The 60,463-nt window shown below is 40.0% G+C and overlaps 2 protein-coding genes across 5 annotated transcripts; one reads left to right on the forward strand and one right to left on the reverse strand.

Annotated features, from left to right (window-relative positions):
* Positions 1-26,582: 26,582 nt before the first annotated feature.
* Positions 26,583-44,910, reverse strand: tes (testis derived transcript (3 LIM domains)). Its single transcript, XM_046037924.1, has 7 exons — positions 44,717-44,910; positions 40,917-41,002; positions 35,307-35,865; positions 33,455-34,078; positions 31,325-31,540; positions 30,983-31,141; positions 26,583-28,957 (listed from the first exon to the last, which is right to left on the reverse strand). Exons 1-7 carry the CDS (start codon positions 44,741-44,743, stop codon positions 28,766-28,768), a joined length of 1,863 nt encoding a protein of 620 aa, XP_045893880.1. The 5' UTR covers positions 44,744-44,910; the 3' UTR covers positions 26,583-28,765.
* A 4,540-nt stretch (positions 44,911-49,450) lies between these two features.
* On the forward strand, positions 49,451-58,160 carry cpa5 (carboxypeptidase A5). 4 transcript variants are annotated; one of them, XM_046037395.1, is made up of 13 exons: positions 49,451-49,576; positions 50,788-50,884; positions 51,919-52,118; positions 52,687-52,768; positions 52,939-53,073; positions 53,246-53,350; positions 54,915-55,016; positions 55,108-55,209; positions 55,309-55,419; positions 55,968-56,058; positions 56,634-56,833; positions 56,997-57,081; positions 57,689-58,160. In XM_046037395.1, exons 3-13 carry the CDS (start codon positions 52,033-52,035, stop codon positions 57,874-57,876), a joined length of 1,287 nt encoding a protein of 428 aa, XP_045893351.1. In that variant the 5' UTR covers positions 49,451-49,576; positions 50,788-50,884; positions 51,919-52,032; the 3' UTR covers positions 57,877-58,160. The 4 variants fall into 4 exon arrangements, with proteins under 4 accessions (XP_045893351.1, XP_045893350.1, XP_045893353.1 ...); XM_046037394.1 differs by having other exon boundaries at positions 49,499-49,691; XM_046037397.1 differs by having other exon boundaries at positions 49,499-49,691; positions 50,828-50,884.
* Positions 58,161-60,463: the final 2,303 nt, after the last annotated feature.

Raw genomic sequence — 60,463 nt, forward strand, 5'->3', positions numbered from 1 at the left:
TTTCTTTGGGATTCTGTCTTTCACTGTTAGAATGTACATATGATTAAAATTATAGATCGTTGCATTCTTTGTAAGTGGGCAAACCTGCAAAATCAGCAAGGGGTCAAATACTTATTTCCCCCACTGTATCATTGGTCACTTGATATGCACGGTCATGTTAAATATCACCATTAGCAGTAAAAAGACATACATGTTTTCCACCAGGGCAGTAAAATGTGAAGTTTAGCTGCTGATCTGAGCTTCCCTGCTGTTACCATTTTATTGCCAGTAATATTCATCATCTGTTTGTCTCAGGAAGGTAAGGGCACATTTCTGTCCACATTGCAAAGCCATAACAGAGCGCTATAGAATAACTACATGAAATTACAATCCAACGACTTATTTTTTCTACCAGCGCAGTAAAAACATAGCTGGTTGATCAGAGTTTCCATGCAGGAAGATGCGGTTTTATTGCCAATTAGTGATCAGCTGATGTCTTAGGAACATAACCGACAAAGCCTAATCAGAGCGCTGGAGAGAGAGAGTAACTACATGAAACTAATCCAACTACATATTTTACACCACAAGCCAAAGCCAGCGCTGGAAAATAAACCCTGAAGCTGTAAGCAATGCTCTTACTGTCTCTCTCTCTCTCTCGTGCTCATTCTAAACGCAGGCGGGCTGAGTAATGGTAAACAAAATGTAGCAATATTATTGCGAGTAGCCCTAGCTCTTTATAGACCTGCGAGACAGGCTGCATCATGAAGATTATTGCACATTAACATGGAAAATTTAGTTACATTCAGGGCTATGGTCAAAACATCCTGGGCTAAAGCCCCAGAAAAATGACCTGGCGACGCCAATGATTTAATGTAGTGACGGGCATCTACACTGCCAGAATTATACATGCAGAAGAAGAACGCTGTGATGATGAAACACGCTCTGTAGCACTGTCCGTTGTCGGCTATTGTAGAAACATGACGACAAAATACTGCGACCTCCATAGAAGGGGATGCCCGCGGTTATGTAGATATAAATGGCTCATTCTAAAGTAATAAAACATAATGTTTCATTATGTAAGGTCATTATATACCACTGAAAACATAGTTATGGATATTATATTGCATTTCTGTCAAGAGATCCTCAGATATATTACACACTGAACCTTTAGGGTTCCTCCTTCACTCTGTAGCTATCATCAAGGGGCTTATAAACAAGAAAATGTAACCTCTTAACCAATCTGTAAGTGCATCAGGAAGTACAGTAAGCACAGCTGAAATGTTGGTTGTTTATTGAATGGAAAAACGGTTTATCTGCACAACACTATGTGAAAGTGGAACCAGGAGGTGACTCTGCAGGAAAATTAGCCAGCAAAGATCTTTAATGTTTTCCATTGTTTTCTCCTACAAATAAGTTTGGTAAAACTGTTGTCTGACCACTCATGCTTCTTGCAGTCTCATCACTTCCCAAATCTCTGCAATGAAGTTGTCAAGTAAAATGTTATGATAGGAATAACAATACTCACCCCGCCTCACACACACACACACACACACACACACACACACAAATCACACGATTTCAATAACATGTACAGCTAAAACCTACTGCTGAATACTTTTTTTGCCAATATCAAGCTCTAAATGATTGTGTTGAAGTGGACAACTATGGATATGGCTAGAGCATATAGTAATCAGGGAATTTTCCCTGGATAAACAAAGGTTAAAAACAAGATCTAGGAAGCAGTCCGTGATGTGGGTGTACCCACATGTGGTCTAGGTCTTCCCTCTCTCTCTCGTTAGTGGGGTAGCTGGCCTTAAGCCCAGAATGGTCGTGGTTTCTAATTAATTCACTTACTGGGTTAATCTTGTTCTGCTTATGATCAAAGTGGCCTACTATCCCCAGATGACCCATTCATTCACCAAATGTGCCTCCACAGCAAACTTATGGAGTTAATTTGGAGGTTTCCACTGCTGGGTAATGTCTACTTTTTCTGTTGTGTAAGTGCAGGGTATAGGAAATTAAAAGCACTGCCTTTTGTTACTATAATTGAAACCATGGGTTTTCAAAGTCTGAGACTGCGGGCCTCCCTTCAGACAAAGCTTGGAAAACGCCCCCCCCCCATTTTTAGTTTATTTGGTTTCGCTTAATTCCTAGATGCCTATGGAATCATGATTATATTACTTGATCCCATAGACACTCAACATTTGAGCCAAAATAGCCTAATATTGCTGTTTGACTTAACTAACAGAATAGTATATATATAATAGTAAAATAGTAATATAGGTCTGTCCTAAGGCAATTATTAGTTTCTGACTCTGATGGGGGGAAAACAGTTCCCAAAAACTACCATTATCTCTGAACTCTCACACATGTAGGCTATTCTATGTGATCTCCTTTTGATAACTAATGCAAAAAGTAATGTAATATTCTTTCACTTCCATTCACTGAGCCTCCCCTGAAACTGTTTGGAGTCCCCCTAGGGAGGCCTGCCTCACACTTTGAAAACCCCTGATTTAAACCATAGGTTAAAATCTTTATTTTCTGGTCCAGATCAGGACATCCATCCATCCATTATCTATAACTACTTATGCTTTGCAGAGTCACAGGGGACTGGAACCAATCCCAGCTCACTAGGTGAGAGGCAGGCTACACCCTAGACAGGTTGCCAGTTTATCACAGGGCTGACACATAGAAATTCATGCTCATATTCACACCTACAGGCACCAACAGCCACAAACTCCCACCCAGCCATCCTTGCTGTGAGGCTGCAGTGCTAACCACTGCACTACGAGGCTGCCTAGATCAGGATTTATGGAACTGTTATTCACAATTGTGGCTAAACAGCCTCTGTAAATAATTTAGTTGGGATTTTAGAGTTGAAGTGAACAAAACACATGAAACTTAGGATAGATCTTTCAGGCATTTTTTGAGTTGTTCTTGTCCAGTAACACTGATGAGAATTGAGTGAGCAGGTAGGTTTGCAGTGTCTTGGTGAGGTGGCCGCGTGTCGAAGGACACCCTGAAAGTTTTATGGACACAACTTGTTATGCCAAGTTAAACTGTGACATGTAAACAAAAAGTAGTGTGGAAATTATATCTTTAACAAAACTGTAGAGTTGAAATAAAATAACAAAATATCTTCTACTCCATTTTTTTTCATTGTCTCAGGCATGTATGAATGATGTTAATTTAAAGTCAATAGTGTCACGGTTTAGACTCTCTCTCTGTTGTGGTTTGGTGTTGCATCTGTGCAGGGGAACGTGGCAGTCATCTCGGCACCTGGCTCTCCTCTACATATGCAGCTGATCAGCTCATCACCTCTTAAGCTCCTTCTTTCCTGAAGGCCAGTGCTGGATTGTTTTCAACATCTGTGACAACAGTTGTAAGCCAGCTAGTTTTTCATAACGTATTGGTTCTTATGCCAATTTGTTTGTTTGCTCTTTTTGCTGCAGACCTCCACTCCCACTTGCCTCCGTGCATCTCCAGCCTCTCTAACCTCTCCAGCCTAACGCAAACTCACAAATCCACTCCACCATCTCCAACCCTGGATTCCCTCTAGCCTTCAATTTACTGTTGCCTCATCTCAAGTTTGTGAATAAACCCCCTTTGTTACATTTATATCAATATGCGTTTTCGCTTGGGTCATACCACCACCAAACCATAATAAATAGGCTACTCATGAATTCTGTGATGAGAAAAATCAGGGTGTGCGTTACTGTTTGCATTTCTCAATACATACTGACTGAATAAATATGTGTACATGTATAAAATCCATATTTGAAGATCACGATGCAATTTGGAAAATTCAAACCATAATTCTACCAACAAGACTAAGAGTCTACAGCCATGCTAGACAATTTAGGCACTGCTGTGCTGTGAGCTAAATGCAAATATCAGCTGGCTAACATGCTCACAACGATAATGCTAACATGCTGATGTTTAGCAGGTATAATGTTTACCATGTTCACCATCTTAGATGGACGTCAACATTTGGTAATTAGCACAAAACACAAGTTATAACAGCAGGTAGGTATTTGGTCAAAAACCAAAGTATTGGACCAATTCAGAGTTTGATTTGATGACAGCGCTAGATGAAAAGTCAGGGGATCAATATTATTACTATTCATCCTCAAGGGGACATGAATGCCTGTGCCAAATTTCCTTCTTCCTCTGGTTTTGGAGATAAATTTATTTCCTCAATCCTGCCAAAAACAAAGCAGTACTGAAACTAAATATAAAGTATAGCTGTCAAACCCCAATAAAAACAAAATAACTACATTCAAACTAAATAAAATACTAAAATGTTAATACATAATAATACAATAACAAATCCATATGAATAATATCCATCCTGTGGCTGATATTTGTCATGCATGTATGATATGTTATGATACTATTGTACACATGTAAGGGGTCCCCTGTAGGTTAAATGGTGGTGGGCAGTGGAGCAGCTGTCAGACAGTGTAAACCTTCCATGTTAGATGATCAAACTTACCTGACACAAACCTCATGTGGTGGAATGCAGAGAATGCCTTCAACTGGCGAAAGTGTAAACAGCTGAGACAATAGAGTGGAAATAATATCAGGAACGACACGTTTACCAGGTGTAAAGGATTTACACACACAAGCATATACACAGTCAGGATACATAAACAGGAACAAAGACACATATACACCATTCACCACTTTGGCATGCGGGTCCACATATACTAACAAAGATTGGAAGTGTTCACAATCTAAGCAACCTGAGCACCACAGTCAGAAGCATGCATGGCCTCAGTGACCGCAGGAAGAGTTACAAGCATTAATTCCTTCCACAGCTCCCTGGTGCTCCACATTGTGAGCAGATACGATATATTACAGCGAGAGGGGCTGTGTGTACTCTGCAACAGCCACACAGAAACAGTGAGGCTCCTGTTCATGTGTCCTGTTAGAAGAGAAATGGTAGGGCCTTTACGATGGAGCTTATAACAATCCCAACACACACACACACACACACACACACACACAGACAAACATAAATCGTGGGAAAAACACAGGGTGAGGGACCATCACACAAAGATTCGCAAGCAGTTATGTACATTTATTTATTAAAGGGGCAATATGTAGTTTTCAGCAACCACTAGCAGTGCGGTTTTCAGATTGCAACTGTATCTTCACACAACATGCTGGACACTCATGTAAACTCCCACTGAAATGTTCAGCGCCGTTATGTTGCATTATTGTTTATCATGTGGGTCATGTAAGTTACAGCAACTAAGACCGGTGGAGAAGCTGGGTATCTCAGTATCGGTAAAACAACAATAAATCTAAATTGAACGTCATGAAACAGCAGTGGATATGTGCTAGAGTAGCTGGCTGCTCCTGCCTTGCACCACTATGGACTAGTATAAACAAATCGCTTCACTTTTGCTTTGTAGCATTACATTATATCTTGCAGGCTAAAATCAATACTTTCTCATGCACTGTGTGCGTCTCTATGAGACGCTCTGGGGCGTCTCATACAGACCGGAAGTTGTAGCTAACTAGCTACAGTCGTGTTAAAGGTGTTGACAGCCCCCCGAAGTCGTGTTAGCTGGCAAGCTAATGTTATCTAACTTCAGCCAACTAAAGCACAAAATCACAATATATTTCACATGCTTTGCAGGAATGTTAGTTTACCTGTCCAATCGAATGATCCAATCCCAAAACAAAGCAGAGGTATCTTCGTGGCTTAACCCTTTCTGACAGCATTTTCTCCCGAAGTCGATCTGATTCTCGTTTGGCCTGATGGGCTCCAGCACTTTGTTGTTGGTTATTTTCCTTACATGGAGTTTGTGTTGGAGTCTGTGTTTGGAGCTGGTTGTTTTTTGGTTTTAGTGGACTCCATCTCGTTAGCTGTGATGCTGTGTGTAGCCAATAGATTTCCCGGAAAAACCGACCTGGAGTCTTCACCTAGGATTAAGCATGCTGTCTCTGCACTTGCCAAAGCTAATGTGTTAATCAAGCAGTGTGTCCAATTAGTCATACTTCACCTTTATCTACTGTTTGACAGAGTTTCTGCAGGTGGTGCTAAGCAAACAAGGGGCAACTAGCATGGATGACTGTTGAAGAAGCTAGCTCTGACTTTACTGAAGTGAATGCTAAAATCCTTAACATCTCTATAGAAACACAAAGCCAGTGTTTTTTTACCACAAGAAGATAAACACACCAAATTTCACTTTTAAAGTGTGGTGATTTTGAAGAAGATGATGATAGTTTGATTGAGAAGATGTCAGGATCTACACAGCCATGTTGCACACATAGGTGTCACTCATTCTGCCTGAATAGACCTCTTCACAGGACTGTGTGGGTATATATAGCTTGTGGTTGATTAACACATCCTTCATTCTCCTGTTTTTGTAGTTTTGTTGCACCTGAGTGAAAAAAATATCTCTTTAGTTGATGAAGTTTGATGACCTCTTTTATTTCCCAGCAGAGCTCTACCTAACTTGAGCAGAAGTCTACATACGCCAATTACATGAAAATGTGTATGTGTATGTTTGCAGTTACTCGATGCAGTCTGTCATTCTGGCCTTCGGCTCCTTGACATATTTGTTTTAGAATTTGTTGATGTATACTGTAACTTTTGTGTGCTTGTTTATATGTCAATATATGTTTATATTGTTTTATATTTACTGTAATCAGACCATCCTTGTAAAAGAGAGCTTGCTCACATTGGCCCTCCCTGTTCAAATAAAGGTTTTAATAATACTCTGCTGTTTTCAAGGCCTTTAAGAAAGGTTATGTCGGTGGTGTGTCTGCCTGATTATCTTAAGGGGTGTTCGGATTGAGCAGGCTCGTTAGTCAACACTGTAAAACAACAGCTGCACCTCGTCATCACCACAGCTGTACACCTAGTGATATGTTAGTACTTCCTAATCTGCCCAGACCATCCCTGAGCTATTATGTGGAGCATACAGTACCACCTGGAGACAGGGGGAGGTAGGAGGGGGCATCCTAATGGCATGGTGGTGGTGGTGGAGGGAGGGTGAGGAGGTGTGGTTAAATTCCTTGGTACTGATTTTATTTTTTATTTATTTATGTATGGATAATTTTTTGCATGGTTTTAAATGCCTGAGTTCATCTGGGGGAATACCTTTTATAAAAAACTGAGAGATTGCAGAGGAATTTTCCAGTGACCTACGTTGAACTAATTCAGCATGTTCCAGCACAAAACGCTATTTATCTCTGAATCACCAGTTGCCAGATCAATGTGTATACTGTGTGCAGCCAAAGTGCAGCAGTAATTCACCAAGCATACTGCAAAAAATGGAAATTCAACAATGTGTACATGTGTATGTGTGTGCGTGTGTGCTTGTGTGTGTGTGTGTGTGTGTGTGTGTGTGTGTACATCTATGTAAGTGTGTAATGGCTCAGCATATGCACACATCATACTACTATTGGTCCAAGTGTGATTTCCATGCTCCTGGGGCTGTGCTTTCATGCCTCAGTGACTTTAATTGAGTCCAATCATGGAGGGTGAGCCCCACTTTGACATGAATTACTCCATGACATTGTGGAAAGTGTTTTGGTTGGCTCAATAGACGCCTGTTTTCAGGGACACCTGGGAGTTGTAACAGGCCTCAGAGCACTGTCTGTCTCTCTGGACGGCTGGTTGGGAAACACATGACCCAGTCAGTGCAGGAGTCTGCCAGGGTTGCCTTAACTCTGATCTGGGCTCCAAATCAACATGTGAAGCAATTTGTCAAGTTGAGTGAGATCTATTTAGAAAGAGGAAACATTTTTTACAAAGTGCTTTAGCAATTAAGGACATAAATACAAAGGAGTGTAAACACATTAAGGAATATTTTGTTTCTTATTTGTGCACTTACGGCCTTTATTTATTTTTTTCATTTGCAATTCTAATCCTAACCCTAACCCTTTTTAAACAAATTTCCAGTTGAACCCAATTATCTTAACCACTTATGTGAAATTGAAATCACATGGAGTGTACATCCATCCATCTATAACTCCGGTGTCGAGTCGCGGTGGCACTAGTTCCAGCAGGGGAATCCAAACCTGCATTTCCTGAGCCACATTAACCAGCTATGACTGGGGGATCCCCAGGCCAGTGTGGCAATATAATCTGGAAACTGTGCATAGCGGTAAGGCCCACCAGATTTAACCAGTAATGCTCCACCTCCTGCAAAAGTTCCGGCTTCTTTCCCCACAAGGGGTGATGGTCCAAGTCCCCAGAGCCAGCCTCTGCTGGCAGGGTCTGGTCCGTCGAGGCCCCTGACCTTTACTGCCACCCGTTGCTTTTCGGGTTGTGCCCGACTGGGCTCCGTGGCCAACCCTCTTTCATTGGTCATTTTGAACCATTCTTAGTCTGGCCCCTACCCCGAGACACTTTGCCATGGGAGACCCTACCTTTTTATCATAAGTCATTGTAATAATGGGCAAAACTCCCACTGCAGCATTACAGTAATATTTTTTATCAGCTTTATTCACATATCCTTCATTCTCCTGTTGTTGTAGTTTTGTTGCACCTGAGTAGAAAAGTTATCTTTTTATTTGATGAAGTTTGATGACTTCTTTTATTTCCCAGCAGAGCTCTGCCTATCTTGAACTTGAGCAGAAGTCTACTTAAACAAAATAAATGAAAACACCTGCGTGCATGTTTGCAGTTACTCAATGAAGTCTGTCATTCTGACGATTGAATATTCTCTGGGGGACTTCATTCTAGCCTGTCTGACTGCTCGTGTTTCTTTCCTTCAAGCATAGTGCTGAGCAGACTTGGCTAAGTATCCCAATATTTCCAAACTTAACATTAAGTTTTATCATAACTGGTTGTAATAATGGGCAAAACTACAAAAATAAGCCCCAAGTACTATACTCCTTGAATTCCTCTCTTTAAGAATAAAATAATAAGCAATATCTAATGTATTTTTACAAAAAGCATCTAAACTCTGATTGTACTTTAAAAATTATCTGTTTCCCTTGTCAGCATTTTAACTAAATTAATAGTTAAAACTGTTGTCTGTGCAGTACTCTTGATGCCTTGAGGAAGTTATGCAGCTGAGAAAACTGAAAAGAAGAGACAAGCTCAGTTTTGCCCATGAAGCCTGAATGTGTCCTGACAATTACCTAACTTACAAAGAACGAGAGGTACAATAAAAATCACTGCCAAGAGAAAGCTTTTGATACATGTCACCTTTATCAGAAATATAAATCTGAAGACACTGTCAGAGAGATCAAAGCTGGCCAGGTCACACAACCCACAAAGATTAACCTTATATTTTTTCAGATATTTGGCCTGAGCTATTATATTTTGACATAGGTGTTTTTTGTTTGTGATCTTGCCTCTTTGTGGAAAGCTCAGAGGTTAAACTCATCTTTACATAAACTCCAAACATTGTATCACCCCAGAGAGCTCACACTTTCCTCTTCAGTATGGAGGCTATGCAAGAGGAAGCCAGTGTTTGGTACCACAGCACTGACAGATGATGCAGAGCAGGTTGGTCCAGATCTACAGACAGCCAGAGCTCATTACATCGATATGTAAAACACCATGTATACAAGAGAGGCATGCTAAGAATGGTAGCTAAGAAAACAAGTGCTACACGGTCAGTTAAATGTACCTCATATAGAAAGAGAATTATGTATTGTGTTTTTTATACATTTTCAGTAAAGTTTGCTCTTCTAAATGCAAATGTTACCCCATATTTATTTGTTGTATGTGTAGGTATATGTGAAATATTCTGCTGAAATGTTGAAAATAACATAGCTGTGCAAACTTTGTGTTTATTATCACACCAATGATGAACATTATGATCCAGTTGATGTTCTCACCTAACTTCTATATCTAATAATTTCCTGAGTGAGAGATGATGTGGCTCAGAAACTGGTCAAAGCTTAGCTGGTCAAAAAGCAGATTTGGAAACGGATAAATAGTTGGTTTGAGACCAGTATGCATTTTGCAGTATTTGATTTGTGTTACCCAACAACAATTTTTACAATTGACTCAAAAGAGATTTGATACCATATTTCCATTCTGCAACACACCGGGTCTGTCCCATGTAATAATGGCAGCTGAAGAGACACTGAAATAACACTAAAATTAGCCATCTTTTTCGCTGTCTCACCAGTGACAGGTAAAGCACTTTCTTATACATAAGGTGTACTGAGTGTAATAAAAATCAGCTACTGTGAAGTGAGTTTGTTCATTTCATAGTGCCCTATGGCTTTATTATGATCATTGATGACCTCTGGTGTTTAATGCAACATCAGTGAAGATGTTTAAACCTTAAAGGAGGCCCATCCTAGCAAAAGTGATAAAGGGAAAATATTTTCTTTCTAAGTGTAACCTCAGCGCCTTAAGAGACGTGCTAGATGCAGACGGTAACTTCCATTTGTTTTAGTCTTCTTGTTAGCGCGTCCACCTCCCATACCCAATTTCGTAAATTCAAGTCAGGACTGTGCAGTACAACCTCAGGCCAGCTACACAAGAACGTCTTCAGTGAAATGATTTGCACCAAATAGCCACAAATTGTGCATCCGTCGTTTGATTTACACCTGCTCGTTTTTGTCACAACCATCCTCCTCTTTCTGGCAATTTGAGTATGGTCATTCCCTGTGAACATGTTGAGATAGACCTAATAAATCTGATATAAAGTGTTTGGACTCTTAGGGCCAGAAAATTTCCCTGTTCCTATTATATCTCAAATGGTCAAGTTTTGCATTAAGATGGAGGGTTAGTTTGCATTCCCACTGGTATACCATCCGGAAGGGCAGACAGACATTCACTCACTGCAAGATAAGATGAGCTATGACATCCACTTCTACAGTATTTATTGAAAGTGAAAGATCAAGGATCCTCATTCATTTTTCTTGCGTCGGGTCTTTGTTTTCTTGATAATTTCTATGAAAGGAAAGGCCAAAGCGTGTAATAACAACATTCCCATGCACACATTTTTTCAACAAGTATCGACCGGCACACCAAAAAACACACAGAGCAAGTCAGACTCTGGCGAAACAAGTCAATCATTGTGATAGGATAATGTCTCAGGATTACGTCTGTGAGATGTTCAGCAAGCAGTCATGTAATTATGGAAAATGAATCTCTTACACAGACATTAATTTGTACTCATGCCAGGGAAATGAGCAGACCCACAGGGATATATGAAGTAATTACATCTCTGAGAGTTTCCTTCAGGGGTTGAGTAAGATAAGAGTTTAATCTATGTCTTCTTATCTGTGTCTACATTTCTCTCCATATGCCAACAAATCATTGATAAATTAATTGAGTAATGTGCATTTGTTTTCTTTGAGTTTCCTGCAACTGTCCAGCTATCAAAAGCATCGATGCAGGGCTGTCAATGGAAATGTTCCCTCAATCAAACAGGAGAAGTGTAGATTTTGGCACTGACCTGATAGGAGGGTGGGTGTGGTCAAGGGTTAAAAGGTCACAAGGTAAGTGCTGGGCCAGGGCTGACATCAAATCTTGCTGTTCGTTCGTGGAATTTATGAGAGAGTGAGGAAGGATGGAAAAAAGTTTCACACCTTTCTCTCCTCTGTTTTTCTTTCTTTGCACCATGGCTGCTGTCAGAAGATGACTTAATCAAATAGAGGGATGGATATATATCTGATAATGAAAGCAAGGACGGTGAAACGGATGCTTCAACACACCTCCTCTCTTCAACAGTTTACTATATTCAGCCCTCAAGGAGAATTTCAACAGTGAGCATTTGAACAATGTACATACACAATAACATTCCCTTTAATGCATTTCCCTTCCCTGCCCTGAAAAATACTGAACAAAGTATTTCTAAACTGCATGGCTTTTCATAAATGTTTTTACCAATTTTGCTGGGTTTCATGGTCTCAAAAAATGACATGCTCCTTTATAGGCTCATAAAATCATAATCATTTATCAGTATCAAGGTTAAATGTGTATTAATGCATAAATCCACAAAAAGCTCGCTTATACTGTACGTAAAACACGTCCCAATGAGTACAAACACATTGCTTAAACAACTTCATTATTGTCCAAATTAATAGTTTCCTTGTAGTGGACACCTCGCAGATTTAATGTGAGTGCTGTCGAAAGCTATCAAAATCCGCAATTCAACAAGTCTGAAAGGTACCTTAACTGCAGACTTAACCTAACTTGTTTACAAGGTTCCTCATAACCCATAGAAAAACAGAGTATGGGCTTATTTGTAGATAACAAGGTTAAAGTTAAGGTAAAGGGCCAGGGAATGAAGAGTCAACATGTCCCCATTAGGAGAGTGAGACAAGACCGAGTGTGTGTGAGTGTGCAGTGCCGGGAGGAGATCCAGAATAGAGAAAGCAAGAAAGTAGATAGATAAAAGAGTTTCAGGGCAATTATCTTGGAAAGATCAGTGAACATCACACTGTCCTTACCACCTGGTTTGCTGTGCAACATGCTTCACATACTAACATACGTTAAAAGGCTTGGCCTCGGACTAGATACAGCTACTCACTGATCTGTGGGAGCTTTGAAGAGACATGTTTGTTACAGAGAATAAGACTGAAAGTATGTGTGTCTTTCTGTGTTCCTGCATTTGTGCTCATTCACACTGACTTTGTTTGTTGGAAGTCAAAACCAGTGACTGTTGTTTTCTACTGTTTCCATCCGTGGTGCGTTTTATTAAAGTACAGTGTTATTACTGTTGCCAGGAAATGATTGTGGCACCCATTCTTTTAAACTTAGGCAAAACAGGTATGCAGAGCCAGGTGAGTAAGACTGAAAGATGTGGAACTGTCTGTACACGCTGCAACGAAGTGAACACCTAGTGACCCACAACCCTCACTGGAACAAAACATCAAGTGGAATCTAGTCAAGTGATTTTATACTCCTCATACATCTGTGAGGCATTTTTTGTTTCAATGTTAACAATGACAGAATACCATTACTGATGCTGTGACATTATGGTAATGCTTTTTACTGTCTTCAGTTCATGCTGTAATTGTAATCAAGTCGTATCTCTTACTGGTTAAAACAGTTTCAGTAATTTCTGTTCAAACGATTCCATTATTTATAACAGCTTATCAAGGGCCCACCTGGCATTAGCCAAAGTTTTATTAGCTCAGCGTTATCACAAAGAGGTAAGTAATGCTGTATAACTACTGAGCTGTTTACAGTCATCAATGAGGGGCACTGAAATGCTAAAGCTAATAATTTAGTCATTGAGTGAGCGTCAAGCCATTAGTTCATGTGTCCTTGCGAAACAAGAGGCGACATATAGAGGCTACTTGGTAGTTTGCGAGCTGCTGTGATGTGACGGTTAACCACCATCACACTTGCTAGCAGTACCAGCCAGTAATATTAGGTAGCCATCTGAAAGGTTAACTGGCTTGCTACAAGTATGCTAACTAACATTTAAAAAGCTGGATAAGTTGCTATTCTGACAATAAGTTTAATTTAAGAGCAGTATAACTATTTGTAGCATTGATTCCTGTCTCACGCATGACTGCTTGTTGCTCTGTTCTGGACAGCGTGGCTCTCTGTTCCCTCAAAGGAAAGCTCTGTCAAGATGGTTTGCTATTGGCTGCTATTGTCACCAAAGGAGTTCATCAATATTAATGCAAAATCTTTGCGTGGATTTACTTCATCCCAGCAATCAAATCCACTGAATGCAACGATTCCAGTGAAATGTATTATTTTGGTAGAAAATGTAGTAAGTGTTGTGGATTTGTAAACTTACTTCTGTTTAACCAAACCACTCCCAGATTTGGATTAAACTGCCATTGTGAAAGCTCTTTTAGGACTCTTTTTTTTTTGCTTGATTCAGATGAAGATAAATGAACCCCCCTTCATCTTCCCCTCCTCCTCCCTGCCTCTGCCCTCCTTCTGTACTCCTTAGTGAAAGTGTATCAAAACCAGCCTAGATCCTCACAGGGAAAAAAACAAGAGTTAGTATAAAAAAAGAACCAGCAGTCAAATCTTATGACCATACAAGGCCGCCTCACATTCTTGCCTCCGACATTTACAGGCTGTTAAACTTTGTTCCCAGTGGGGAGGAATTCTTATCTAAATACAGAGACATTTATTTATTACTTTTTACTATATGGAAGGATTAGGCTATGTGGGCATGATGAGAGGTGGACGGAAGGATGCGTAAATGTAAAAGATTAATGGGAAGATGATAAATGAGGTCAAATAGATGTAGAGGAGTATAAATCTGGAATGAGAAGTTTCCTCTTAAAGGCTTACTGATCCAGAGTGACTGATTATTCAGTGGAAACATGATGCATGCATATGTTGATATGTATCTATGGGAACAGATATTGCCAATAAGTAAAATTGTTGTGGGATTTCGGGTTTGGAGAAGAAGATTTGTCCCAACGGTCTGCAAGCTGCCCAGAACATGGACCTGAGGCATTAAATCCACACAGGGGATTTGGGCATAAAAAGTGATTTAGACTGTTTTTGAACACATACAAAGTGTTGAAATTGGTTTCACAGTTAAGTACTTATTGGGTGTTGAACAAATCTCACTAATCTGGAAATCATCCAGATAGGATGTGTCAAAATCCCACTTACTGTCCACATTCCCAATCAAAGCTTCCGCATTTCCCTTATTTAAAACTCACCCTTTCACATGAACATAACATTTAATTTTCAGGGACCACATTCCTTTGGACTCATGCACCTGTTAGTTGTGTTTTGTAATGGTCTCAAAAAGTCATAATTTCATATATGCACATCAGTTAGTTAAATCATGTTAGTTTAGAGAGAGACATTGGTATGTCAGCTTAAACTCACACACACCTGCTGTTCCATGTCATGAGTTAAGAGTCTCTTCTGTGTGTATGTGAATCATTTTCCACTGCTCTGTTCTGCTCTGCGTGGCACAGCAGTGGAATCCCCTCATTAAAACCAGATGTAAAATAGACAAATCCAACAGGTTTTGTACTGACACACACACAAAAGCATTTGTGTGTGAAACTGGCATGCAAGTAAGCACCTACACAAATATGTTTTTATGCATGCACACAAGCCTCAGGAACTACTACTGACCATAAATGTCTGATTAGAACTCTTCCCAGGACTGTGTGGGTGTGGATAGCCTGTGTTTGATTGATATCTTTCACTCTCCTGTTGCACCTGCCTTTAACTACAAAAATGTTAGCTTACAATCAGTGCTTAGTAATCCTTCCACAATAAATATGCACTTCTAAAGGTGAAATTGTATACGAAATTGAAACAAAACCTAACAAATACCGTAAAAAGAATCCCTTTATAAAAATCACAGAATTTCAAGTCACTTTCTGTTTATTTTGAGCTACTTTAAAGTGAATTGAAATTCACTGTTAGGGTTAGTGATGCACATAACCTAATAACCAGATACTACTCCCTTTGTTCTAAGCGGGAAGGCGAGTGCAGAAGTTCCTTAAATCTGCATTTTATCAAAGGGCCAAGAGGGGGCGACTCTTCTGGTTGCAAAAAGAAGTCCAGCTACATTAGAAACAAGGCCAAATTGACCCTACTTCTCACCTGATTTATTACCTCAGTAAACACTTTCATAATGAGTTTATGGTCTCAATCGCTAGTTTCATGTCTTCTTCAATACCACATGATGTTCATTTAGTAAATTATGGTCCCATTTAGATGGAAATAGACCAGAAAGCAAAGTATGCTTCAGGGTGGGATCATCTTTGTTTGACAAGTCGTTACCACGGCGACCTGTCAATCAGGCTAGAGTGAGTCATACCCACGACACTGTGTAAATTTAACCAGTAGTCGGCTGTTCACTTTCACTGGCGAGTACATTTAGTACATTTAGTTTTAAGCCTGTTGTTTGCAAGACAAAATTATCATCCTGATTAGAATGGCACGTGAATTACAGATGCACCTAGCTAAGCAAGCCAGCGAGCTTCACAAACGGCCTTTAGCTCCACCGTCTCGTCCAAATATGGTCAAGTCCAGTGCCGCTGGTTGCAAAAAATCAACATGGCGGCGTCATGTCGGCAAAACTCGAGGCTGGTGACGTCACGATGAGTACGTTATTCAATAATAAATTAGAAATTCCATGACGATATTTAGTATTTACTCTGACAAAATGGATGCACACATGAAAACCACACCCCCATGGAGACATTGTTACGGTTGTTGTAGAAAAATGATAATCATTTTGTTGTGTTCCCTGTAATCGAAATACAGCAGAGTATCATCATCATCATGTTATCATTTCCAAGATGTCTGTAACCTTGAGTACTGCACTGATTACCGTTGTGAGAATGCAGCTTTTTCCAGCTTACAGCATTGAAAGGAGGAAGAGTGTGGTTGACAATGACAGGAAAGGGAAACTTGTAATGAGAAGTTTGGCTGTAGCCACAATGCATAGTAGAGAAATGATTTGCATATAGACAATGCAGGTTTTTTTCTTGATGACATGAAACATTTGCACGCCATGCAACTATATTGTAAATGCAGCTTTTTCATTTGATCGTAATAGTAGTATCTTTGATTATATACCTGATTCTTTGTTGCTGCAATTATGCTGTTTCTGTAGGTGTCACGCAGTTTAGTTGAATCTCATTTAAGTCACAGTGGCCACAATTTTCAGACTAAATTGTACATGATCATGTTGATAAAGAAGTGAGAACAAAGTAATAATTTTTTCTGCACTTAACTCTTCAAAACAGTGTGTATAATGCACTAGGACTTTCTTTTTAAGTACATGCACAGTCACCTAGCTATGTCAACATCCTCAACCTGTCTAAAAACCTGTTAAACTCACTCTCTACAAGATCACTTACACGCTGCTGTACAACAGGCTAGCACTTCCAGGATATTTAACTGAAACAAATATTGCCATCTGTAAGATGGAGTCAGTAACCGATGAACTTATCATGAAATGCAAACAGTAATCAGGAGACGCAAAGTCAATATGAAGCAGGCTGAGGTCAATAAAACACTGCTTAAACCAGTGCGGATCTGTTATGAACAACATTAACCTCAATAAATATTTCTAGATGATAATCAGTTATCTGTCTCAAAGTTCTTTCATGGGTGCCTATAGAGACAAACAGTCTGCTGCCACGCTGGTGGCCCTGCCTGTTACACCACAAACTAAATAGCTGGATGGATGAAAAATGGAGAGACAACTTTGCTATTCTTATATAGTTGGGCATAAAAAAAGAAAGACATAAAAAGGCCTGAGGGTGCAAGAAGACACTGCAAGATGTCGCCCTGTTGTCCTCCAAAAAATAAATGTAATGTATCACACCACAGAACCACAACACAGAACCAAAAAGTCGTTGTTACATTTCTTTTTGTGTATAGCATAGAGACTGCTTTAAGTCTGTTTAGCTAAGCTAATCATTACCTCCTGGCTCAACATATAACACACAGACATGGTATAGGTCTTCTCATCCCATGCTTGTCAAGAAAGCACGTAAGTGCATTTCCCAAAATGTTTATTTATATTTCTTAAATACATTCATGGTTTATTCCTCCTTTGGAAAATTCAGGACAGCTCAGACTCAGCTTGTCAGATGCAGACTTAACTCACCTTTCACCAGTCTAAACTGTACTTTATCAACCTGTTAATATGCTGATGTTAAAGATGTTAAATTGGCAAGTTGGTATGTTAATATTACTGTAGGCAGGTTAGTCTGCTAGATTTGTATTTATTTTAAATGCTAACATTGCTAAGGCTGACACACTGAGCATTTTTTTCAGCAGTATTCTTTTGTGAATCCTTATGTTTCCTTCTCTTATTAAAGAATTTATCTCTGCTGGGAGCAATATACAAACAAACGTGACTTGACTTGACATTAGCTGCTGCAGGGATATACCATAAGATCCTTCAGTAAGTAAGTAAGAATGTTCTCTAACCACTAATCTACGCTAGAAGTAAACACAATCAGATGTCTGGGCCTGTCTGAGCTGCTATGGAAACAGCCGCTTCCTGGCAAAGAAATAGTTTGGATTCCTCAATCAAGAGAGCTGACTAATTGATGAATGCTAACAAAATACTAACCAGTGTTTCCAAAAACTGAAAAGCCATGGCGACACCTCTCTGACTAAAATGATATCATTGATACTGGTTTTGGAGTGAGTAGGCTACATTGCTGTAAAGGGAGCCATCACTATTTAAAATGTTCAAAGTGAAAACTGGAAGGAAAACTGAGTTTGCTAAAATGCTAAAAGATTTGTAAGGTTTTAAATTTTGTTTCCATCTGCATAATTAAAATGTGGGTCTCACCCACATTTTGTAAAGGAAAAAACATTGGCTGAGCATGCAAGATTATAGTCAAAAGATGGAGATCTGTTAGACATTTGCTTGACAGGTACTTCCACACTGTCAGGCAGAAGGTTTTAAACCCTGTAAGCCTTCCTACAGACTTTAAAAGCCCATTTAGTCCAACACCCAAGCTCTAATGTATAAAGCACATGTGCATAGGGAAGAGTGACTCCTACTGGGTATATTAAATACTTCACAAAGTATGTGATGAACACTAAAGTAGAATTCTCATTTACTAAGAAGCTGCATGTCAGAGCCGCATAGAAAGCAATTTGTCTTTAGATGATATTACCACATGTATGTTAGTATGGGTGAGCAGAGATGGTACTAAGAACTTCTTTCCTTACTTCATTCCATATTTATTTTTCCACTGATATCACAGCACGACAGTATGAACAAAGCTAAAATACTTTTACCCTTAACACTTGAATCTGCCTTATGTTTACATTACTTACATTCTTTGAATAACTTACAGAACTTTTAGTTTAATATTACTTAGATATTACATTTATTCATCCATACAATCATAGAAATCACACTGATCAGCCCACACTCATAACAAAACATAGCATGAAAATGTGTTCAAAAAGCTTCCATCACTGTCTTTTACATAAAGTCCTCTTTCACATTAAACAACCAGGGGTTCCTGATTCTTCAGGTTTTAGATTTTAAGTAGTATTGCTGCTGAATATCTCCTTATCTCTGTTAGCACTGCCTTTACATAGTATTGCCAGCATGATATACAGTGAGAGACAGATCATAATGTCACAACTGAGATCCGTATATTCTGTTGGCCTCTACTCAGCATGAAGAAGGAAGTAAAAATCTGGATGCCATATGATCCACACTTCAACAGCTATCTGGCACCTCAATCCCTTTTTCTAAGTATCTGTCAAGCCTTTGGGCATTGACAGAGAGATCAGAGAGGCAGAAAGACACACATAGAATATGAGAAACCAAATCTTTCAGAAAGGAGGTGACGGTGCATGGAAAAACAAAGTGAAAGGGGAAGATGTAATTCACATCAAAGCTTTCCTGCGTGGATCATTGTCTTCTGAAAAAAATGAGGATGAGGAGGATGGAGAGGAGGGAAGATCATAAAAAGGTGTTGGGGGGAGGATGATTAAGGATCTCTAGGGGGAGAATAGGGAGAGTGAGGAACAAATACAGGATCAAGGTGAGCATCTCTGACATGGAGGAGTAGGTGGAAAAGTAAACAGATGGTAGTAAAAAATGGTGGATAAACCACAGCAGAGGGGATGATGAGGAGGCTAAATGAGATTTAGAGGCTGGATGAAGTTGATCAAAAAGGAGGAGGACCTTAAGAGTCAATAAGACAACATGTTTTTACATTCAAGTGATAAAGCTTTCTAGCAGTCTCAGGAGCTATGGCTCGTGTCTGTCCAGAGCAATGGAGTAGTAGGGCGACATCATCATACAGCCACAAAGTTCAGAAAGGGGGGATGTCAGGGAAGTAGGATGGGTCAACAAAATATCCAGCTCAGCCACATTTCCCGTTTTAACAGTCATTATTTTCTTTTAATCATGATGTGATCATTCCCTAACCCTAACCAATTATTATAACAATGGAGGTCCACTAACGTTAAGTTTACCCCAAGCCATGATCTTTCACTCACCAAGTAGTATTTGTGCCTTAACCTAACCAAATCTTAACCATAGCATAATATCAGAAAACTGTTTCAAGAAAACGGGTTTGGAAGACACACTAAAAGATGTCCTGTCGATAGCAAGTCGGACAAGCAACATATTTTGCTGTTTAATTTGGAGGACTTGTTGGATGACGGTGACAGTGATTCCCATCATCTGATTCACACCAAACCATTCAGTGGGCTTTCGTGCCCTGTGTGGAAGCATCAACATTTTTATGTTTCTCCACTCTTTTATTCAGTTTTGTTATATCTGTATCTGCCTAGTTTAAAATAATTTATTTGTAATGGATTATATATACACTGACATAGGTGGATTTAGTTAACTTACCAAGCCAGGCTTGCTGTTTCACCATTTCCAGTATTTGTGCTAAGCTAAGCTAAGTGGCTGCTGGCTGTAGCTTCATATTTTCCACACTGACACAAGAGTGATATTAATTTTTTCATCTGTATATTAAATACTTGTATTTTCCAAAATGATTGAACTTCTTTAAAGGGTACTGTCACCAGAGCTATACTATAAACAACAGTATTTCCTCATTTACCTTGAGGATAGCATGCAGATAGCTTTTGGTTGTACTAGTTCATTTGACATATTCATGAGATATTCAGGAATTTCTGCCTCCACCAGTTCAGTTTAGCTCAATAGAAAGAATTTCCAATGAAAACTGTTCACAGTGAGGTCGGTCAAATATCCAGATTAACCAGGACATTAACAAATATCCCTTCTGCATGGCTAAATCACACAAGAGGTAAGCAACAATACTGGACATGTTTTTGCGTGACCTCACCTTTGTAAAGAGGCCTGGCAATTGGCAGCACTGGAAAAATACTGTTGTTACAGTGAGATGAATAGCCATAGCAATTTGTGAGCCACACATGCAGACCACTTGCCTGGCTGTCTCATTGAACATGATCGCTCCTGTTGGCTGGATCATTGCCTGTAATGCCAGGCTTCATCTATAATGACATTCCATAAAAATGAATGGCTCCTGCTCACTTCCTCCCTCCCTCTCTCCAGAAATGTGGGTGGTGAGTTATCAGAATTCCAGAGAACTGGCATTCATATCAGTTGTTTTAAGATGCCTGCTGTTACTGATGTTTTTTCTTGTCCTTAGTTGGAGAAAGTTTTTAAGATTCCATTGTGCAGTATGTTTGTGTTTAAAACGAGATGATGTAGCCTGAAGAGCCATACTGGATGTACTTTTAGTTACTTTTAACATGCCATTTGTGGAATCTGAAAACAGTTTACATTTTGATTGCGATCTAAGCAATAACTTATACACATATTTGCAGTTTCTCCACAAATGACAAAATAAAGTGTCAACGTGGACTATTTTGTACATTTAGAAAGGCATCACCACCTTACTGATAGCTGAGAATAGCTGCTTTACAGTATATCAGTCTCTTCTTCCTGCATCCTTCCAGAATTCTCTGATCTGGTCTTACAATATCATAGTAATGTAAAATAAAACCTCTTTCCACTTCTCTTTGCATGCTTGAACTGCAATAATGAGTGGAGAATACGCAACACTAGAAAGCGACACAAAGTTGAGATTTAGGCTTTATCAGAACATTATTATTTCAGGTTTTTCTAATGCATGTCTAGTTTACTTCTCCAAGAAAGAGCTGCATACTGCCACTTCCCTTAGCTTTTCTATGGAAACCATCTGAGACTTTCTCCCACAAAGTGGATGAAACAATCCAAAATTGTTTAAACCCTGATCTTACTGTTGAACAACCTTCCTAATTTCTCTTTAAAGCTGCATAATTAGATTTTTTTACACTTGGAATCAGTGCAAAAAGCTATAAACACATCATTAGCAGCTAAATGCTACACTATGTGTCCTTGCTAGTTATTATCTTTGTCTGTCAGCCATGATGTAATATTGTCATAAATCAAACATTTAAATTCCTGAAGATTTCTGATGTTGATACTCCACAGTGGTACTATCATATCAAAAAAGAAATGATGTAAGACAACAATGCACCACACTTTCTTGGGTTATGGCTTAGTTTCAGTGGGGTAATTTTTTCCTCACCTTTATCCCCCTGTTTAGTTTACAAGCTAATAAAATTAGGTTTCCAATTAAAGGTTGGTTGTCAGGGCAGCAGTGGTCTGAAATTTTGACAAACAGACTTGTGATCAACACATTCGTAAATACACAGTCAAAACCACCTGGTGAACAAAACACAAGTAAATGTTTGTCTCCTAACTCACATCTGTATTATCTCCACTGACGCCAGCAGTATATTATGGTGAAAGGTTCAGTTATGATTCCATGTAATCCTTACCCTGCAGCCCTTACTGATAAAATGTGTTTATACAGTATGTAGACTACACATTACATGCGAATTGGTCTATCAAGTCTTTATTACAGGACTAAGACAATATGCAAAGATTGGCTTATTGAAACTGAGCAAATATAGACGCTTCAAAGTTTTTGTCCCAAATTGTTAACAACAGTACATTGTGCTGTAATCCAAGCATAAAACCAGAAAGAGACTTCTGCTTAGTTGTGAACAGTCACTGTAATTGATGTCATGTCTCCACAGTGCCCTACTTTTGCTGCAGGCATAACTCTCAAATTCCAAAAATTTGCAATATCTCATGTTGATTTAATCTTATCTTATCGCTCTTCATGTGACTCCAACTCATTGCTTACACATTGGATACAGTTTTCATAGATGCTTCTCTACATTGTAGCGTGTCTACTTATGTTTTAATCAACTTATGAGAATACAAAATTATGAATTTTAATATTCAGAGAATATTAATTCATAAAGCTCTCGTTTCAAGGGGCACCACCGGAGATTTAATTCACCCAGAGTCTCCGGACCTCTGGGTAGCGTTTTAATAATTATACAATTATTCACTAGTGATCAGTTAGTTAATAATCGCTCAATTATATCTTAAATTATATCAGTCAGTCTCATATCGAAGGGGTAAATTCTTGTGGCAGGGACTTGGAGGTAGGCAATACACATACACAATTCCTGTGATTACAGTGAAATTTATTAACTAACTAAGGTGACATAAATGTGGTTAAATATACATCAAAGAAATAAACAATGGCTAAACAATGAGGATGTGGAGTTCAATTGTGTGAAGAATTTGATTCACACGGCGGAAAAGAACTAATGAAAGCAGTTAGATGATACTAACTTGGTTAAATTTGTCTAGGAGTTTCAAGGATTAAATATACTGGATTAACAGACTATTGGACATCACTGATCACAGAATGCCTCGGTTTGGTCTCATGCTGGCGGAGTTCCGTGCGTTCTCGGTTAGGACGGCTTAAAACCGTCGGCCAGTCACTTTCTCTGCCAGGGAATTGCTCCGGAGGGCAATCTTTTGTCGGCTTATTGAAGAAACTCGCAGTGTGGGCCTTTACAACCCTGGCTCGGGTCAGAGGTTTGGTCATCCTTTGTTACTGGTGGCGGGCCCACGTGTATGAGTAAGTTAGTTTGACGAATAAAGCTTAAAAAGAACTTGGTCGTTCTTGAATTAAAATTGTGTAACTTAACGGTCTGATAACTTTAACAAACAAAAGAAAAGAAAAACAAGAAACCTGCTGGAAGGTTAGGTTAGGGTGTTGCCGGCAGAGGGAGCACGCTGGGCGCGTGCCGAAGTGCAGCTGAAGAGAACAAGAAATTTAACAGAGTATAGGATGACATTTCTTTATCATATCCTTTCTAAAGCAAGTGTCATAAAGTGTTGGGAACAAAGCATTGGTTACAACATAAAATGAGGCAATGCCAGGTGACCTTGCTGAAAATTAAAACACTTCAAAATTAACTTATTTAGATTATTTTCAACAACAATATCAACAACAACATGCTAACACAACTACTCAAATGGAGTGGAGAGACCTAGTAAGTAACTTACCTGCCCTCTTTCCAAATGAGTTCTGATAAGCTGTTTATAATCTCTGGTTAGTGTTTCTTTGTCATTTTAACAGTCAGGCATCGAGCCTTATCTGTCTGCGGCACCAGAGGTGGCAAGTTTTATGATCTAACTGCCCAGAAACAGCACTTAGGGAAAGCAAACCTTTCACCTCCTCCTTTGGTCGCTTCAGCTGTCCGTTGAGGGTTGATATCTCAAACCCCATCCTTTTCTTTCTCAGACAGAGAGAGAAAGAATAGGAGTAGTCCAAATTTATTTGATATAAAATGCACAAATCCACCCTGTTTGTTCACAACAACATTCACAAATGACTACAAATTATGACACTGACTCTTTTAGTGCAAGCACAGTGTATGCTTTATGAATATCAGGCCTTCTACAGACTTGACTCAGTGTCTCCACTGGACACATCAGACTTTAATAACTTTTTTAGGCAACTCTAAGTACGAGAAAGTTTGAACATATCTGGCAACACGCACCAACGGCAAACTGCCACTATGCCACAGTTGCAAGAATAGCTCTGATAGCAGAGTGTCATAGCTTCACAAGCTTTTACAAATTAGATCTGACTCAGAAAGTGAATAGGATGCACAGCCTTCTAGATTTTTAACAGAAAATGTTTAGATGATTTTAATCCACGTCTGAATCTTTGTCAAAATACACATTATGATATAAGAAAGTAAGACTGATGATAGTCATAGTCATTTAGATTTTACCACCTGTAGAAATACCTTAAAATGCCATTTATGTTTATGTCAAGTAGGCCACACCTAAAGCATTGTCTCATGTGGCAAAGATTAGGTGGAATATCTTAAACCAAGGACATCTTTGCAGCTACCCTTCGCTGTTTGAATGGTGTGTGCTAAAAAGTGCTTTAAAATAATGGGCGCTGTGCATCAAAAACTAATAATTTCTTCTTTGGCATATGGCCTTGCTTTTAAATTTCATTGAAATCTGTAACTAACAGACAAAATGGAACTGGAAATTGGCAGAGGGGTCATCATTTTTTTTTGCCAAGAAGGCAAGCAGTGTCAGGTAGGTGGAGTTTACTAGATCTGGGCTTTCTGATTTCTACTTCAGTACTTCATTACCCATGTCTAATACAACTGATGTAGTGACTCATGGAGGGCAGAGAATGCTGCTCTGTCATCAAGGGTCTATTAATTGTCTGCTACACATCAGCATCATCCAGCTCCCTCAGAAGAACCATAAACATTAATCATAATTTGGTGTTGGTGAGGTAAACCACAAGCCAATCAACACTTCAGCATCTCAACTCCATTTCTCCGCGAGCAAGCATGGAGCTGAAGAGCAAAAAAGTTCCCCTCCACTGAGGAGAGCAGCACAGGAGGTGTGTGATGGAGAAAAGGCAGTAAACTTTAACACGATGCAAATTACAGTGAGACAGTGAGTCTGCACTATTATATAACAATTATATTTTGTTCAAAAAAGAACGGCTTTGATTATTAGATCAACACTGCAAGCCCAATGCCCAAAATGCCCTGACTTCCTGTGACGGAAGAACTGGAAAAGCAAGGAATTTCTGACACAAGAAAATAAGAGAAAGGACACAGGAAGGTGTTGGAGAGAGGTTATGACTGGGTGATCCTGGAGCTTGTCAGGCGATTCAGTCACATCAGGTCTGGTAGAGTTGTGGTTGAAAGAGGGGAAATAGCAGTGCAGTTTTGGGCCAACTGCCATTGAAGACAATGGGGGTTCTCAGAGATGGAGCTTCCTTGAATTGTGCTCAGTTTCCACATAGCGAATGAAAACACAAGCCTCTCAGAGAGATTTTTCCATCACGGCCGGCCAGCTGCAGAACTCCCATCAAAGTGATACGATAACAGCTGATACGTCAGAGAGCTCATCAGGAGCTGTTCTAATAACTACTAAAGGTAAAGCAATTTCTTGACGAAAACATACTCCACCAACAGGATGTAACATACAAGGTCTCTGCTTGATGGTTACTGTGTACAAGTAAGGGCTAAGAGTCATCAACACGTTTTAATTTGCTTAGGTGTGTGAAAACTAGTAGAAACATTTTCAGTATGCATACTAAATCCACTTAATATTTTATTTTGATGTTGATGTGCACTATGACCCCACAAAAGAAAACAGAGGAGCTGCTCACAGGTGCATAAAATAAATTTTTAAAGTGTTGTGTAAATTGTGGATAGTAATGAACATCTTCCAATGCGCACTGATCATAGTCTGTATACAATTAGCATACGGTACATGTGTATATAAAATGGACTTGATGCAGCTTATTTCTCAATAAGCAAAGGCTCTGTACATCCACGCAAATTTTTTCAGTCATAATGATTAGATGTCTGCTCAGGTTGAAGTTATGATGGAGCCATGATTACATGAGGTCACCACAATGACTTCTTTCAGGGAAGACATGTCATAGTAGGAAAAGCACAAGTGTAATTAATAACATTAACGATGGCAGCATTCAATTTAAGAGACCATGTTCCAATGTCTTGTATCTCGGCTCACTGGAACATTTCATGGAAAGGAGGCACAATTTTTTGTTATCAGTTTAACCTGTAGTTTGCTATGGCAAGTCCAAATTTCTGTTGTGAGAAATATCAATAAAAGGGCAGCCTTTTCCATTATTTTCTGCTGCCTAGATGTTGTGAAGCTTGTGATCAGCCACATCACTGCTAACCTTCACTGGCTACATCAAGCCTGAGTGCCCTGCAGTAATTATTTTCTGCTGATGCAACAGGTGCAAAAAAAAAAAAACTTAAACAGGAGAGAAAGAGATGTTGGGAAGATAATCAAGCATAAGTGAAAAGACCTCTGTAGGGGCTTTTATTAGCTGTTAAGTGAAAAACTCACATGCATTCAGGGAATCATGTAATCAGGGATTACTGGAAAAAGAAAAACCTATTTAAAGTGCAGTTTATTGCATAAAAGGAAAAACATGGCACAAAAATAGTGACACAAAATAGTTTTATATGAAGCAATTTCCAGTGTTTTCCTCAATTAAAGGTGGGGTAGGCAATTTATTCAGAAGTATTTTGTTTTATTTAGTATTGTTATATTTGTTGAAACTCCCTTTACATGCCAACAGCAATCAAATGTGCTAACAAAAAAATTAAAAATCCAGTATCTGTGGCAGATGCAGCATTGAAAAAAGCGCCGAACAAATGAAATGATTGGCTGGACTACTTGCTTATCTACCTAAATGTGTTTTAGTGAATGGCTTTGGAAGCTGAAGGGAGGGGGTGGGATTTATTTCCATTGGAGACTTTCAAAATCTAGCTGTCTAGCTAACAAAATGGAGACCGGTAATGCCGAAAAACAACCAGCTCCCAGCACAACACAGATTCCAATACAAACTCCATGTAAAGATAAAAACAAACAAAAAAAAGTTTTATTTGCTGAAGCCCGACTGCCAAAATGAGAATCAGATCAACGGGCAAAAATACGGGTCCACATTGGAAAGGCGTTTGAGTCATGGAGAGACCTCCCCTTTGTTTTCAAAACAGATTCACTGCATCATCTTTGCGCACGCCAGACGGAGGCCAGCAACAGAATGAGCTCCGCAAGTGGTGGCGGGGAAAGCTTGTGCCGACCGGTGGGAGTAGCTCGCGAGCCGGCCAGCCAGTCACGCTCACAGACCCCTCTGGTCCCGCAGTAACACTGACCACTGCAGCCAATGCAGCAGATGACTCTAGCAGAGGAAACGTAAGATTTTTTACCTGCTTTTCAGTCATTCTGAGTAATATTGAAACGTTTTATCTTAAATCAAAAGACAGCTGCTGTGTGTGGGTTACGTAGAACAACTCTTTATGAAGTACGCTGTTCTTGAACATTCCCTAGCGGCAGTTATGTGCGGTGGAGGTGCGGATCATTTTAAGACCATATTAGATAGCTGTTTCATTAATTCAACAGCTTTTTCTGAGGATAAAGTTTGAGCGTTACCAATTTGTCATTTAAAAGCAAATGCTATAATCCATATTTTTTGTGCACTTTGTTTATCCATATTAACATACATTAAGGGGACAATGTTATAAATACCCATGTCATACACCATGTCTACATACCACAACTTAATTGCAAGGCTGTTGTTTTTATAGCATAGTTTGCAGAGGTACACCACATAAACTGGTAGCAGGTGATGTATACTGGAATTCCCCACACTGTTTTGTCCCCTAAAATACTATGAAAATGATACTATACACCTCATTTGACAATGTGTAATAAGTAGCTGCTTGTGGCCAAATGTTACCAGAGTTAGGGCAATTTACTTCCATACCTGTCACCTGAATTCAGGAAGTTGAAATTCTTAATACAAAAGAAACAAAATCCTACTGCATAATGATTTGATTAAGATTACTATTATTTGATTTCAGTTTTAACTGGAATACAGTGCAAATCAACCCCAAAAACCTGGCTAATATTGCTGGTCATATTGCTGCATATGAGAGTGAATATCAGTAGTTTTTTCTATGAAGAAAGCAGTACAAGTTGGTACATTAAATCAGCAGTGGGTTATTTGGGTCACAATAGCGCTATTACCATTAAACTGATACAGGTTTAAAATTAAACTAGATTGCCGCTTCCAACCAATACAAAATTAATCTCATCAGTAAGAAAACACAGTGCAAGAAAAGCAACAAAACATCTACTTGTTCAAAGAAGACAGCTGATTTTAAGGCAAAGGACAAACCAGAAGGTAGAAGTTTAAGTGTCTAGTTTAGACAGATTTATCAATACTGTGGTCTTCCATTGACAGAAAGAAAAGAGCACCTAAATACAAATGGACTTATTATTATAGTACATCTCTATATTAAGAATTATCAGGCACTCTACTTTTTGTTAACACAACCATAGTCCAACATATCTGCCCTATTCCAGCTGCACCTGTGTTTGTCTTCCCTGCTCTGGTTCTAGTCTAAGCTCAATCTGTCCTGGTTTCACAAGTGGTTGTGGAGAAGATGGAGGGAGGGTGTTCTGGCCCTCTAAGCCATGGTTTTCTTTTTGCACTCCGCAGAGCAGAAGAGGAAGCCCTGCACTGCCATGAAACGCTGGCCGATCAGGCACTTGGAGCATCCAGAACACTTGAAGCACTGTGGCTCGGCGTGCCAGTGGGATTCGCCGTAGGAAACCCTCTGGGCCTCGGGTTCTACCGCATTCTGGCAGGCTGAGCATTTCTGGGATGAGGGAGGATATAATGATGTCATGGCACATAGTCATTTATTTTAAGTTTTTCACCATTCATTTTCATATTGTTCAATCTTTCCATTTAGATTTTAGACATTTTGCCTTTTCCTTTGTACACAACAGCACAGACATACACATACACCACCTACACTTTAAAAAATACCAGTGTGCTCAAAAATGTAACAAATATTGGTCAGAACTGTTCATGGTGAAAAGCATTAAGTTCTTTTGGATGTTTTAAAGCCAATTAAGTTTTGGGACAAGGTCTAAAATCCAGAAACTTGACAGACATGTTCTTTTTAAAAATAACTCATGGCGCATTAAAAAATAAATTATATTAGCTTTTTTTAAATATTTATTTGTCATTACCAATGGCTTTGTAACCATGTGGTGTGTCTACCTTAAAATACTTAAAGTAAGTACAGTTCTCAACATATATATATATATATATATATATATATAAAATCTATAATGACACAGTCAGAAGTGAAGGCAAGTATGAAGTTACAGAACAGTGGCGTTGCAGGGGATTATGTTGGATAAATCATGTAAACACATGCTGAGTGCTTCACATTCTTGGCTTAGGGTGGCCAGCTTTCATTTACAATCATTCTTTTATATCAGTTTTATCCTGAGGTCTGTTGTTCAACCTGCATGAGACCCTTTAACACAAACCCTAATGACCTGCGATACCCCGTGTCAAACTACTCAATCACAATGCAGGCACATGAGGATTTTACTGTTTTGTAACTAGATGGGATCAGATCTGCAAATACGAACATTTCTCTAATCTATTTCCCACAGACCCTGAAAACTGCAGTTATTAAGCCACTCTAAAAAAAAAAGAACAATCTAGACACATTACTATTGAACAACTTTGTATAGGCTGATATCAAATCTCCCCTTCTCAAGTAAAATCATTGAAAAGCTTCCTGGCCCTAAACACAATTTTACAGTTTTAACGTTTTGTAGTCAGGATTTGAACCGCACCACAGCAGCAATGACATGAGTTCCCCAAAGCTTCATACCCGGGCTTCTTCTGTTAAACATCTACATGCTCCCGCTGAATCAGACTATGGAAAACAACATAAAATGTTATATAAAAGTGTGTGTCGTCTGCATAATTATGATAACTATGTCACCAGTTGACTCTGGTCCCATACAAGCAGGCGCATTGAACAAATGATTGGATGTGCCAACATTTCCTTTAATCAAACAAAGATAAAACTGAAGTATCTGCTTTTGGAGCCAAGGAAGAATGATTAAAAGTCAGTGCTCAGCTTTAGGCACTAACTAAACTGAACTAAACCACAAACCAGGAAAGAAGTCTAGAAGTCATAGACTCAAGACCTATATTTTAACATCCACATTAAGACAATTACAACATCAGCCTACAGTCACTTTATGAATATATCAAGAATTAGAGGTATTATGTCTCAACAGGATTTAGAAAAGCATGTCCATGCATTTATCAGACAGCTGCAGCTGAACACTAAGACCAGGAAAGTAGATCACATCACTTCTGTTCTCAGAACTTTAGACTAGCTTCCTGTTTGTGATAAAAAATTACTTTAAAATCCTACGGTTGCAGACAAACTCCCAGAACCCTCAGTTCTTAAATCAGGGCATAAGACTGCTTTTTATTACATTAAATTAGAGACTACTTATTCATATATTGCTGTGCACTGTAATTAAATGTTTCCCTATTTAAGTGTGTCTTTTTATATTGCCTTTTGTTTCTTTTCTCAATACACTTATGTCTTATGTTAAGCACTTTGAATTGCCATTTTGTTAAAAAGAGTAGAGAAATTAACTTGCCCCATCATGGTTTGCCTAGCTGGCCACAACAGGACTTTTTCCTAGGGTTGGGGGTGTCACCTGAGTTAGGGCCACTCAAGTTAAAAATCTATGCAATTGGGGATCTGAATGTGGTTTGGAAAACAGCTTCCGACAAACAAATACTAATTTTTCCATTCTGTTTAAAAAGAAACCCAGAGAAAGCAAGTCTGTCTTACCACAGCATAGTTCTTCATGTAGCAGGGCTTGCAGACAGGCTTGTCTTTCTCCATCACATATGTCTCTCCGGCGAGAATGCAGTCACAGTCAAAACAGCAGAAGTGCTTCAGATGCCAATTCTGGCCCTCAGCCTGAGTGTACTCGTTACTGAAGATCAGCTGTGGACAGACAAGCATCAAAACGTAGATAGAATAGTGCTACCAAAATCAAAACTACAGTAAAACTGATGCATGCACAATTTAAATTTTGCTTCCAATACCACACAATAGTAGTGTTGCAATGAAACGTAAACAAAACTACTAATAACTTCCAAAATACTTGAAATGGTAATATCCTCTCACCTCATCACAGCCTCCACAGCGTGGCTTCTCGCTGTCTCCATAGTGGCGTCCACAGTACAGCTTGCCTTTCTTCCAGAAGTAGATCATGTCCACCAGTAGTTCGTTGCAAGTACAACACACGAAGCATGCTGGGTGCCACATCTTGTCATAGCCGGCCCGCTCAGCATAGACAGCTGGCTCGCCCAGACGCATGGGCTGCTGGCAGTGATTACATGACTTGAAGGGAAAGAAGAGAGAAGAGAGAGAGAGAGATTGTTGGTATGGTGGGTGGATTTGGATTTAACATTAACAGGTGATGTAAAACTCAATAATTGTCCAATTCAGTTTTCTTCTTTGTTGGTTTATAATTGGTCTGCAACTGATGATAATCTTCATTTTCCAATAACCTAAGGATTATATTTCGATCAGTCATTAAGACTATAAAATGTCAAAATCAAGTGAAAATCATAACCATCATAAGTTCCCAGAACTCGAAGTGACGAAGTATACTATCATATAGATATGGTATGTGTAAGACAAAACCGTGTCAGACCAGTCAATTACATCCTGCCATGAAAAGATTTCTTACAGTCCCTTTGATTCTAACAAACACAGTAGGTTTACACAAAGGGTAACAGCCTTCTCTTTGAGCCAATTCAAGACAAACTCATTTGATCTGACAAAGTAAACTAAAGATTTGAACTCTTTGCCTCCAATCACAGTACTCCCTGAACGACACATTTTCCTGCAGAAAATTCCTCTTTACAACACATGGGCCTAGCCAATGTGACCTGGCCTGGATGTTGGCAATTAAGTTGAGATGATGGTGGAGTTAAGGTGAAGGTAGAGATATGTAAAGTCATTATGACACTCCCTGACAGGAGAGAAGAGCGCAGCCATGGAAATTAGGAATTACAATGGAGGATAAACCTAAGAGAGTGGGAGAATATAAGAACATGGGCTCATGAAAAAGACAATGAGCTTGTAACAGAAGAGAAAGAAAGGGAAAAAAATGAAAAGAATGAGAAGTTGGTGCACTCACTGTTGCTCTTCCATAACCACTGCTGCTTCTTGTTTCAATATCAGACCCCTTTGTTTATTCATGAGTCACAGCAGAACTAAAGGGAGGTATACATCATAAGACTCCACAGAGCACGGATTATATGACTGCACATGGTGATGATGAGATCCAAAAAAACAACTCCTGTTTTGACTCAAGACCCACTGTGAATTATAATTAAATCACTCTCCTCATCCTGAATGGGGAAGGCTACGTCAGAGTTGGTCTTATGCGTCCACCTAGTGTCCTGTCTAGGAGTTACACAGTGCTTCTTGTAATTATTACTGACTGTAATGCACTGGTACAAAAACAGGGTAAAACAGTCACTACCTAAGTAACCAAGTCATCAGGTTGTACATACATATGACCTAAACTATGGACTAGTGCTCACATAATTAGCTAGAGTAATAACAGGAGTTAATCACACCTTCAAGACACTCTTTATAACCATGGTTCCCAGCTTGGAGGCACGGACTGACCTCCCCATGGGATCATCAGATAAATCTGAGGGGTCGTCAGATGATTCGTGGTACAAGGAAGCATAAAGATATTGTTCTGCTACATATATTTACTGTCCTTTTTTTATGAGTTTTAAAGTCATAAACTTTTAAAGTCAGGAAACAATCCAGGGGAAATCCCTCTATGGCAGATATACACAATCTGTCATAAGGGACCACAAGTAGACACTGCTTAATTTTAAAGGGCTCACAAGCCAAAATGGTTGAGAGCCAGTAGCATTATCCTGTTGCATCACATTAAAGCAATATCCTCTATAATAATTCCCGTTCTCGATGTAAGAACAGCAACAGTCAGGTCTCAGAAACTGGTTAAGAATGTTGCCAAAGCCGAGTAGTAACAATAAAGTATTGTTCGTACCCAGTTAGTGCAAAAAGTTGCCTACACCTTATGATGTTAAGCACTACTGCATTGATTTATTATAATTTATTTTACAGTACAGAGCTCCTGGAAGTAGGAGATTAGATGCCTGTTGTTAATTGTTAAAAATGAATAATTTCAACCAGTTGATCTGACCTTAATGCCAATAGTGTAGATGTACAGGAAAGTGACAGACTGATGAACAGGCAACTTACAAAGGCCTTTTGTGGTAGTCCAGGTTGCTGAGCTCCAGGGACGCCAATGGCTCCAGCAGTGGCAGTAGTACCCATGGCTCCTCCAGCGGGCCCAAAGCCAGAAGACAGTCCACCCCCAGGACTTGAAACTGGCCCAGCACCACCAGTTCCTCTACCCCCTGCTCCAGGTCCAAAGCCAGGACCTCCAGCCCCAGCTCCAGGTCCTGCAGCCCCTGGCCCAGAACCAGCTCTAGCACCACTAACTCCTGGTCTAAATCCAGCTCCTCCAGCTCCACCACCGGCCCCAGGGCCAGCATCAGCTCCAGGTGTACCAACCCCAGGTCCAAACCCTGCTCCACCAGCACCAGGTGCGCTTCCAGCCCCAGCTCCACCCTGCCCTCCTGCCTGAACCAGAGCCATCTCTTCAGGCAGTATAACATCTCCGACCCCCAGGGCCTCATCCTTGTACTTGCGGACATACTGCTGCATTTGCTTGACCTCGGCTGGGCTCAGCTCATGGCACATGGACGGGTCCTGGTCATGCTCGGGCAGCTGGCATGCCATCTGCTGCCGGCGGTAAGCAGCTCCCTCTGTACCGGTCACCGGACGTTTCTCTGGTGGGAGCAGCTCAATGTAACGCACCGCCTGGAAGTCAGGGAAAATTTTGAAGATACAGTTTAGCTCAGATGGGATAAACAAAGATTGTGTGAAGGACAGAGATGAGATGACGGCACAAAAAGAAGTATTGGACCAATCAGAAAGAGAGTAAGGGTTATTTCTTTTAACAAAAACTTTTGAAACAGAGGCTTGTGGTGAGAAAGACATGCCCAAAACAAGGGTCCTTAAGATACAGTACTAGACTAAACTAACATGTTCCAAAGAGTGTTCCAAAACTTTATCCTGGTTCTGCTCAGGGGAAACAGACCTTGTAAACTTCAGATAAGACAAAGCAGTTGAGCAATTAATGTATCTATGGCATATTCATACTAAACTAGAAACCATCAAACAGTCTTAGTCTTTACTTATGAACAGCTGAGTTAAGTTTAAATCAACTGTGAGTTAACATTGATGTTTTTCAAGGTTATTTTGGTTAGTTCTCGTTTCCAAGATACTAATATAATGTGATGTCCCTGTTTAACAACTGAGCAGCTAAGATTCAGTTGGTAGTTGCTATCATTCTTGTAAACATTTTATAAAAGCAATAGGACAATCGACACTTTGTTTCCGAACTACTAATGGCACAGGCTGATTACAGTTAGACAATGCCAAAGCTTTCCACAGCTTGAACCACTGTATGTCACATCTACAAAACTAAACAAACGGCAATGAATAATTGATTACAAAGCCTTTAAATGGAGCACACACCCACATGATACCACTTGAGTCACAGCACAGAGCGATCTTATGCTGTTTAGGACAAAGTGCAGGCACAGGCCAACAATGAATAAAGGCAAAGCTACTTTTTGGGTGATTAAAACTACACCCCCCCAAGAAAGTCTTGGCTGTAGATTCATCCTATAGCTGATGCATTTGTTGTATCACCAAATTCTATTTGTTACTTAATGTATAATAAATATTGCAATCCCTATTAATCCTAGTAATGGTTGAACTAGGCAGTTCATGCTTTTATTATCCATTAATCTATCAATTTTGTTTTGTCAATTAATCAGAGCCTTATGTGACGTCTTCAAATTGCTTGTTTTGTCTGACCAACAGTCTACAACCCAAAGACATTTAATGTTCAGTGATATAAAAACAGACGAAAGCAGCATCTCTTCTCATTTGAGAAGCTTGAACCAGAGAATGGCATTTGCTCTTGAAAACTGACTTAAATAATTAATCTAATTAATTTAGCACTAGTTTTAACTCTTACCAGATACTTATTGGCTACTGGTGGTGCCCAGTCATAGGTGACAGGCTTCATTGGCACATCTTTGGGGACTGGTACCACACTGGCTGATGTGGCACTGACAGCAACAGGCACTTTGTTAGCCTTGATAGGAGTGACACTGGCAGGTATAGGCTGAGGCTGAGCCTGATGCGGAGCTTGATGCGGAGCTTGATGCGGAGCCTGATGCGGAGCCTGATGCGGAGCCTGATGCGGAGCCTGATGCGGAGCCTGATGCGGAGCCTGAGGCCTGCCGGGTGCTGTACCTGCAGCAGCTCCAGCAGGCTGTACAGAACCAGCTATGGCAGAGGGGGGCACCACAGTGGAAGAAGCACTCGGCGGTACAACGTAAGCAGTGGCAGGGCTGGGCAGAGTAATGGTCATCATACTGCCATCGTAGCTGGGGATGCCATCCGTCTTCAGCTTGGCGATGAGGCCGGTGTACTTGGTGTCCTCGAACAGCTTGCCTACCTTCTTGTTCTCCTCCGATTCCATCTGCACGTTGTGCTCTGTGAGGCCACATTTACAGTTTCGGCAGATTTTTCTGCAGAGGAGGAGAGGAAAACACTTACAACTTGGATTTTTCAAGATTTACGAATATTTTTTTAAAGTTGTCTCATGCTTCTATGCGTGAATTCCTACAATTTTATTGATGCTTGATTTAGTGTGGAACCATGTCTTTATTTTTTCCAATTGCCTTTTCTACAGGTTACATATTATTATGTTGCTTTGGAAATATCTTGAATTAGCCTCTTTTAACTGTATTATTTTTTAAACAAACATGCTGTTCTTTTGTAATTTTTCTTACCACAACAATTAGAATCTGGTACAACTTTACTACAATACTATACCAATGCAAACAGCTCAGTGTTAAATTCAAATATCTGCACTTTTCACATGCCTCAACACAACTTGCTTCATATTTGTAGAGCAACAGACATAATTTATGACTGCTAGGCATGCTTCAGCATGAGCAGGCCCACATATTTCTCTCAGCAGTGTCAACCTGTTTAAACCTTATTGGATGTAGGTTTACATAGATATAGTAAAAAAATATATATAAATAAATAAAATCACATATTACTTTTTGACAATATTTGACAGATATTATGATTTGTTATATGATTCACAATTAGTGGGATTCTGAAGAGCTGTAGTGAAGCTCAATGTGGGTGGCTCCCAGTGGCTCCAACCGTCGCCATCTTTGCCGATTCTGGCTAATCCAAAAATGGGCAAAGAGGTGGAGCTGAGGTGGACCGATTGAAAAGTATTGTAAATGAACATTATGAATATGCAGCATAGTTTTGGAGTTGAGGAAAGCCTTAAACTAGGTATGCAAAAAAGCTAGGAATGTAAAAGCATTTAGTGCATACAGCATTCTAACAAAGCCTTTATATGCATATACACTACAGTGTATAGTAGATAGTAAAATACTCTAGATCAGCGATTCCCAAAGTGTGGTGTGCGCACGCCTTGGTGTGTGCGAGCTACCTCTACAGGGTGTGGACAGGAAAAATGTAATGGTGGTGTAGTAGTGTAATAACTACAACAATTATTTTTTGTGGAATTTGTCATGAAATAATAACCTGAATTGAAAACTCTTCCTTTGTAAATTTTATTTTAAAACTCACAGAAAATGGCTACTCACACACATCTTTCCCTCTCTCCTCCTTCATGTTATCTGTTTCTGAGGCTATAACAGAGCGCGATCTGTTAGAAAACAGCGGAGGGATGTTTAGAAACTTTTTTTTTTGTCCCTCTGCACGGTTCGGCACACAGGTGAACTGTGGATCGATTGCAAAGTTTAACCATCACAGTATGAGAAAACGTTCCACTGACACTGTTACTTTTTAAAGTAATAAATACCTTACGTTACATCGCGAAGCAGGGTTGCAGTGAAAAGACAGATGCATGCTGTGTTTAAGCACAGTGGGGAGAGCGACAGATTTAACAACAAAAACAAATATGGTATTCACATCTAGATGTGTTAAACAACTCAGGACATACCACCCTTTGATTGAACCCATTTTTCAAGTGAGCAAAACTATTGGAACATGTGACTGACAGATGGTTCTTGTTGCCCAGGTGTTGCCTTTTAGCTTGATTGTCCAAACATTAAATAGCTCTGCGTGACAAGTTTTCATCCTTTGTTCAAACCTATAAAGACTGCATTTCCTGTTAAAGAGGATAAACCAACATGAAGACCAGAGAGCTGTCTAGGGGAGAAAAGCAAGCCACTGTCAAGCTGAGCAAAGAAGGAAAATCGACCAGAGCCATTGGACAAACATTGGGAATAGCAAGCACAACAATTTGGAATGTCCTGAAAAAGAAAGAAACTACTGGTGTACTGAGCAACAGACGTCCAACAGGTCGGCTCATGTCCTCAACTACTGTAGTAGTTGAGGACAGAAATATTGTGAAAGAAAATGCCCAAAACATCAGTAAGGGACATCACCAACGACCTCCACAGTGCAGGGTGAAGGTATCACAATCAACTGCTGGAAGAAGACTCAGAGAGCAGAAATATAGAGGCCACACCACAAGATGCAAACCACTCATCAGCAGTAAGAATCGGAAGTACAGAGATGAGCCGCAAAAGTTCTGCAACACAATCTTATGGACTGATGAGACCAAGATTAATCTCTACCAAAGTGTGGAGAAAGAAAGGAAGTGCTTATGATCCGAAGCATACAAGCTCATCTGTGAAGCATGCTGGAGGTGATGTCATGGCTTGGGCGTGCATGGCTGCTTCTGGAACAGGCTCATTAATATTTATTGATGATGTAACTGATGATGGTAGCAGCAGAATGAATTCAGAAGTGGACAGAAACATTTTGTCTGCCAATTTACGGAGAAATGCATTGAAACTAATGTGGAGGAAGTTTATCATGCAGCAGGACAATGAGCCAAAGCACACTGCCAACAAAACAAAGGACTTCATCAGGAGAAAGAAGTGGAAGGTTTCAGACTGGCCAAGTCAGCCACCTGGCCTTAACCCAGTAGAGCTGCATTTCACTTCCTTAAGAGGAGACTGAAGGGAGAAACACCCCAAAACAAGCTGCGGTAAAAGCCTGGAATAGTATCACAAATGAAGAATTCAACAGTTTGGTGATGTCGATGGGTCGCAGGCTTGAGACAGTTATTACAAGCAAGGGTTGTACCACCAAATATTAAATGTTATTTACTTTAAGATTATTTGTTCCTCTACATTTGCTCACCAATGAATACTGTGGTCTGATACAAACGGTGATATGTCCTAAGTTGTTTAACACATCTAGATGTGAATACCAGGAAAAGAAAGATGAAAATCTGAACTCTTGTCTCATACTCATCTTTTGATCTTAAACCCAAATGTCTTCAGTCAACAACAAAAACAAAGGAATTTGCCTGCTCTAGATCCCTACAGATCCAACTTGGCATGATAAGTAAGCCCCCTGTCTGACTGTAACAGTACAGCATTCCAGGCTGAATGTCAGACACATTAAAACCACCACAGACCCGTGGTGGGCCTTTGTGCTGATGCTGTGATGGCCATCGGGGGACCTGGTGTTGTCTTCAGGAAAACTAGCCAAGTGTGGATGATTGTCCAGACAGAGCAGTATTTCATGAGTCACTGGTTCAAATAAATCCATATATTGTGACAGACAGGGGGAGCAAGGCAGAGAACCCTGGGTAGAGACTACCCGTACACGGTCCGACATTTTTAAAATTATTTTAAATTTTACCAGTGCCAGGGCAGGAGTTTCACAGCCCCTCTGTCTGGCCTTGATGAAAATATTATGCCCACCCTGCCTCTTTGTCTTCTCCTGTCACGTCTGCCCAGCAATGTAATGTTAGTACATGGGTAGGTAGGTAGATTTATTTTGTCACGATACAACAGGTTATAGAATGAAATTGAGTTTGTAACTTCCTTCTGCTACGTAGCAGACAATTTACATTAATATAGAGGCAATTAAAAAAATAGAATAGTAAATAGAAATAAACTATAGTCAATGGAGAAGTGCTTAGGATGAATTTGAGTTTGAAAGCTTGGGGGGAAAAGCTGCTCTGCAGTCTGGTGGTGCAGCAGCAGAAACTTGAACTTAATTGTAACGGTAACACAATCATGTGGTGTGAGTAATACAAATGCAGCTCGTTTATCCTGCCTAAGCCTGGGCGATATGGCCAAAAATGTTATCACGATAAAAACATTTCATATCATTCGATATCGATAATTATCACAATAAATGTCGAATCGTTATTTCTTTCAAGTTTAAAGGCTGATTTTTGCTCCTGAATGAAAATTGAAGAAACCAGATGGTTAATTATGTGGTTAAACATTTCTTTATGGTCAGAATGTGACAAACACTTTCAGAACTATTATAGTAAAAAACTATTTACAAATATGATTAGTAAATTTTTTTTCAGTCCCTTTTCCTCAACAAAATAAATATTTTAATAGAAAAATTAAGTGCTAATTTGTCTGTGATTCCAATGAATTAAACCATTTTATTGACGATATATTGAACATTTATTTTATTGATAGACAAAAATTATATTGCGATAATTATCATTATTGTTTTATTGCCCAGCCCTACTCCTGCCTGATCAATACTGTGCAGCCATAGACTGTATAAAACAGATGAGAAGGAAGCGGGAAGGCTCCTTCATTACTTCCATCATCAGCAATTCAGAATGTTATTGATTAAATGGTTTTAATGTTATTAATTAATGTTGTGGGCTGGAGCGGTGGTGCAGTGATTAGCACAGTCGCCTCACAGCAAGAAGGTTGTGGGTTCAAACCCCGGTTGCCCCGGCCTTTCTGTGTGGAGTTTGCATGTTCTCTCCGGGTAAATAAAGTATTATTTTGATAGAAATGTTTACTAAAAAGGCATTACTGCTTTTCCAAATGGATTTGTCTATTTAAGTGAATCAAAATCATATTTTTTAAACTTATGGCCTTTGTGCCCTCAGAAAATTGCCCCTAAAACTATGAAATTTCTGGCCTGGTGTCTACACTATAACTTATGTGAGCATCTTATCCAATTAGTTATTTTGTTGAATCAGAACCAGAAGCACCCATGAATGCTTCACCACCCCAATCTCAGCACTAATTAGACGTAGAGTCATCAACAGTAAATTAACATTGCCCTGATATTTCCACTGTTCTTATAACAATAAACTGATCAGACGTGGGACTCAAAGACATAGGGAGCGGCTGTACTCAGGATCAGCATGTTGCTCTCAGACCACGACTCCTGCTGCTATCAGAGTATTTTTAATTAAGCAAAGAGGAAAGTATTATTGACCAGTCTGGCCCATGAATTGAAGTTTTATTTGCTCTTCTTGTATTATAATGTGGAAATAAAACGGAAATAATGTGCTGAATAAGCATGCTTTTTTATGTCTTGCTTCATAATTATATACTAACATACCTGACAACTGCCCAAGAAAACCAGTTTTCTACTGTAGGCCACCTTTAGTTTCAGCTGATTCACTTAAATTACTTTAATATTTCTAGTCTAAACACAGGAAAGCTGGGGATTAAGACTGACTTGCCACTGTCAAGATTGTTTCTGTGACATTTCTATGCTGCTTGACAGAAGCTGTACAAACCTCCAGAAATGCAGCTCGAAGCCTTCACACTTGTCCTTGCATTTCAAACAGGCCGCTCCAGCACCAAACTCGTGTCCGAGGGTCATCTGTAAACAGAGCACATGAGGAATATTACAAGTGCACAGTTTTGTTTTGGCTGCTCAGCCAATGAAAGGAAATGCTGAGCTTCCTTAGGGCAGGGACATAACAACAGAGGCTGTTATTTGTCAACGTTAAACTGGGAATTCTCATTGACCCAGACTCATTGAGAAGAACACATTTTTGATGCTCAACATGTGAAATAATTACTCTGTACTGAAAATAGTTTGAGGTAAAATAAAATCTGGATATACTATTCTGGTTATTTGTAATCCAGGCAAAATTGTTTGCCTTTAGAAATATTTCAGCAACATTTCTCTTAAATTTCCTTAACTGCAATCAGGGATTTTATCCTTCCCAGTTTTCCAGCTGGTGACTCTATGCTGCACCTCTTTCCTTAGCATCTGAATCTTCTTCCTTGGCTTCAGAGTCAAACAATGTCCACCTTAAGCCATTGCTGCTGTTTATGACCATATATGGTCAACTATTCAATGCTGTTGAATGTCTTGTGGGATCCCAGCAGGCACCCCTTTTGTCGGAGAGATGTTTTTGAATCAAAAGACGCTCGCTACTGAGGAATGCAGACAGTGACTGTTTGCAACGGCAAAGCTGTGATGTCAATATTTTAACTTCCATTACACCCTCCAGAGTAGCGAGACTTTCCTCTCCTGGGAGCTGTTGAAGAGCAGGAGAATGGAGTTTAGCTGAGTAGTTTGTTATAATCATTACACTGGCAAACACATCAGTGGATCTCAGTGAGGATTCTTTTACTTTCATTTTGGTAGGCGGCATAAATAGAATTTCAGGGGTTGTTTAGCACAGTTCATTCTAGTAATATAGTGAAAGACTGTCAAATAAAAACTAATAAAAAAAACATACTTTAAGTAAATCCAGTTAAAAAACTTGTTGTTCTCTTACTTTGATTATCCACTTTCATCCTGACCAATCTCTCAGATAGTTTATGCCTTCCTAATTTAAAATGGATTATCTCTCTTAAATATATGTTTTAACCTCTTATGCTGTATTTTGCATATGTTTGTTAAAGCACTAATTTGAACATGTACTATATAAATTAAATTACTTGCTTTACAGTATGCTGATAAAAGTAGAAGCACATTGTTACCCTAACACCACGTGAACAAGGAATACATTTTAAAAAAAGGATTACAAATCTGTCCCCAACTTTGAGTACCAGACAGTTTTTCATTCTGTCAACAAACCCATAACAATCAGTACTAAAAGGTTTTTAACCCTGATAGACTCTTTTCAGAGGGCACTGAACTACATACTTGCAATCCGTCTCGCTCACAAGGTTTGTGATCTGTCAATTTCAAATAATCTACCGTGTTCATTTAAGGCACTCTGAGAGCATCAGCTGAGTATCTCAAATGCAAAAGTAAGTGCAGAGATTTAAAGCAAACCAAGCTAAGTATTCACTACTTTTGGAAGTTTAAATATGTCTCGGGCATAGTGAGGATGATTGGTCACTCAGTGTGGGTGACTTTCCTTGGAACACAGTTTCACAAACTGCATTAGCAGTTGATGTTGATCAGTGACTCTGTATTATGACTAAGCTTGCAGGGTAATTTATTCCAGTGACAACCCTCTACAACAAGTTTGCTGAAACACAAAGTATACAGTTCAGATCCGATGAGTCATATTCATGAGTAATTTTGTTGCAGCAGGCCTGAACTGCAGACCAGAGGCAGCTGTAATGACACTAGTCACTGGCTATGGAGACATTTTAATTTCAGAGGGCCACCTCCTCTCAGACCAAGACATCTTGTGTCTGCAACATCCGTAAGAAGCTAAAACACACTAACTATTAAATTTGAATTTAATTGTTATTTAACGTTTGTCCACAGTATTTTATTCATAGTGTGTGCAGCAAAATGCCTGCAGTTGATAGCAGAACAAAACTGGTGCCTATATTAGGCAGATTGAAGAAAGCAGGGTTTAATTCAATTAGGTTGGTCTCACAGTTCAGAAACAGATTTTTCTATATTTATATAGCAATTCCTACTTCACACTGTAGCAGTTGTTTTTGGTTTAATTACACAGTAGCATAAGATTTAATATAACAACTCAGACTCATCTGACCAACTTCTTCTTTTTAGTATCTGGGTGGGATAAAGATTATGAATACATGCAACTATCTAATGTCATCATAATTATAGATCAGCCTTCTTGCTGTGGTTTTAGAGGCAATTTTCTTGCCAGTCCATAACAGAATTCTTAAATGTATTTGAGCAAAGAGAGGATTATGTCTCTTAAGTTGGAAATGTTTTCTAAAGATTCTTGACCACTGCAACTTTAATAACCATTTAGGTGTTTTGAGAAGAATGTGAGAAAGACCACCAGAAACAACTTAAAATTTAACAGAATTGCAGTGATGGTGATTTCGCAGGCTATAAACCTATTATCTCAGCTGTCTTTTTGGAAGACTGCATGAGCTTAATTGGGCATAATATTACTGTATAACACAAAGGTTAATTTTCTTGAAAAGGGCAGTTACAGTTTCACAGTAATTAGAGCAGTCTCTTTCTGACTGAGGCCCCCCAGTGACCTGCAGCCACTTTAGACTTATTTATCTCCTCCAGGGATTAAAAGCAGATGTCAGTCTGGGCCTGTCTGGGTCATCCAGCTGCTCAGATCCACTTTCCAGCAGCAGTTTACTGTATACACTGTATAATTGAGTTTCCTGCAGATCAATGGAGTTGACTCAGTCAAGTCTCACTGACTAGCAAACAAATGATCAAATAAGACCTTGTAGAAAGACACTGGCTGTTGAATCCTGGATCATGTGCTTCAATTAATTTTGAATGACAGTTTGTCTCTGCATGTAAAGCAAGAATCACTGTTTAACATTAAGTATGCTGGAAACAAACCAGTGTTTGGTACAGACTGCCAATACAGACACAAGTTTAACCGCATTTTAAAATTAATTGTACAATTGACTGAAGCCAAGATGATGGTAAATTAAAGTTGCATCTTATTGGGTGACTGATGCTGCATCTTCACACTAACCACTTCTTACCCCTGCAGCTCTGCCCTGCCTTTACACTGCTTCCAGCTACCTGCAGGTCTATGCAAGGATCCCATGGCTCAAGCAAACAGAGATGACATTGATCAAGTGCGGGAAACTGACCCCAGTTTTATAAACACTACTGGGATTGTATCTAGAATCGCCAGCTGTATAATTATTTGGTAAATTAACTTTTGCAACTACCATTTGTAGCAATACGTGCTGATACTAAAACATTAATGCAATTAAACTAGGACAATTTCATGCACAATACCCATGCCTATCTTTCCAGTGACTAATGTCGTTTTGCTAAATAATCGCTATGTATACAGCGTTTAAGTTTTTGACGATGTGGGTGACACGATGTCAAACTTTCAAAAGGAAGTTCAAATGGGCATATATTCTCAAAAGGAAGTAACCGTGCTAAGAAAGAAGGCTACATCTACAAGTGCTGTAATAATGTCTATCAACCACCTACTGCTGTTTAGTTGGCATGTAATAGTTATAGAATTTAATTCCCAGAAATGTAAACGCAAAAACATGACTTTGAAAACAGAAATGAAAGCAGAAGATCAAACTTGACCGTCTGATTGGGATACTGTAACTTCACTCGCCACCTGCCCAGTGTTCCGAACACCTTTTCAGGGCGTTACCCCGTCAGTCTGAGATACCGAGTACACTGTGGGGGCAATCTTACCTTTTTTACTTCCTTCTCTATCTCCATTTTTGAGTCTGTAAGCGCGGCGTTTAGTCGGTCCAGACGAGGCGAACAGAGGAGCCGCTACTAAAACAGCTGTCAAACCCCAAAACGGATAGAAAACGGACCAGAGAAATAGTAGCCTACAACAACCGGGTTCACGCTCCGTTTTCTCTTCGGAGGTCCTGCTCTGCACAGGTGTCAAGTTTACAGAATTAAGAAAGCTGTTTCCGATCAGGATTTTCAAAATAAAAGGTTGCAAGCTCTACTTAACACTAATAAACAAACAAACATACATACATACAATGATGAATAACAAACACCAGTATGAACTTTTCGACTATTGCATTGTATGTGAGACAAATGTCAAATGAATAAGAAACAGGACGATCAAGAAATGCATTTATATGCCTAAAAATTAAATAAGGTAAATACATTTTGAAGTGAGTGGGCTAAATGGCAAGATATTAAATAAATATACATAAACATGCTTTTTTTTTTTATAAGAAAGGGGAGCACTTATGTAAATTAACAACATGTTGTCCCATGAAAAGTGCAAACTTTGCTCGTATTCATAGTAAATGAAAAAATATTTATTCCAGCATTCTTTGCACTCTGCTCCATTGCACTATTGTCTTGCTGTACAAATGTTTTTATTTTATTTTATTCTTAGTGTCTATGTGTGTATCTGTGTGTGGTAGTTTGTGTCTGTTTTGTGTTGAGCTCGATGTCCTTTTGGCTTATGTTTGTTCTGTGTACATTGACAGCAATGTAAGACCTTGTATGTGTACACATACCTTTGCCAATAGAAGTAATTTTGGTTCTGAAATGATTTGTACACGATAGACAGTAGAAACGGTTGTGTTTTGCAGTTATTCTTTCCTTTTACTTTGAAGAGAAAGGGTCCTTACTTCCGGTAAAATATTCACGTTCCCTCTTCAACTTGACGCGGCTTTCACTCTGGAGGTCTCGTTCACTTTTCATTGATTTTCAAGGCGGCACTTCCGCTATGATAGATAGCCATATTGACCAATGGGAATAGAGAAAGTGGACACAAGCGCGCAGGACGACCAATCAGGGAACAGCAGGGGCGTCTTCTTGTTGTAACAAAGGATTTGATAAGAATTTTTCAGATTCAAACTTCTGTTTTGAGTCTAAATTTGCAAGTTTTTCTTCCAGAGAGTTTACTTTTTATTGTGCTTGTCATGATGTTTGAAGTTTTTTAAAGGCGTGTTGTGAAAAACAAGAAGTCCATAAATGTGGTAAAATGTGTCTTTGCTTTAGAAATAGGCCTACACATTTTTGAATGCAGTAGTAGGCACACGCATTGGAATAAGCCACACGTAGAACCAAACCACACCACAGCTTTTTGTTTTGTGATCTGATGTTTGGTGCTTCTACTGAGAAGCCTGTCAAACAGCTGTGTTGCCTCACAGCCAGGAAACATGTGGTTAGCAACTTCCTCTGTGAACTGCTGCTGGCCTTTTTAAAGGAAACAACATTGTCACACCCTGACAGGTCAGATGGTGTTATCTGTCAAGGAATGGGCTTTGATGAGTGTGGATGCTGTTTTTCAGCACCACTCTGCTTCACTGGGATGTCTGATCTATGCTGTCTGGTATGAACATCTGTAACACAAAATGTTCTTTAGCATCTATAAACTCTCAGGCAGCTGTTTTCTCCCATTACCAGAGATGTCGTCACTTGTTCTGCAGTATCCAAAACTTAACACAACCTCATGATGTGTTACAAACTTGTACAAGGCTATTTAGAAAGCAGACAGATTATTCAAAAGGCATTTTAAAGTTAGACTTAACAGCAATGATATGATGCCTAAAAATAAACCCACCATATCAGCTTGAACCACAAAGTGTGGCTTCAACGGTTTGAGTGTACTGACAGCTGTGAATTTCCTTCATTTGACCTTCAGTTTGTGCAGTCAGGAAGTCTTTTCCACAAATTTAAAATATAAAGGTAAAATCTGTACTCTAAAAACCATAACACTGTATTGGTTGGTAAATCAAGTTCCATTTTCTCACACCTGTCACTTGACAGTGCTCACACTGTAGGTGGCAGTGTTGGCCAGATCAGAAAATTCACCTGCCTGAGTGTACAGAGCATCAGCGATGGGGGTTCACCTCATCTCCTACCTTCCATCATGTTTCCTTTAACCATGACCACAATATTTTCCTACTTCTGCCTTAACTGCCTTCTCCTTGATGGAGCATCAGATCAACAAAACAGTAACACCTCTGGGTCATTTTAGAGTGCACTGACTATATTACTATGAAGCACAGGACTTGTTTAATCACTCACAGTGAACATTTGAAACATTGCAATGACACTAAAGGCATATTGACAACATGTGACTCTGAATTTGCTCATCACCCTCCCCGGGCCATTTTAACATTAACTAGTGCATTTATATAGCCAGGTCCCCTTAAGGCAATGCTGCCATTATAATAACTAGATGGCCATCATACAGTTCCCTGCTGACCTAGTGTTTATCTGTATTGCCCCTGCTCTCTGACTTGATAACTTTAGTAAAGAATATGATGTTCAAACTTTTTACACATGTTTTACACACAGCATACCAACAACAATACGATCAAAGACTCCCAAATGTTCATTAGGTTCTCCATTATTTTATTTCAGGATCACTTGTGACAGAAATACATCAATCAATATTGGAAAAGAAAGTGCCGGGACATCAGCAGAGACTGGAGATATACCTCAACACCAACGATATGCAGCAGGCCATCAAAAACATCACAGGCTACAATAGCAGGCGCTCCTCCATCATGTGTGAGGCCACATTACCAGATGAACATAACATCTTTTATGTTCGCTTTGATCTCCTCCACCTCCAGAGGACCACTGTCAGTATCCACAGCAGATTTGAGGAGAGTCCTGCCGAGAGTGAATATGAGTAAATCAGCTGGGCCTGAAAACATTCCTGGCCGTGTACTAAAAACCTGTGCCAATCAGCTAGTTGATGCTGTTACTGACATTTTCAACATCTCACTGTCTCAGGAGACAGTTCCCACCTGCTTCAGGACAGCCACCATCACTTCTGTACCTAAAAAGTCTGCAGTGTCTAGTCTGAGCGACTACCGCCCTGTGGTTCTCACCCCCATCTGATGAAGTGCTTTGAGAAACTGGTTCTTCAGCACATAAAGAACAACATCCCAGCCAGCCTGGACCCTCACCAGTGTGCTTTCAGAACCAACAGATCCACAAAGGGTGCCATCTCCACTGCCCTCTACTCAGCCCTCACACACCTTGAGAAAAACAAAACGTATCAGAATGCTGTTTGTGGATATCAGCTCAGCATTCAACACAATCTCCCCCATGAAACTGATCAGCAAACTCAGCACTCTGGGTTTAAATACAACACTCTGCAACTCAATATTGGACTTCCTCACAAACAGACCCCAGTCAGTTCGGATTGGTGGACACACCTCCTCCACTGTAGTGCTCAACGCCAGAATCCCCCATGGCTGTGTGCTCAGCCCCCTGCTGTTCACGCTGTACACCCATGACTGCATCTCCCGACATGGAGAGAACTGTTGTGAAGTTTGCGGATGACACCACCATCATTGGCTGGATTTCGAATGATGAGACTACATTAGTAGTCTTGCAGAGTGGTGTACAGAGAACAATCTACTGCTCAAAGTCAGCAAAACTGAGGAGCTGATCATTGACTCCTGTCTACATCAGTGGGGCAAGGCCCAGGACCGGAGGGCTCTGCAGCGGGTCCTTGGTACCCACCTCCCGAGCATCAGTGAGGTGCCTACGCAGATCCCAAAGGATACTAAAGGACAGTACCCACCCAGCCACAGCCTTTTCACCCTGCTGCCTTCTGGGAAGAGATACAGAAGTTTCAGCTGCTGCACCACCAGACAGCAGAGCAGCTTTTTCCTCCAAGCGATCAGACTCTTAAACTCAAATTCATCCTCAGCACTGCTCCATTGATCACAGAATTTTGTTTATTTCTGTCATTTTTATAATTGCTTCTGTATTAATGCATGTCGTCTGCCATGTAGCAGAAGGGAGTTACAAAGCGCAATATCGTATAACCTTTTACATTGTGACAATAAAATGTACCTACCTACCTATTTTTGCTGTGGTCACGTTCAATCTGTGTTATGGTTGGTGTGGGGACAGAGAGGACCCAAATGCAGCGCTCAGAGCGAAGGAGGTTTATTAAGGGAAAAGGGGGTTGAAGGACTGGAGTGGAGGAGGTGGATGCCGGGGAAACACTGGCACAGGGAAACCGGCGGGACTGGGACCAGGGAGCCGGGGAACACTGGGGACAAGGAAGCGGGGAGGCAAGGAAGGACTGGGAGGATGCCGTAAGGGAAGTCCAAGGAAGAAAGGAACAGAGGAAGAGCCAAGCCGACTGGACAGAGGATAAGAGTGAGTGAACCTGGGAGGAAAGCAGACAAAGAGACAGGGTTAGTGACAGAAGCAACAAAGCACAGGAAAATTGAGAAAAATCAAAAACACGAGAGCCTGAATGCAGAGGTGGCACCGGGTATGGAGCAACAACGATCAAGCAAGAATGGTGTGGAGAACCGGGGTTGAAATACAGGCAGGGACGAGGTTGACTACTGGCAGGTGTGGCAGGCTGACGAGGTGGCTGATGAGGTGCAGGTGCGGGTCGTTGGCTGGGCTCAGGAGCAGAGGGAGAGAGAGCACACAGGGGAGAAAACACAGGGAGGCAGGCAGGGAACAGAAAACCAAGGAAAAAGCAGAATAACTGATAAAAAGGAGAAAAAAACCCCAGGACACTCACCGTCAGCCGGGCTGCCACCACAACAAGCCGGGCCATATCTACCGCCATCATCCAAATGACTAGTAAAATCTAATTATTTTTACTTCCTGAAAAACTGTTTCTAATTACCTCAATAAATATATTTCTTGACAGTGGCCATAGCTCAGGAGATAGAGAGGGTCCTCCACTAATTAGAAGGTCAGTGGTTTGAGCCCTGGCTCCTCCAGTCTGCATGTCAAAGTGTCCTTAGGCAAGACAATGTTTGTGAATGTGATTAGTTTCTGTTTCCTTTCTGATGAGCAGTTGTCACCTTGCATGGTACTTTCTTGGGTCAGCATGCAACACAATCTCCCCCATGAAATTGATTGGCAAATTTAGTCATCTGGGCTTGAGTACCACACTCAGCAAATGGATTTTGGAGTTCCTCACAAACAGATCCAGACAGTTCAGATTGGCGGTCACACCACCTCTACTTTTTGGCTCAACACCGGAGCCCCCTGGGGCTGTGTGCTCCGTCCACTCCCGCTAATGCTGCGTATACCTATAATTGCATCCTCTGACACTCTGTTTATAAGTTTGCGGATGACACCTCCATCATTGGCTGGATATCAAATAACAATGAGACTTCATATTGGGTGGAAATAAACAAGCTTCCAGAGTGGTGCACAGAAAACAACCTCATTGTTGATCATTGATCAGTGATCACCCTGCTGCCTTTTTGCAAGAGATACAGAAGTAGTTGCAGTTGTGCTGCCAAACTTCAGAACGGCTTCTTCTCTAAGTCTGTGAGACTCCTCAATTCATCCTCAGCACGCCACTATCTAAAATAGTTTAATTTGCATGACTTGTTATTTATCCACCCATCGTTTTATTTTTCGTTTTTGTACATAAAGTTTGCTTTTTGTGAGTGTAGCATAAAGGGAACCAAAACTTCATCTTGTTATAGAACCCTGTGCTTTAAAATGATAAATAAATCTACCTTGTATAGTGTGAAATGGTGTAAAGCGCTTTGAGGGGTCAGAAGACTAGAAAGGCGCTATATAAGTGCAGTCCATTTATCAGTGACTACATGTCTCAGCAGAAAGTAGTACATCAAAATAAGGAAGTTACATATTGTCAAAATGCCGCTTCACTGTGACAAAAAGAGAGTTTAGACGTCATGCCTTCAGTGATACCTCAGCTCAGGAGCTCAGTGCCTTAAGGACTCTTTACTTACGCACTGACTGCTTGACTGTATGTCTGTGAATCATAGCAGATGTTTTCCCACACCTGACTCTGACTCTCTCACTCTCAGGTTCGTTCTCTTTATTTTTCCTCTGCAATGTCTTTATCAGCTGGGTTGCATAACACAAAGTTGCGGATTCCGGGACACGAGGATAGAAGTCAAATTAGTGAGTAATGTCAAGGATTTTAAATTTGCTATTGTGTGTACTTGCTTTAAATGATGTTCAAATGTGTGGGTGATATTTTCTGATAAGGACATTAGAAGGTGATGATATAGGAAAGAATTGGATTTTAGTGTCATTTAAAAATGCCTTATCTGGTTTCCATTGCTCAGTATTTAAACAGTCTCGATGACTATGCCCACTAAAATGTGACTGTTTTAGAAGTGGAAGGCAAAAGCTGGCTATTTACTTTAACTATGAGTGCTACAACGACGCAGGCTTTGTTAGTGCTGGTGTCACATTTTTTGGCGGATAGCTCATTTTCCTATTATGTGAAAGCCCCAGATGTGAAGTTTTGACCTCTGACATCTCAAGATGTTTCATGACTGGTAGTGTTTCTCTGCTAACATGTAGAGCTCACAGCACAAATATCCCAGCAGCTGGTTTAAATTTAGCTCACTGAAGCTACTTGCTGCTTGCAATCTTGCCCCAACAGTAACAAAGAGGAAGCGGAAACTCACAGCTGTGAGTAAAAAACTGAATTTAGACCAGCACTTCATGCCAGCTGATTGTAGAAAAGGTTCATTAGAAACTGTATTTTATTCACCCAACAACAACAACAGGAAAAAGTGACTATGGCACAATATATATCTGACAACAGTTGTGATAAAGACATATTGTTCATTGTTGGTGTTTTCTGGCAACAAAAATAAAGGCTACATTTATTGATGAAGACATTTCTATAAAAAAAGATTAAATGCAAATATTAAAGCCATAAAAGGCTTTCTTTTGGGAAAAGCAAAGACTTGGTCTGTAAAGTATGGGGGGAATTCTTTACTATTTTCTGACATTTTACAGACTCACTTCAGCCCCAGGTTTGTTCCTCTATGTGACTACTTATTGTGCTCTTTTGTTTGCATAACATGTATATGTAATAAATACCTTGAACAACCTTCCTCTTTCTTTGTAAACTGAACACAACGGCAGATATGTCAAAAACATATAGGTGCATGGTGCAACTTTTGGTCTGTTATCTCCAGGCTGGTGTGGGAAAGCGATCAGCTGTTGACACATCTCCATCACCTTAAGCAAGGTTGGGATTTGGACACATGACCTGGCACCGTCAGCCATAAAAGCCTGTGTTCGGCTCTGCCATGTTCACATTGTCAGTCATGATGAGGGGGCTGCTCGCACTCACCGCGCTGTTTGTGGCCGTTCTTGGCAAGGAGACGTTTGAGGGGTAAGTAGGCCTCCCAGAGCCTCTCACAACTGTGTAGGGTGTAATCTGTATAAGTGATTTATGTAAGTGAAACAATAATGAATCAATATCTAGCACACATCAATAACACAACTCTATTTATTGTCCCTTTTTGACCTGAATGTATCCTGGTGAAACCTGTCAATTTAAACTGGTTCAGATGCCTAAAATGATAACTCCACTTTCACAATAAATGCAAAGGCTTTTATTTTTCTGTGGAAATTTACAAGGCCAGCACAGGAAATACTGCACACTTGATGCACATTGTGACTTTTCAAAGGGTCACCCAAATTACAGGAAAACACATTTTCTCAATTTCTCCTAGTAGTATATGTCTGTCGTTGCAATGATGTCAATAAAAAGATCTCAAGGACAGATTGTTTGTTTTTTCAGGGTGGTTAAACCATGGATGTTTGGACATGATTTGTGTCAACTTCTGCATAAGCTGTACCAGCCAGCCTTGATAAATCTTACTTCACCCCACGTCTCCCAACTTCTGTCTTGGTGTTAAATAAAAAGGATGTAAAACATTGTGTTTTTTTTTTTGCAGACATCAAGTGCTTCGCATTGTTGCAAAGGATGACGTCCAGTTGTCTCTTATCAAGGACCTGGAGAGCATTATTGAGTTTGAGGTAATCATCATCCACAAACAATAAAGTTAAAACATATGCTAAAATAAAAATGGAAAGTAAAACATAAAAGAGCAAAGCTTTAAATGAGTGACACCTTATTGTTATCTCTTTTGCAATTAGTGAATAAATAAAAATATAATTTGTTTTGTGATATCTGTGGTTTCTTTCAGCTGGACTTCTGGAGGGAGGTGACTGATGTGAAAACTCCGATTGATGTCAGAGTTCCCAACCACAGCCTGCAGTCCGTCAAAATTTACCTGGAGACTCAGGACGTTGAGTACGTCATCATGATTGATGACCTGCAGGTATGAGACCTGCAAACAGACTGGATTCTCAAATCCTGCTTGAATAGTAACAAAACTGAAGTTAGATTCACATGGTTTTGAGGTTCATTGAAGTCTGAGGTGTTTTTTTTGTGCCAAAGCTTAATCTGACTAAACAATAAAATAAATTTGTTGGACTCAATTTGTCACGCAGGCTGTGCTGGATGATGAGCAGGAGGAGATGGAGTTGGCTACTCGTGTCGCTGAGCCCAGAAACACTGACAGCTTCGACTTCTCCAGGTACCACACCATCAGTGAGGTTGGTACACACACTCGCCATGGCTACTGTCATCCAGTAAAAGCATTATTTTCACAGACAACTTTTGTTGAATAGTTTTCTAATCCTTGGTTCCAATCTATAAAAAACAATCCAGATGTTATTTGTACCATTTATACATAAGTTATTAACAATTTGCTAGGTCAAGGTGAGTATTTTGCAAGTAAAGTGTGTGAATTGACTTATCCCTTAAGTGTGGCAATGCCCCTGCAACCAACAACAAAACCATAAAAGTAATATATGTCAAGTCAATATTTGGAAACAAATACATACTTAAAAGGCCATCAATCCATCCATCCATTAATCCATCCATCTTTTGCTCATACGGGACCTGGTCAAAGGTAGCAGAAGAAATATTTTCCAGCTCCTCCTAGGGGATCGAGACAAAGTAAACAATCTCTAAGGCGTGTTCTTGGTTTACCCTGGATGTACCTGGAAAAACCTCCAAAGCAAGATGCACAGGAGGCATCCTGATCAGATGCCCAAACCACCTCAACTGGCTCCTTTTGATGCAAAGGAGCAGCAGCTCCACAAGCTCCCACCAGATGTCTGAGCTCCTCACCCTGTCTTTAAGGGAGAGCAGGGATTAACTGGTAAATTGAAACCTATGCCTTTTGTGAGCCTTCTCCAAGTCCACAAAATACATGTAGACTGGATGGGCACATGTTAGATAACCCTAATATGACCCTTCTTGCAACGCTGCAAGGGTAATTAGCTGGTCCACTGTTTGATGACCAGGATGGAATCTGCATTGCCCTTCCTCGATCTGAGGTTCAACAATTGGTCGACCTACTTTTCCAGTACCTGGCATAAGGGTTGCTGAATAGTGTTACACCCTGATAATTAGAATAAACCCTCTGGCCCACCATCCCTGTCTGCCAGTCCACAGGCACTGTCACTGTACTACGCACAATGCTGAAGAGGCATGTCAGCCATGTCAGTCAAAAAATGTCCAAAGCCTTCACCATGTCCGGGCAAATCTTATTCACAGCTCCTCAAAGTGCTCTTTCCACTGCTTGACAACATCCCCAGTCAGGGTCAGCAATTCTCCTCTACTGCTTAAGCCAAGCACTGCTTTTCTTTCCTGAGTCATCTGACGGTTTGCCAGACCTACCTTGAGCTCAAACAAAAGTCTTTCTCCACAGCCTCCACAAACTTATACCTGGGTTTGCAGCTTCGGCGACCACCGAAGCTGCAGCCCTTCTGGCCTCCCTGTACCCGTCTGCTGCCTGTACCCTGTATTGCGTCAGATATCCCTTGGCCTGAGCAATCCCCAAAGGCGTCTTTTAAAAGTATAGAAAATGTAAAAAATAACTGTACACACTGCAAAACAAAAGGACTACATGCTTTAGCTTACAAAAACAGAAGGTTTTACACCTTTGGCAAACTTGGCTCTGAATGCAGCCCTGATGATCTGCATCAAAAAAGCACTCTATATTCCAACTTGACGGTATTTCCACAAAAGATTTAAACTCACTTAAGACAAAACAGAATTATGTCATACTCAACTGATGCTCATGAATAAAGGATTTTGTCTTTGATTTAGATCTACAGTTTCCAGGACATGCTGGTGGCTGAGAATCCCAACCTGGTCAGCAAGATAGTGATTGGTCAAAGCTACGAGGGTCGTCCCCTGAATGTGCTTAAGGTAAACAAAACAGTGTCCAGCAAATGACGAAAAATGAGGAAACACATAATTGTATGTATATCTACTCATTTATTCTTCTCTTGTATTTTAGTTTAGCACTGGTGGAACCAACCGGCCCGCCATTTGGCTCGACACTGGAATCCATTCCAGAGAGTGGGTCACTCAGGCCAGCGGCACCTGGTTCGCAAAAAAGGTGATTTGATCATTTACACAGTGTTTTTGGTTGTCACTGCAGCTTCTGACCAATAACCTGCTACAATAAACATTGTCTTCTTTACATATCTGTAAGTAGATTGTGACTGATTATGGACGTGACCCCGCTCTCACTGCCATCCTCAACAAGATGGACATCTTTCTGGAGATTGTGACCAACCCTGATGGCTTCTCCTACACACACACCACTGTGAGTCTCTCATAGCTAGATTTTACTAAGCGATTTTAGAATGATTTCCTGCTTCATTCAGGTTTTAGATTGACAATAATCCCTTGTGGTACCGTTTAAAGGCTTCTACAGAGGTTCTGAACCCTGTTTAGCTTCCAAAGTTGTCATGACTGGCGATAACATAATAAGTCTGACTGTCATGTGAATTTTAGCATGGCATGTGTTTCCTGTTCCACTTTCAAGGACATGAATACAAAGACTTGTAAATCCTGACTTCCTTTATAAAACTACTCTATGCATTGATGTTTTTTAAACATTGATAAGTTCATGAGTTGTGTAGATGATAGATCCATTCAAGTTCAAATGTAACATCTGCTCAGGAAAGATACATAAAGACAGGAACTGGTGCTGAAAATTAGGTTACAGGATGATATAACACATCTAATAATTGTGAACCCGTTAATGTGTATTTCTCTGGGTCTCAGTTAAAGAAATCATAAATAAATCAGGACTTACATAAACAGAAAGGAAATAAAAAAGTGACAAATTGTTACATCTGATGTTTTCAGAACCGGATGTGGCGTAAGACAAGGAAGCCCAACTCTGGCTCCAGCTGTGTGGGGGTCGATCCCAACAGGAATTGGGATGCTGGTTTTGGAGGTAATGTCTTTCTCTCAAGCTGAAATCTACCAATCTGTGCATGAAATGTTCTCAAGACTTTTTTTCTCCAAGCCTACCGTCTAAAGTAATTATCAGCAAGGTTTTTGCTTTCTTTAAAAATGGTCAATAATTCTGTTACAGATTATTACTTACCTTTTTTCAATCAAGTTTCAATAAATTTCACCTGCATTCAAAATTACTTTGTATAGAATTTTAATTATGTGTGCTTTGCTGTCTGCCATGCTCAATAGTACTATAATCAGATGATGAAGATGGTGAAGTACCACATTTTTAATTCCTACACGCAGTGGCTTTAAACATGATGGTCTTTTGCTCTCCCAACATGCAGAAGACACAATACAAATTACATAAAATAAATAACACACATTTTGGTGGCTGCGTCATGCTGCGGTCACTACATGACGTTTTGCCCCTTTGCACTTTATAGAGACACTTATATACCACCATGAGTATGATATAGTCTCAAGAAACCAAATGTTCAGAGGGTGTTTATAGACAGACAGTGGCATGTTTTTTCTTGCAGTTTCTCTGACGATGTTGTCATCCATGTGTAGGAGCTGGTGCCAGCAGCAACCCCTGCTCAGAGACCTACAGAGGACCCAGGGCTAATTCTGAGTCTGAGGTCAAGTCCATTGTGGACTTTGTGAAGTCCCACAATAACATCAAGGCCTTTGTCTCCATCCATTCCTACTCCCAGATGCTCCTGTACCCCTACGGCTACACCAGGACTCCAGCCAAGGACGAAGTTGAGCTGGTAAAAAATCGAAATCCTTGCCTTTTATGATTTCTTTAATTGTTTTTCATGATCAAACTGGGAAAACTGATAGATTTTGTTCTCTGGGTGCATCAATTGCAGTCCCTGTGAAGGTTTGCCTGTAAAATGTAATATATGAGAAACTATTTGAATATTCCCGCAGAACAAACTGGCTAAGAAGGCCATCACTGACCTGGCCTCCCTGTACGGCACTAGCTACAGATATGGCAGCATCATCAACACCATCTGTAAGTTTCAGCAATACTATAATATAGATTCATTTCACTTTATCCCACATAATACTAATTATAAGGATGTATCCTTTTCTCTTTTTCTTACTCTAGCTTTCATTACAACTGTAATCGCAGAAGTAGATGTAACAATTTAATCTATTATTTAACAGGATAACTACAGATTAACAAACCTAAAAGATGAATACAAACAACATACAAGAAGGTTCACAAACACATTAAAACAATGTTTAACAAAGGGTAGTAGTAAACTAAACTCTATGCATTATATTGTGTTACATTCATTTACCGTAAACCTCCACAGGAGGAAAAAACAGATGTCAAGTTTAGTACTGCTTTCCAGCACGGGGGGGGGGGGGGGTGTGGTACAGTATAGTAACACATTGTCAACTGTTAGAAAGATATCTTCTTTCATACTACCACTGGGGGACGCCAAAGTCCGAAATATATCAGTTCTACATACAGATTTTAAATGTGAAACAAACCATACTCATTGCAAACCACTGACAGTTCTGTTGTGACAGGGCGGCGTCCATTATGGCTGCCACCTGAAAGCCTGTATTTTGAATATAAATACCCTGAGTGATATCTGTTTCTACTATAGACCAAGCTAGCGGTGGCACCATTGACTGGACCTACAACCAGGGCATCAAGTACTCCTACACCTTCGAGCTGAGGGACACCGGCCGTTATGGCTTCATTCTGCCAGCCAATCAGATCATTCCCACCGCCCAGGAGACTTGGCTGGCTCTCATGGCTATCATGGATCACACCTTCAAGAACCCCTACTAATGTGTGTGTGTACAAGTGGAAACCCCTGTTGAGAGGATATTGTTGGCAAATGTCACCTTTAAAATGTCATCTTTAAGACACCATCATCATACTTGATACATACATTACTTTTTAGACACAGCGAAAACCACAAACAGACAAATAAATGAGCACACTAGAAAACTGCAGGTTCCATGTCTTTATGATTTTATGCCTTTTAAATTGGATGCATGTTGGACACAAATGTATGCACGTTTGCTCTTCTACATTCCACACCCATAAATAAATACATACAATGCAGTAAATTTGGGTGTGGTACAGTGTGGAACTTTGTTCTTGTCAAGTTTAAACCAAATGTACAGTCCCCTCCAAAAGTATTGGAACGGTGAGGCAAATTCCTTTGTTTTTGTTGTTCACTGAAGACGTTTGGGTTTAAGATCAAAATATGAGTATGAATCTGAACCAAAAGAGTTCAGAATTTCAGCTTTTATTTCCTGGTATTCACATGTAGATGTGTTAAACAACTTAGGACACATCACCGGGCGGCTGTGGTTCAGGAGGTAGAGCGGGTTGCCCGTTAATTGGAAGGTTGGTTGTTCAGTGCCAGGCTCCTCCAGGCTGCATGTTGAAGTCTCCAAGACACTGAACCCAGAATTGCCCCTGGTGGCTATTGCACCACTGTGTGAATGTTATGTAGTGTAAAAGCACTGTGAGTGGTCAAAAAGACTAGAAAGGTGCTATGCAGAGTATTTACCATTTGTATTAGACCACAGCATTCTTTGGTGAGCAAAAGTAAAGGAACAAATAATCTCAAAGTAAATAACCCTTGCTTGCAATAACTGCCTCAAGGCAAGGCAAGTTTATTTGTATAGCACATTTTAAAGAACAAGGTAATTCAAAGTGCTTTACATAAAACATAAAAGCAACATAAAATATAATAAAAGTTACAGTGTTACAGTCAGGGTTAAAAGACTATTAAAACTATTAAATGGAAATATTAAAAGCTAAAAACAAAGAAAAACAGGACAGTAAAAGTTACAGTGCAGTGTATGTTAACAATAAAAAGAAAAATCTTAAACATTTAAACATTTAAAAGCAATGGTAAAAAGAAAAGTCTTCAGTCTTAATTTAAAAGAACTGACAGTTTCAGCAGACCTGCAGTTATCTGGGAGTTTGTTCCAAATATACGGAGCATAATAACTGAACGCTGCTTCTCCTTGTTTAGTTTTGACTCTGGGGACAGAAAGCAGACCTGATCCCAGACGACCCGAGAGGTCTGGATGGTTCGTAACGAAGCAGAAGATCGGAAATGTATTTTAGTGCTTTATAAAACCATTTAGTGCTTTATAAACTAACAGCAGGATTTTGAAATCAATTCTTTGACATAGAGGAAGCCAATGTAAAGACCTCAGAACTGGAGTGATGTGATCCACTTTTTGGTCTTAGTGAGGATTCGAGCAGCAGCGTTCTGAATCAGCTGCAGCTGTCTGATGGATTTCTTAGGAGCCCTGTAAGGACACTGTGACAGTAGTCGAGTCGACTGAAGATAAATGCATGGATAAGCTTTTCCAGGTCCTGCTGAGACATAAGTCCTTTAATCCTTGATATATTCTTCAGATGATAGTAGGCTGACTTTGTAATTGTCTTAATATGGCTCCTCAAATTCAGGTCTGAGTCCATGACTACACCAAGATTTCTGGCTTGATTTGTGGTTCTTAACATTACAGATTGAAGTCAAGCACTGACTTTCAATCGTTCCTCCCTGGCTCTAAAAACAATAACTTTGGTTTTATTCTTGTTTAATTGAATAAAATTCTGGCACATCCAATCGTTGATCTGCTCAATGCAGTTACTCGGCGCCTGTATGGGATCATAGTCCCCTGGTGAAATGGTTATGTAAATATGTGTGTCATCTGCATAATTATTGTAACATATTTTGTTGTTTTTCATAATCTGAGCCAATGGAAGCATGTAAATGTTAAACAAAAGAGGTCCCAGAATGGAGCCTTGGGGAACTCCACATGTCATTTTTGTCAGATGTGTAATCACCTATAGACACAAAGTAGTCCCTGTCCTTTAAGTGGGATTCAAACCATTTTAGTACTGTGCCAGAAAGTCCAACCGAGTTTTCAAGTCTGTCTAGTAATATGTTGTGGTCGACCGTGTCGAATGCAGCACTGAGATCCAAGAATACTAAGACTGAAATTCTGCCACTGTCAGTGTTTAAATGGATGTCATTGAAGACCTTAACAAGAGCCGTCTCAGTGCTGTGGTGTGGTTGAAAAGGTGATTGACTTGGCCAGTCTGAAACCTTCCACTTTTTCCCCTGATGAAGTCCTTTGTTTTGTTGGCAGTGTGCTTTGCCTCATTGTCCTGCTGCATGATAAACTTCCTCTCCATTAGTTTCAATGCATTTCTCCGTAAATTGGCAGACAAAATGTTTCTGTCCACTTCTGAATTCATTCTGCTGCGACCATCATCAGTTACATCATCAATAAATATTAATGAGCCTGTTCCAGAAGCAGCCATGCACGCCCAAGCCATGACATCACCTCCAGCATGCTTCACAGATGAGCTTGTATGCTTCGGATCATAAGCACTTCCTTTC

Source organism: Micropterus dolomieu, linkage group LG22, assembly GCF_021292245.1.
Source record: "Micropterus dolomieu isolate WLL.071019.BEF.003 ecotype Adirondacks linkage group LG22, ASM2129224v1, whole genome shotgun sequence".
NCBI lineage: Eukaryota > Metazoa > Chordata > Actinopteri > Centrarchiformes > Centrarchidae > Micropterus > Micropterus dolomieu.

Bases quoted from the DNA above. Each gene is read 5' to 3' on its own strand.
- cpa5 (XM_046037395.1), top strand. From the start codon at position 52,033: ATGTTCACATTGTCAGTCATGATGAGGGGGCTGCTCGCACTCACCGCG. The intron at 53,074-53,245 runs GTATGAGACCTG...TTTGTCACGCAG, and splicing joins TCATGATTGATGACCTGCAG to GCTGTGCTGGATGATGAGCA. The intron at 55,420-55,967 runs GTGAGTCTCTCA...TGATGTTTTCAG, and splicing joins TCTCCTACACACACACCACT to AACCGGATGTGGCGTAAGAC.
- tes (XM_046037924.1), bottom strand. From the start codon at position 44,743: ATGGAGATAGAGAAGGAAGTAAAAAAG. The intron at 35,866-40,916 runs GTTTGTACAGCT...CCTCCTCTGCAG, and splicing joins TTCGAGCTGCATTTCTGGAG to AAAAATCTGCCGAAACTGTA. The intron at 31,142-31,324 runs GTGAGAGGATAT...GTCTGTCCACAG, and splicing joins GCTGTGGAGGCTGTGATGAG to CTGATCTTCAGTAACGAGTA.